General features: G+C 43.0%; 2 protein-coding genes across 6 annotated transcripts; one reads left to right on the top strand and one right to left on the bottom strand.

Annotated features, from left to right (window-relative positions):
- Positions 1-1,311: 1,311 nt before the first annotated feature.
- fbxl16.L (F-box and leucine-rich repeat protein 16 L homeolog) lies at positions 1,312-17,026 on the bottom strand. Its single transcript, XM_018241402.2, has 6 exons — positions 16,280-17,026; positions 7,469-8,161; positions 6,321-6,829; positions 5,159-5,243; positions 4,020-4,083; positions 1,312-3,096 (listed from the first exon to the last, which is right to left on the bottom strand). Exons 2-6 carry the CDS (start codon positions 8,147-8,149, stop codon positions 2,948-2,950), a joined length of 1,488 nt encoding a protein of 495 aa, XP_018096891.1. The 5' UTR covers positions 8,150-8,161; positions 16,280-17,026; the 3' UTR covers positions 1,312-2,947.
- A 19,459-nt stretch (positions 17,027-36,485) lies between these two features.
- Positions 36,486-59,981, top strand: wdr24.L (WD repeat domain 24 L homeolog). 5 transcript variants are annotated; one of them, XM_041575515.1, is made up of 11 exons: positions 36,486-36,577; positions 36,676-36,832; positions 45,823-46,514; positions 47,825-48,002; positions 52,419-53,088; positions 54,179-54,294; positions 54,374-54,489; positions 55,310-55,414; positions 56,703-57,040; positions 58,493-58,677; positions 59,033-59,676. In XM_041575515.1, exons 3-11 carry the CDS (start codon positions 46,049-46,051, stop codon positions 59,199-59,201), a joined length of 2,343 nt encoding a protein of 780 aa, XP_041431449.1. In that variant the 5' UTR covers positions 36,486-36,577; positions 36,676-36,832; positions 45,823-46,048; the 3' UTR covers positions 59,202-59,676.
- The last annotated feature ends 12,108 nt before the right edge of the window (positions 59,982-72,089 follow it).

The raw sequence follows: 72,089 nt of genomic DNA on the forward strand, positions 1-72,089 counted from the left end.
ACAGCTATCACACATACACCACCACTTCAGCCAGTACCATTCCCTGATTCAGCATGGGATAATCTTGATATTGTGGGTCCTTTTACAGATACTCCTATAGACTGTAGATTTGCTAAAACCTTGATAGACTATTACAGCAAATGGCCTGCAATTGCATTTGTTTCTCATTCAGTCTTCAGCAGAGAAGGTAATCCAAAGGAGTTAATATCTAGTATAGGTAAATATAAAAAGGAGTTAATATCAGACAAAGGACCACAGTTTGTCTCATCTGAGTTTGAATCCTTTCTGAGAGAGAGAGAATATTGTGCATAGGAAATCTTCAGTGTTTTACCCACAAGCACATGGAGAAATCAAGTGATTCAACAGAAGTCTGATAAAATCCACTACAGACAGCAAATCTTACTGGGAAATCTTGAAAAGTATTTACAACAGAGGTCCTACATAACTACAGAGCAACGCACCATGCAATAACCCAATCATCTCAGCTGAATTATTACATGGCAGACAGATGCGCACTAAGTTACATGTTGCAGACATCAAACTTCCACAAAATACTGTGCCTACAAAATCTACTGCTGACATTGTGAAACATCAACAAGCCAAATGCAAGGCTTATGCTGACAGAAAACGTGGTGCAAGAGAAGTACACTTTCAGCCTGGATCTTTAGTTAGAATTAAGAAACCAGGAATACTGAAACAAGGACAATCTAAATTTACTACATCACTTGAAGTGAGACGCCAGCAAGGACCATACACATATGAACTGTCTGATGGACGCATATGGAATGCAAGTCTTGCTCCTGTTAGATGTGACTTTGGAGAAGCTCCATTTGATGAAGGACCTTTTCCTACCCCTGATGTAAACTGCAATAGGCCTGAACAAAGTGAACCTATAAGGTGTACTGAGAGAATCGAAAAACTACCTGCATGGACCAAGGACTTTGTGATGTGAAGAATGTATAATATTGTTTTAAAATGCATACTGTTTAATTGTTGCTATTTATTACATTTGCCCAAATGCTTTCCTACTATAGGGTGAATATGTGGTGTTTATACAAATGGCCTGTAGGTGCCACTGTGCTCAAGACTTGTACTGTGCATACTTTCTATACAGCTTGTGGTGTTAGAGTTGTTTACTGTTGTGTAATGGCTGCATGAGCCTGCTAATAAAGCACTGTTATACTCTCCTCATCCTCGGCTACCAAAACATAACAATATGCACTTCCATGTTTCATTCCAAATCTGCCGTCTTAGAAGGCGAGAAATCCCACCTAAGTCAGAGAGTCATAGAAAACATTGGTCACATTCGTGTGGAGGAAAGAATTATATATTTTAATATATTTAAAGCATTGTGATAAACAGCACAAGATTGTTTTGTAAACAGTGCTCTCCAAAGCTGGACGTGAACATGGGGCAAATAGAGACTGGGCCAGCTGGTGGCATGGGGATTTGAGAGAAAATGTGTGAGAATTAGGCAAATAGAAAAGTACAAGAGATAGAGGAAAGGAAAAAAGAACTTGCAAGGATGAAGGGTGATTAGAATGAGGGAATTGGTGGAAAAGATCACAGAAAGAATAGCAGACAAGTGAAGTCATCAGGGTGGGCTAATGGATTATGTCTCGGGGGGGCAGCAGTTTTATGTTATCACTATTTGTGCACCTCAGGCAAACTTCTTAGAGAGAATGTTCAGCTCAAGAAGAAATATTCCTTCCAGGATGAGGAAGGCGAGGGTAATACTGTCCTCCAACTTCTGTTCTCAATTTTAGACAAGCAGGGAGAAAAATGTACAGGCACTAGGGCAAGCTATGAAGCAATGTGAGGGAGACCCCCAGTCCATCTTAACCAGCACACACACACACATATATATATATATATATATATATATATATATATATATATATATATATATATATATATATATATATATATATATATATATATATATATATATACACAAAGGCATATCCTCTGCTCAATGTTTGCTCCATGCCCACGATTCCCCTGTACTGTCCTTTTTATAGAATTGATGGCTCCAGACTTGATCCACTGACAAATGTAAGATCACTGAGCAGAACTAAGAAACAAACTGCCGCTGGTTTCTCCCCATAGAAGATCTAGAAAAACCCTAAGCCTGTGACCCCCTTGCCTTAATCTGTTGCAAAAGCCACACTATATTCCATTAGATTCCAGCTGCAAAGCTCTGTGTGCAACAATTGTTGGCTAAACCTAGTCCACATGAGCTTTGTGATTGTAGAAGCCGCAGCATCTGCACAAGGGTCCAAACCAAGTAGAAAGAAGGTTGACAAGGATTGGATGTCAGGCTCATAGTAGATGATGATTCCATAATAATATCACTGGGTAAACACAACATTGGCTCTTCTTATGGTCATTCCATGCATCTACTTACTCTTTCCTACAGTCATACCAACAACAATCTGCATGGAAACCTCTTCAGATTGCTGGTGGATCCAGAATATTCTACTTCAGTATTGCCTTTGCAGTGTCGCTTGCACTTAATCATCCAGGAATTATTATATGCTGGGCCCAGTAGATCTTCTGTACCCATCTTCCAAAGCACCAAACTCGAATAATGGACAACCACCATTTTGATAACAGCAGGTAAGACTCAACTGCACTTAACCTCATGCCATGTTGACCTTATAGAGGACACTGCTGGGGGTTTGAATGGGAACCAGCTGTATTTGAGTTGCAAAACAGTCCACGACAGAGAAGACAAGAAATGAGACGTGGGAAATATACAACCCTTCCTTCGGGACATGGAATGAAGCCTTCACTAACTGGAGTGTGAAATATCTCCCATGATCTTGCTCTCATTGCATGTCAGTCATCAATGGCTTGGTCTTGATGTCCAAGCCAAAGTCTCCGATCTGATGGCCAGTGCTGTCAATGATTTGGAAGAGACGATTCTAAGAGTGGAGCTGGTATCTTACTCAATCACCACACAACGAGGCAGGTGTTGGGAGAAATACTTGAAGAGCTCTGGAGTTGCCCCAGGGCAGTTGGTTAGTTCCAGTTCTTCCAAGTCTTGCAGTTGGACCAGGCCAGAGAGGCCTGTAGTGGTGAGCAAGGGACAACCTGCAATGATACACATAATGAACACGTGACATTTATTTGCTAAAACATAAAACAGAAGTCTCTTTTCATTGCATCTAACTCAATTTCAGTCAATAGACTTTTAGCAATTTGCTCTGCTATAGACACTTCTTTATTGTGTGCTAAGGAGGAGTTTCTAAATGGAAAGATGTGGCTACTCCCATTGGACAACGGACCCTTCTTGCCAGATCTCTGAGGAGCAATGTGAAAGAACTGGAGACGTTCTCAATTAAATATTACCAGTAACAGCACTAGACTCATTGATGAGCATTATTTTTTATTACACTAACAAAAATGTCAACAAATGTTTTATGTTCCGAAGTGCGACTCAAAAATCAACTATTGTCTAAATGAATCATCTAAATGTGGTTGCAGGTGGAAAAAGTGTTTGTTGATCCCTTTCTGAATTACATTTTCTTTCTCCATGCAGAAAAAAACAAAGCAAAAAACAACTGGATCTCTATCAGAACAGATGATCTGTATACTGTAAATTTGGAGAGTTTTGGGAGCAGAACCACAGATAATGCTCAGAATTCCATATGCTCTAGTATATTGTAGCTGGAGACATGGCAACAATGCTAAACTGGAGATTTGGGGGTTTTGGGGCATTGTAGACTCAGTGAATTTAGAGCATATACTTTACCCGTCTGTACAGATATTCTTGGAGTGTTCATTGTGCTTTCAATCAATAAATAGCTGATTAACTGAGTGTTTTGTTCAATGCACATAAAGCTATTCCCTGCCCCCCTGGGTACCATGTTGCCCACCCTGCATAGAGATTTAGGCCATGGACTGTTCTGTTCAGGAGACTGAGTGTCGCAGCCTGCTTACAGATATACAGGGGCTGTGCCATCATTCATAATAGTCTGTTTTGGGGGCTTCTGGAGTAGGGACTCTCCACTCACCTGCCAGAGATAAGAGTCGTAAACTTTTCATCACCAACAAATGCTTCAGGCCAAAATCTTGCACCTGAAATGAAAGAAATGTTGTTGGTATCACCATCAGGAAACACCATAATAAAGCTTGGGCAGGGCCCCCAATAGTAATTGAGCTCCCACCTTGAAACAAGTGAAGTTGCTCCTAGATCAGCAACAGCTCTAAAGCCTCAAACTGGTGGGTCCAAGGCACCCATGTTAGAGAAGAAAATGATATTTCAGTTCATGTCCTTCCTTGACCTTAATTTGCAGGCCACCTACTACAGCCCCATCCATTGGCAGCCCTTGTATTGCAAAATAGTGAAATATTCTTATGGGCAGTAAGCTTTAATATGACCTGTCTATGTAAAAGGGATAATTAGGGCCAGGAATAAAAGGGCATTTGACCAGGGCCCACCACCAGACCTTCCACCATTGATTGAAGCATCTCTGAAATGGCAGACCCCTCATTTTAATCCACTGGAAGGGCTCAACAGCGCAACATCTATAAATTCTGAATTGTCCACGTTTGATTATGTGTTCCCCATGTTATGATTATGGTTTATGTGCTGCCATGGCTGTTGTTCCAGGTGGTGCACCTGCTCCCACTTCTAATTCGGTATATGCAGATTGTTTCTTTACTGTTGGCCTCATTATATTCAACGTCCTCTGTTTGAGGGTAGTTCTATCACACACATTTATTCTAGTTCTTTGCTCTGGTCCCAGTGGCAACTTCAATTGACCCAAATTAGTCTTACAATTCGGCAGTTCCAGCTTCCCTCTGCTCATTAGTCTCTAAGTCTCTTATTATTCTCAGGGACCAAGACCTGGGTGGCCAAACTGGCCAAAGATCTGACCCTGTGGAAACCTTTGCCAAAGTGCAGACGTTAAAGTCTAGAGCCAACCAAAGGCAATGGTTCTCAAACTGTGAGGCTGCCCCCATGGTGTCTCTAAAGCAGTGTATAAGGGGGAACCTGCAGGCAGTGAGTCTAGAATTTAGAAATGATTGTGTATTTGCTGGTTTGCACTTAAGTGGATCTAACCATATTTGGACAAAACAAATGAGCATGAACCCCAAAGGGCAGATTTTACCCAACCGAAAGTTCCATTTCCCCTTGGCAAAGACACACCTGGCAGCACCAGCGTAGGTACAGGCTGCGGAGACATGGCATTGTGGACAGGTAACTGAGCCCTGTGTCTGTGATCCGCACACACCTGAGGAAGGAAAGGGACATTATTATAGCGGGTTATTGGTGCCATGGGGAGGTGAAGGGTCCTCACAAATGGGAGGACCATTAAATGCAAAGGTTTGTGCAAATTGGAGGAAGCTCATTGTACAAGTTCCCAGGGAGATGTATTTAAACCATATTTAGTGTCAGCTTTTATGACTTCCCCCAATAGGGCTACCTTACAATGTAACAACCAATTAGCACCCTAATATAGGAGGAATCCTCAAGATCTTATTGTGACAAAAGGACCAGGACAGACACTGAACAGAACACCTTATGGTGGAACAGAACCTAGTGACAGATGATGTGACCCACTGATGGGGACATAGCCCAATGAAAGGCATGTGACCTACTGACAGGGGTGTGATAGGGACCTTAGACTGTAAGCTCACTGGGGCAGGGACTGATGGGAATGTGATAGGTACCTTAGACTGTAAGCTCACTGGGGTAAGGACTGCTGGGAATGCCTAAGGATCTTAGATTGTAAAATCACCGGGGCAGGGACTGCTGGGAATGTGATAAGGACCTTAGATTGTAAGTTCACTGGGGCAGGGACTGATGGAAATGTGAAAGGGACCTTAGATTGTAAGCTCACTGGGGCAGGGACTGATGGGAATGATGTACAAGGGGTTATACAAGATAAGGAACAACATTTGCTACGGTTCTATCACCTATAGCAACGGAACAGCAGGTAGCATCTCACCTGTACAAAAGAAAACATTGGTCACTTTGGGTTATTTATTACATATGTGGAGAGTCTGTATAAAGTACTGCTGAATATAAATAGTAACAATAAGAGGCTATTGAGTAGTGACAAGGTGTGACCTATTTACATAGGGGTGTGGCCTAGTGATGGTGGGAGTGTGCAGCTCTGACATAGTGACAGGGCATAGCCTAGTGGAGGAGGTGTGGCCTATAGAGAGAGGTGTGGCCTCTGCTCAGAAGACAGAAAGAGCAAGCAATGCAGAGGAAGAAGCCAAGCGTCACACTTGCTTCATACCCAGAGGAACCACCAGCTTTGTGTATCCCTTTGGCCTTAGCCTGTTGCTCCTGGATCACCCACCTGTCCAAAACCAGCTCCTCCAGCTTGTGCAGGTCACAAGCAATATACTCCAAGGCCGTGTCTGTTAGTCGTGGGCACCATGACAGGTCCAAGCCCCGAAGCCTTCTCAGGTTCTCCGCTACTAACTCCACCCCATCGTCTGTCACCTTGGAGCAGCCAGAGAGGCTGAGCACGGTCAGGTTAGGTAGACTGTGGACCACATTGACCACCCCATGGTTGGTGATCTCCCAGCACGAGTGCAGGCGCAGTGTGTGTGTGGCTCGGCCTTGCTTGGCAGTAAAATATGCCAGAGCCGTGTCCGTTACATGATAGGCTTGGAGATTCAGCTCACCCAAATTGGGCAGGAGCTGGGAGATGGCTGCCACCGCATCATCAGCCACATTGATACAGTCGCTGACACTTAGAGACGTAATGCGTCCGTGTAAGCTTGACCATAAGCCAGCCTCAGTGAAGTCATTGCAGCCCGACAGCTCCAGACGTACTACTCCCTGCATCTGCTCCAGCATCACCTGGGGAACAAAGAGAGGAACCGGCCAATTACAAGGAGGGATAAGTTTAACCTGAGGTCCACTGGATGCTGCAGATCAACCACTAAAAGTGCATTGTGATGTGCGCCCTTTAAATCTCATGTTATTGGGGTGTAAATAAAAGTCAGGGGTGGGCTCTACTGTTCTATCTGCTCTGAGCTGTGCCCAGTAGTATTTGCACCTAAGGCAATAAATACTGCTCAGCCTGGTGCCCTCCGCTCAACATTCCCTCCTCCTCATTCTGCCCCTCTCACTCACCAATGCCACATGTAAACCACGGCTTAATGCTCACTCGCATACTCACCACCCCACGCTGGTCAATTCTTTACTCTCTCCATTGCAATTGCACCCTAACATCTTGCGTCCTTGGCAGCTGCCTCTCCTGCCGACCCCTAATTCCAACCCTACATCTGGTGGTCACCACCTCAACACCAACTGTGCCCCTGGCATGCAGCTTTTTAGCACTGACTTATATTAACCCCCCTAGTGCTTCATTCAGGGGGTGCAAAAGAGGTGTTTGAGGTGTGTGTGATGACACCATTACAGGTTTTAGGGTTGGGGTTTCATTAAGCTTTTCACAGAGACATCATTTGAATGATTAAAGGACACATTAAGCCTCACCTCCAGTCCAGCATCGGTGATTGTCGACCTCTTTAGGCTCACAGATTTGACTCCCTTTTTGGAAAGCGGGTAGTTATCAATAAACTCACAGATATCCAGATCTGACACCCCAACCAGACAGAAAGACTCAAATCCACGCACCGCAAAGCCCTGCAGGTTAACAAACTCCTTCTCTCCGCAGGCCGACACATTGTATAGTTCTTTGGCATGCAACACTGGGGTCAGGTTTAGCCAGAACCTAGGCTGGTACAGAACTCGCCTCCATGTCTTGCACACCTGAGCCAAAACGCACTTCTCACAGGCAGAAAAGTAACAGAAAAGACGGGTAAGAATCTTCTCATCCAGGGCAAGGTGCCAGTTCATGTCAGGACTCGGTCCTCTGTCTGCAGGGGGGCCACATGGCAGGGGAACGTTCTCCTCTCCAGGACTCAGACCCAGAGGGATAGTGTGTGTGGGAGGCAAGATGGGCAGGGTGGGAGGACTGATATGCTCGGCATGCTTGGGGAAGGCTTGGCTGAGGATGGTGGGTACAGAAGGGGGCTGGTACAGGCGGTTCTTCACTGCTGGAGTCCCTTTGGTAATACTGGCAGAGCCCAGGCCATTGGTGGGAGCAGGAATCTTCACCAGCCCATTACATGGTAGACATTGGGTTTTGGTGTCTCCGTTGCTTGTGTTAGACATGGTTCTAACGTTCTGGAAAGAAGAAAAAAGTCTCTTTATAACAAAGTAGAAAATGGACATGGAGTGTGGGCTCATTCTGTGAGCAATGATATCAGTACCACAATGATATACTAATGGCACATGTCCGTACAAGTCTTATAGTCACATCACAACAAGCTCTTCCCCACAATGTGCTCCCTCAAACCCTGGGGGTTACCCCTTGTATCACTAGAAAACTGTCGCTTCTCTTAGTGGTTCCACCAGTGGGTACCAGATGTTACTGAGCCCAACAGCAAAACCTCTACAAGTTGCCTATATATTAACAACACAATATTTTGAGTAAGATTTTGAAAAAAGCTTTTCCCCATTAATGACAATATTCCAATTTATGATAATTAAGACAAAATTTATTTTTCCTGCAATACACATTTAAATCTTGTGGTTGTTTTTCTCACACTTTATATATATATAATTAATAGCAATTATCATCATCATCATCATCTCCTTTCCAATCCCTTCCCTCCTGACACTGAATGACCCCCTCCCCGCGCTAGAACTCTGCACTCATGAGGGAATGCTGTACCCAACTTCCACCTATTGGCCCACACTCATCATGACAACAAACTGGATTTCCTTAGGAAACAAAATATGCTCAAGACACTCCCATTCCTCCCATGTTACCCTCCCAAAGTTCTGCATTAAGGTCCCAGAAAGATCTTGAACTCAAAAAGGGAAGAGGAGGGATAGGAACAGTTGGAAACAAGCAGTAGCCTGGGGACAGCAAAGTATGAGTGAGTATGTGAATATAGGAGGAGTAAATGAGTAAGTATCTGAGTATAGGAGGAGTAAATGAGTGAATATGTGAATATGTGAGGATAGGAGAAGTAAATGAGTGAGTATGTGAGTATAGGAGGAGTAAATGAGTGAGTATGTGAGTATAGGAGGAGTAAATGAGTGAGTATGTGAGTATAGGAGGAGTAAATGAGTGAGTATGTGAGTATAGCAGGAGTGAATGAGTAAGTATGTGAGTATAGGAGGAGTAAATGAGTGAGTATGTGAGTATAGCAGGAGTGAATGAGTAAGTATGTGAGTATAGGAGGAGTAAATGAGTTAGTATGTGAGTATAGGAGGAGTAAATGAGTGAGTATGTGAGTATAGGAGGAGTAAATGAGTGAGTATGTGAGTATAGCAGGAGTAAATGAGTAAGTATGTGAGTATAGGAGGAGTAAATGAGTGAGTATGTGAGTATAGCAGGAGTAAATGAGTAAGTATGTGAGTATAGGAGGAGTAAATGAGTAAGTATGTGAGTATAGAAGGAGTAAATGAGTAAGAATGTGAGTATAGGAGGAGTGAATGAGTAAGTATGTGAGTATAGGAGGAGTGAATGAGTAAGTATGTGAGTATAGGAGGAGTAAATGAGTGAGTATGTGAGTATAAGAGGAGTAAATGAGTGAATATGTGAGTATAGGATGAGTAAATGAGTGAGTATGTGAGTATATGAGGAGTATGAGTGAGGAGCAGGTCAGTACAGGAACTAGTATTTTAGTCAGTAACTGGATATGGGAGATGTAGGGTGGGCAGAGATGCACCTACATATGGAATTAAATTAATACATATGGACAGGCTCGTGGCACCTACAATATTTTGCCCCGTTACAGTTATTCCCAAACCCTGCAATTTGTGAGGTTCCCATAGAGACCAGAGCTCTTTTGCCTTATACACAGGGCGATCCAACAGCCCCTGCCATGAGCCCAATACTTGTTCATTCCTCTGGGCCCCCACTAATGACCATTCAGCTCAGCCTCCTTTGTACCCACAATCCCACTCCTTTTTATGTACATTGCTGTGCCCACCACACTCATTGGTAATTATGGCCCATACCATTCTGTGCAGTGTTGTGGATCTCTAGAATGGAACAGTCCATTTAAGGGAAGGAATGAAGGAGTGCTGGTACTGAAACCTAACATTTGGCAGGCAGTTCCTAATGTCGTTGCCTAGCAACACTCTCCTTCCACCTAGAAAAGACCAACGCCGCTACTAGCACTGCCGGGGATCATAGAGACGTTATTACCGACTATTTATTTCTAATGGGAATCTATTCACCTCAGCTGGTCACAAATAGAGGGTATCCAGCTGGGCATTTTAGGGTTCATATAGAGGAAAAGTTGGTGCTAAAAGAATGTGCCATCTCCCACTGGAAGTCACATCACCCCTTCCTGTAGCTGAGTTACAAAGGGTTAACACATTGCTGCAACAGGAGTGTCTGGCAGCCCCTACAGCACAATGGGACAGAGCAAAATGTAGGGGGGCATTCTAGAAGGAAGAACAGGGCGCAGGCTCCCTAATACTTCCCAACATTCCTATTGGGCAAATGGAACCCTCTGATTGGCCCAGTGTTGCCATTTGCTGAGAACTTCAGGTGGGGGGCAGAAATAAATTGTGATTGGCAATAATGTTCCAGTGACAGATACTTCCAAATCCATTTAGCCAAGTGTAAAAGCAACAAGTCCAGAGCAACCAACCTAAAGGGGGACAGGGCTGTAGCTTGTTGTTTGTACCTCAGGGTCCCGAGTATCTTATTACTAAAATATAAACGCTCCTACCTATTTTATAGGTGTATATGAAACCCACAGTCACTTTATGTAATAAAAAAAACAAAACAAGGCAGGGTATTTTGGGTGAAAAAAAATCCACAAACCTTACATTCAGAGCAAAGTGTATTCACAGAGTTAAAGGGTTACTGTCATGATGTTTATGGTGTCGTTTTTATCACTAAAATACACTGTGTACATTACACATAATTCATCTGCAACTTTATTCTTCAACCAATAAATATATTTTTTTAGTTGTAATATTGGTGTACAGGAGTCATCTCTGCATTGTGTCTGATCCTGAGCTTTCAGAAAGAGAGAGCACTTCACAATGGAACTGCTTGCAGATAAGCTATTGTTTCTCCTACTCAATGGAACTGAAGGAGTCACAATGGGACTTGGAGTTTTACTATTTGTAAAAATACATATTTCCCATGACGGAATCCCTTTAAGCATGTTCCTTTATTCACAATATAGCGCTGTTGTGCCCTCTTATATGTCTACAAAGAGAAGCTAGGGGTATGTGCCCTGTTATTTGTCTACAAAGAGTTTGTAGGGGTTTGTGCCCTGTTATATGTCTACAAGGAGAAGGGTAGGGGTATGTGCCCTGTTATATGTCTACAAAGAGAAGCTAGGGGTATGTGCCCTGTTATTTGTCTACAAAGAGTTTGTAGGGGTTTGTGCCCTGGTATATGTCTACAAGGAGAAGGGATGGGGTATGTGCCATGTTATATGTCTACAAGGAGAAGGGTAGGGGATGTGCCCTGTTATATGTCTACAAGGAGAAGGGTAGGGGGTATGTGCCCTGTTATATGTCTACATGGAGAAGGGTAGGGGGTATGTGCCCTGTTATATGTCTACAAGGAGAAGGGTAGGGGTTATGTGCCCTGTTATATGTCTACAAGGAGAAGGGTAGGGGGTATGTGCCCTGTTATATGTCTACAAGGAGAAGGGTAGGGGTATGTGCACTGTTATATGTCTACAAGAAGAAGGGTTGGGGGTATGTGCCCTGTTATATGTATACAAGGAGAAGGGTAGGGGTATGTGCCCTGTTATATGTCTACAAGAAGAATGGTTGGGGGTATGTGCCCTGTTATATGTCTACAAGGGGCCAGGTAGGGGTATGTGCCCTGTTATATGTCTACAAGGAGAAGGGTAGGGGGTATGTGCCCTGTTATATGTCTACATGGAGAAGGGTAGGGGTGTGTGTCCTGTTATATGTCTACAAAGAGAAGGGTAGTGTATGTGCCCTGTTTTATGTCTATAAGGCAAAGGTAGGGGTATGTGCCCTGCTATATGTCTACAAGAAGAAGGGTTGGGGGTATGTGCCATGTTATATGTCTACAAGGAGGCAGGTAGGGGTATGTGCCCTGTTATATGTCTACAAGGAGAAGGGTAGGGGTATGTGTCCTGTTATACAGTATGTCTACAAAGAGAAGGGTGGTGTATGTGCCCTGTTTTAGGTCTATAAGGCAAAGGTAGGGGTATGTGCCCTGCTATATGTCTACAAGGAGAAGGGTTGGGGGTATATGCCCTGTTATATGTCTACAAGGAGAAGGGTAGGGGTATGTGTCCTGTTATATGTGTACAAGGAAAAGGGTAGGAATATGTGCCCTGTTATATGTCTACAAGGAGGCAGGTAGGGGTATGTGCCCTGTTATATGTGTACAAGGAAAAGGGTAGGGTTATGTGCCCTGTTATATGTCTACAAGGAGAGGGGTAGGGGTATGTGTCCTGTTATATGTCTGCAAGGAGAGGGGTAGGGGTATGTGCCCTGTAATATGTCTACAAGGCAAAGGTACGGGCATGTGCCCTGTTATATGTTTACAAAGAGAAGGTAGGGGTATGTGCCCTGTTATATGTCTACATGGAGAAGGGTAGGGTATGTGCCCTGTTATATGTCTACAAGGAGTAGGGTAGGGGTATGTGCCCTGTTATATGTCTACAAGGAGTAGGGTAGGGGGTATGTGCCCTGTTATATGTCTACATGGAGAAGGGTAGGGTATGTGCCCTGTTATATGTCTACAAGGAGAAGGGTAGGGGTATGTGCCCTGTTATATGTCTACAAGGAGAGGGGTAGGGGTATGTGTCCTGTTATATGTCTACAAGGAGAGGGGTAGGGGTATGTGCCCTGTAATATGTCTACAAGGCAAAGGTACGGGCATGTGCCCTGTTATATGTCTACAAAGAGAAGGTAGGGGTATGTGCCCTGTTATATGTCTACAAGGAGAAGGGTAGGGCATGTGCCCTGTTATATGTCTACATGGAGAAGGGTAGGGTATGTGTCCTGTTATATGTCTACAAGGAGTAGGGTAGGGGTATATGCGCTGCTATATGTGTACAAGGAAAAGGGTAGGGTTATGTGCCCTGTTATATGTCTAAAAGGAGAAGGGTAGGGGGTATGTGCCCTGTTAAATGTGTACAAGTAAAAGGGTAGGGTTATGTGCCCTGTTATATGTCTACAAACAGAAGGGTAGGGGTTATGTGCCTTGTTATATGTCTACAAAGAGAAGGTAGGGGTATGTGCCCTGTTATATGTCTACAAGGAGAAGGGTAGGGGGTATGTGCCCTGTTATATGTGTACAAGGAAAAGGGTAGGAGTATGTGCCCTGTTATATGTCTACAAGGAGAAGGGTAGGGGGTATGTGCCCTGTTATATGTCTACAAAGAGAAGGTAGGGGTATGTGCCCTGTTACATGTCTACAAGGAGAAGGGTAGGGGGTATGTGCCCTGTTATATGTCTACAAAGAGAAGGTAGGGGTCTGTGCCCTGTTATATGTCTACAAGGAGTAGGGTAGGGGGTATGTGCCCTGTTATATGTCAACATGGAGAAGGGTAGGGTATGTGCCCTGTTATATGTCTACAAGGAGAAGGGTAGGGGGTATGTGCCCTGTTATATGTCTACAAGGAGAGGGGTAGGGGTATGTGTCCTGTTATATGTCTACAAGGAGAGGGGTAGGGGTATGTGTCCTGTTATATGTCTACAAGGAGAGGGGTAGGGGTATGTGTCCTGTTATATGTCTACAAGGAGAGGGGTATGGGTTTGTGCCCTGTAATATGTCTACAAGGCAAAGGTACGGGCATGTGCCCTGTTATATGTCTACAAAGAGAAGGTAGGGGTATGTGCCCTGTTATATGTCTACAAGGAGAAGGGTAGGGGGTATGTGCCCTGTTATATCTCTACAAAGAGAAGGGTAGGGGTATGTGCCCTGTTATATGTCTACAAGGAGAAGGGTAGGGGGTATGTGTCCTGTTATATGTCTACAAAGAGAAGGGTAGGGGTCTGTGCCCTGTTATATGTCTACAAAGAGAAGGTAGGGGTCTGTGCCCTGTTATATGTCTACAAAGAGAAGGGTAGGGGTATGTTCCCTGTTATATGTCTACAAGAAGAAGGGTAGGGGGTATGTGTCCTGTTATATGTCTACAAAGAGAAGGGTAGGGGGTATGTGTCCTGTTATATGTCTACAAAGAGAAGGGTAGGGGTCTGTGCCCTGTTATATGTCTACAAAGAGAAGGTAGGGGTCTGTGCCCTGTTATATGTCTACAAAGAGAAGGTAGGGGTATGTGTCCTGTTATATGTCTACAAGGAGAGGGGTATGGGTTTGTGCCCTGTAATATGTCTACAAGGCAAAGGTACGGGCATGTGCCCTGTTATATGTCTACAAAGAGAAGGTAGGGGTATGTGCCCTGTTATATGTCTACAAGGAGAAGGGTAGGGGGTATGTGCCCTGTTATATCTCTACAAAGAGAAGGGTAGGGGTATGTGCCCTGTTATATGTCTACAAGGAGAAGGGTAGGGGGTATGTGTCCTGTTATATGTCTACAAAGAGAAGGGTAGGGGTCTGTGCCCTGTTATATGTCTACAAAGAGAAGGTAGGGGTCTGTGCCCTGTTATATGTCTACAAAGAGAAGGGTAGGGGTATGTTCCCTGTTATATGTCTACAAGAAGAAGGGTAGGGGGTATGTGTCCTGTTATATGTCTACAAAGAGAAGAGTAGGGGGTATGTGTCCTGTTATATGTCTACAAAGAGAAGGGTAGGGGTCTGTGCCCTGTTATATGTCTACAAAGAGAAGGTAGGGGTCTGTGCCCTGTTATATGTCTACAAAGAGAAGGTAGGGGTATGTGCCCTGTTATATGTCTACAAGGAGAGGGGTAGGGGGTATGTGCCCTGTTATATGTCTACAAGGAAAAGGGTAGGGGTATATGCCCTAATGTCTCATTATCAGGAAATGGGTAAAAGTAGGTGCCCTTCTGTCTAGGGCCAGAATCAGGGTGACCAGTTCTTAGAGGCTGGTCTAGAATTAGGGACAGTGGGGTAGCTGAGGTACAACTTTGAGATCTGATTTTGAGGTCACTATAGTAGTTCAGGGCAGTTAGTTTAAATTTAAGCAGAAGTATTGGGAAAACTCATTTAAGGGTTCAGCCAGTCAGATGCCTTTTGGTTAAACAATATTATAATTTAGACAGAGTTGTGGTGGGGGTCAGTGGTCTCACTTTTGGTACACAGCTCAGATGAAGGCATACTAAGTCATGGGACCAGCAGGGTAATGTGAAGTACATAATTGTGACTTAGGCAGAAGTCAAAAATGTGATGTCATGGTTAAGGCTAAGTGGGGAGAGTTGGATACACAGTTGAGATTTAGGCAGATGATATAGGGCCAGTGGGGGAGGGTTGGGTAAAAAGTTGAGATTTAGGAAGATGTAGGGTTAGGGTCAGTGGGCGGAGCTTAGGGTACACAGTTGAGATTTAGGCAGATGTAGAGTTAGGGTCAATGGTAGAGCATTAGGTACACAATTGAGATTAAGGCAGATGTAGGGTTAGGGTCAGAGGGTGGAGCATTAGGTACACAATTAAGATTTAGGCAGTTGTAGAGTTAGGGTCAATGGTAGAGCATTAGGTACACAATTGAGATTAAGGCAAATGTAGGGTTAGGGTCAGAGGGAGAGTATTAGGTACACAGTTGAGATTTAGGCAGATGTAGGGTTAGGGTCAGTGGGTGGAGCATTAGGTACACAATTAAGATTAAGGCAGTTGTAGAGTTAGGGTCAATGGTGGAGCATTAGGTACACAGTTGATATTTAGGCAGATGTAGGGTAAGGGTCAGTGGGTGGAGCATTAGGTACACAATTAAGATTAAGGCAGATTTAGGGTTAGGGCCAATGTGTGGAGCTTTGGGTACACAGTTGTGATTTAGGCAGTTTTAAAGTTTGCACCAGTGGTTTAACTTGGGGTACTATAGACAAATACAAATGTAGGTTTGGGGTTGGTGAGGGAACTTGGAGTACAGAGCTGAGTTTAATGCAGAGATTTTATTATGGGAGTGGTTTAACTTGGGGTGTACAGTTTAGGGTTAGGCAGACATATTGTTAGATTCAGACAGGTGCAGTGTTGGGGGTCAGTGGAATAAATTTGGACACACAGTTGAGCTATAGGGTTACGTTAGTGCAGTAAATTTTGGGGCACACATTTAAGATGAAGAAGAGGGACGCAGCATGTGATGCTCAGCAACCCTGACATTCCACTTGCAATGAATGAAATTCCAGAGATTGATTCCTTACCTCGGCTCCGGCGCTCACTTCATGGGAAGCATGCTGGCAGGATCACCGGCTCCTGGGATGGGAAGATGAAAACACAACAACAGCTGGAAGATGTGAGAAGAGGCAAATGTTCCTCGGTGCCTTTATTGGGGCAGAAATAAGGAGGGCTTTTACCCTTACCCCAAATAACTCATCAGCATAAAACCAGGTCGGGCAGCATTTTGGATCCAGTGTAACACCCTGCAGACAACAGGACAGCAATCCAAGGCATAGAAAGATCCAGGGTCCCCACCCTGGGATACAGAATCACTTGCAGGTGCGAAGGATGAAAAATGGAGGAAAGCCAAGGAAAATCAGGCAAAACAGCAGCAGCAGCCTCAGAAATGAAGCAGAACGGACCCTTTCCCAGCAGGAGGCAACGTCACCGAGTCAGGCACAGTGACATCAAACGCAGAGAATTGATCTGGATTCTCCACCCTCCCTTACACACACACACACTGTCACACACACGCTGCTACAAACAGAATGCCCAGCTTGCACAAACACACACACACTAGGCACTACATACAACCCTTCTTGCACAAACACACACAGGTCTCACACACATCCAATTCTGCTTGCACACACAGAGAGCTACACATATACTGACTGGACTGTCTGCATACACAAACACACACTCAGGGTGTCACACACAGCCCCACTGAGAGAAATCACCATTGATATCAATAATTCATGACATCAGTCAAGCAGCCTGTATGTCTCGCTCTGTTCCTCCCCTCCTCTCCTTCATCCTCTCCCTCCCATTCACTCTCTGCTTCCTCCTCCTCCTCCTCCTCCTCAGCTGTACAGAGAAGGTTTGGTGCTGCTGTGGTGCTTCTAGCAGGCACCAGTCTTAACCCACTAATGCTCTTGTTGGATATGATGAATACAATAGTGAACCCCCAGGCAAATAATCTAATGGTTACAGCATTGCATTAACCCCAGAATCATCTCCTGCTGATTCTGGAAAGGATGAAAGGCATAGTTACTCCCATGAAAATAATAGTTCATACATGCCATTAAATCTTCTTTGCACTTCTCTTAACCTGCCTCTTCTAAAAGGAAAGAGCACACGAGCACATATTGTAATGTGTGGGTACCAAGCTGTAAAGGGAGAGACGTGAGTGATTGGTGTGGATAAAAGAACAATATATAAAAGCAAAATATATAAAAGCACAATATATAAAAGTACAATATATAAAAGCACAATATATAAAAGCACAATATATAAAAGTACAACATATAAAAGTACATTATTTAAAAGTACAATAAATAAAAGTACAATAAATAAAAGTACAATAAATAAAAGCACAATATATTAAAGTACAATGTATAAAAGTACGTTATATAAAAGTACAATAAATAAAAGTACAATAAATAAAAGTACAATAAATAAAAGTACAATATATAGAAGCACAATATATTAAAGTACAATGTATAAAAGTACATTATATAAATGTAAATTAAATATAAAATACAATGTATAAAAGAACAATAAATAAATGTACAATGACAATGTATAAAAGTACATTATAAAAGCACAATATATAAAAGTACAATAAATAAAAGTACAATAAATAAAAGTACAATATATAAAAGTACATTGTACAAAAGTAAAGTGTATAAATGTACAAAATATAAAAGTACATTGTATAAAGTAAAGTACAATAAATAAAAGTACAATATATAAAAGTACAATAAATAAAAGTACAATATATAAAAGTACAATAAATAAAAGTACAATATATAAAAGTACAATATATAAAAGTACAATAAATAAAAGTACAATAAATAAAAGTACAATATATAAAAGTACATTGTACAAAAGTAAAGTGTATAAATGTACAAAATATAAAAGTACATTGTATAAAGTAAAGTACAATAAATAAAAGTACAATATATAAAAGTACAATAAATAAAAGTACAATATATAAAAGTACAATATATAAAAGTACAATAAATAAAAGTACAATATATAAAAGTACAATATATAAAAGTACACAAAGGGAGGACGTCACATAATAAATACAATACATATACACAGTACACAGAACTTATATAAGGACACAGAGTTTAAGTGCTCTGTGGGAAGGAGGTCCCTGCCCCATAGAGCTTACAATCTAAGTGTTATACATTGCTTGGGCCAGCCTGACACAAAATAGTAGGGAGCACTGTGTCATATATAGCAGGTAATTACTCTGTAATATGAATAACAATGAGTTGGGGTTAGGATATTGAGGAAAACAAGGGATACTAACAATGATTACAGATTTCTGGCGAATCAACTAGACAGAAACATAAACACTGGTGAGCATTGCCGAAATGTTAAAGGGATCCTGTCATCGGAAAACATATTGTCAGTTTCCCAGCTGCCCCTGGTCATGTGACTTGTGCCTGCACTTTAGGAGAGAAATGCTTTCTGGCAGGCTGCTGTTTTTCCTTCTCAATGTAACTGAATGTGTCTCAGTGGGACATGGGTTTTTACTATTGAGTGTTGTTCTTAGATCTACCAGGCAGCTGTTATCTTGTGTTAGGGAGCTGCTATCTGGTTACCTTCCCATTGTTCTGTTGTTTGGCTGCTGGGGGGGAAGGGAGGGGGTGATATCACTCCAACTTGCAGTACAGCAGTAAAGAGTGACTGAAGTTTATCAGAGCACAAGTCACATGACCAGGGGCAGCTGGGAAACTGACAATATGTCTAGCCCCATGTCAGATTTCAAAATTGAATATAAAAAAATCTGTTTGCTCTTTTGAGTAATGGATTTCAGTGCAGAATTTTGCTGGAGCAGCACTATTAACTGATTCATTTTGAAAAAATTTTTTTTCCCATGACAGTATCCCTTTAAGGAAATAGGGTGAGACATAAGAAGACTGGACAGGCACGTGCAAATGGGACGTAGTCGAATGAAAGAAGAACTACATTCAATCTGGCCAAAGGTCATTCTGTGGCTACTAAAGCAAATAGTTCTGTCTTGCATAAAAAAGGGCATTAACTCAAGGGATGAAACATAATTGTGTCTCTTTATAGGTCCCTGGTGAGGCCTCATCTGGAGTATGGGGGCAGTTTTGGACTCCAGTCCTTAAGAGGGATATAAATGAGCTGGAGAGAGTGCAGAGACTAAGTGCAACTAAACTGGTTAGAGGGAGGGAAGAGTTAAATTATGAGGGGAGACTGACAAGGTTGGGGTTGTTTTCTCTGGGGAAAAAAGGCACTTGTGAGGGGACATGATTAGACTTTACAAGTACATTAGAGGACATTATAGACAAATAGCAGGGGACCTTTTTACCCATAAAGAGAATCACGTACCAGAGGCCTCCCCTTCAGACTAGAGGAAAAGAAGTTTCATTTAAAGGAACAGAGTAGGGGGTTCATCACAGTGAGGACAGTGAGGTTGGGGAATGCACTGCCGGGTGATGATTCAGTTAATGACTATAAGAGGGACTTGGATGATTTCTTGGACAGACATAATACAAAGGCTATTGTGATACTAAACTCTATAGTTAGTATAGATATGGGGATATATCATTTATGTGACAGTAGGGAGGGGTTTGTGTATGGGGCTGGGTTTTCATTTGGAGGGGTTGGACTTGATGGACTTTGTCTTTTTTCAACCCAATTTAACTATGTAAGGTTATATACACAGTGAGACCAATGAAGACTAACTAACAGGTAGAAATGTAATGCACAAACCCTAGAAAGAAATCACCATTGCCTGTTCTTTCCCATGGTCACATTCAAAATAGGCCCTGGCATTCCAAGTACACAGGGGCCCAAACACTGAGTGTCTATAGCATCTTACAGCAGCTCCACGACCCACAGTCTGGGCCTGACCTCTCTGTACCATTGACCTTCTGCTAGAAATGAGAAACAGTCAGGATAGTTACCCTATCAGTAAAGCTGGGAAAGTTACTCTGCCGATGAGCAAAGATGTATTAGACTCTGGAAGGTGAGTAAGGGACGTCAGTCTATCACAGTAAAATACCCCGGAAGAGATGGAAAGGCACAATATTAGGAGGAACATTTATCAAGGGTCGAATTTCGAATTCATGTGAGTTTTTAAAACTCCCTTAAATTGGAATGAATTCGAAATTTGACTTGGGGAAATTTATTAATGAAAGAAGAATTTAAATGACCCAAAAACTAGAATGGAATTGGAATTGAATTAGATCAAACTCGATTTGAGTTTTTTCTCTGAAAAAAACTTGAATGTCAGGAAGGCTGCAAACATCTTCAAATTGATCCCTGAACCTCTCCCATTGACTTAAACAGTAATTTAGCAGGTTTTAAGGGGTGAATAGTCGAATTCGAATTCTTAAAGGGCCAAAGTATAATAAATTTCAAAAATCAAATTTTTTTAAATAACTCGAAACAAGTTTGGATTATTCCGTAGTGAAATTTGTGCATTTTGAACTCCAATTTTCAATTCGATGGCAAAATGTTCATCTTGATATTATGAGAAAGCTTATGAGTATGAGTGTGAAATAAGGGGAGTCAAGTTACTCTGTATGATGAAAGAAACTGCATATAAGCAGCTGTGTAACAGGAGTAAGAACAGGACCATTTTACATAATAAGAGAGAATATGTCGGTACCACTATACAATGAGGGACACAGTTGTATCAGGAAGGTTGGGGTGCTGTGCCCAGGACAGTGGGGCAATTTCTTCACATAGGGTACAAAGGGCAAATAAACAGCTATGATGTGCCGGATGAGTCCCAGTAAGAGCAAATGAGAGAGTTGTAGTTCTTCTGGTCACACTAATGACTGCTCTAATGATAATTCTTCATTATAAAAATGGGAACAAGATTCTGATTTCCATTATTTAGCAATTGTATTTGTGAGAGCTCTAGTAAATGAGCAGCAGGTATGGTAGGGTTCCTGTGCCGGGGGGGGGGCAGTTGTATCAGACATTACTGGTGTGGGGGAAGCAGCACGAGCCACAGCTACACCAATACAACTGCATGGGAAGGGGGGGGGGAATCCGTGCCTGTTTCTTTCTATTTTAAGAAGCACTCCCCCCTCCCATCACCTTACACTAGAGAAACCTGATCAGACTTTTAAATAATGAAGCAGGGGGGAGACAGACAAACACAGAGCAAAGTGCTGTTAAATCTCCTCCCCGGGGCTTCCAGGCAGATGCTCCTGGGGTCATAATGACCTACTAAAGCTCCACTGGGACTGACTCAGGGAAGGAAGACAAAAGGCTGTAGGAGAGAAAGAAACAACAGGATCACTGGAAGGGTGGGGTAACCACCGTATTTATATGAACAACCACACCGCCAAGGGGAGAGCAGGGTGCAAGACAAACATTGGGGTAGCTCACTGGGATAGTGGGGATCTGTTCCCCTCCCTACTGACACACATACACATTGTTATATCATACACACATAGGGAAGGGGAGAGTAGGGTGCAATACAAACATTGGGGTACCTCAGGGGATCCCCTCCCTACTGATACACACATATACATCATACATACACAAGGAAGGGGAGATCAGGGTGCAATACAAACACGTTGGATATTAGAGCTGTGTAACCCCCCTGTTTAAGCCTTGTGTTTGTTTAATGGGTAACTATATAAAGGATGATGATGCTGGTGGTGGGTTCTAGTAGTACATGAATGCACATCTCTGTGGACACAGATATATATAGAGAGAGAGAGAGAGAGAGAGAAAAGGAGAGAGAGAGAGAGAGAGAGAGAGAGAGAGAGAGAGAGAGAGAGAGAGAGAGAGAGAGAGAGACAGGAGCCGAGGTGCAGGCAAATTGATCGGGGAGCCAACTGGGGACACACACACTCATCCTATACACACACACAAACGCTGCACTGCAGATGATTCAGGCCCCCTCTGTTGCCCCAGCAACCACCATCACCTAGCAATGTCCATCTCCCCCGGTAACAGCTGTCGCCTGGCAACAGGATATTTTTCACAGCTGCTGAGATGAAGACAAAGGGGGGTCTGAACCTATTTTTAGAAATGACAGAGGACCTCCCACAGGTGAAATGGCACATTGGCATTGGTTACGGCTCTTTCTTGCCTAAAATATTCTGCTGTTCTCTATAAATCAAAGGCTCGGTCCCAGGGAATCTGGTCCTCAGCTCTTTTACATAGAGATCCACTGTGCCCCATCGTACGGAAGCCTTTTCCTTTTTTTACTTCAAATCAGACTAAATCAATAAGGAATGATAATAATTATTTGGGTGGGAGCTGACATATGAATTCTCTCCCCATACCCCAACCCCCAGCCCTCCTTTTTGGGCAAGTGTTTTGTTAATGGTTAATTGTAAAAGAAAGAGATAAACACCAGACCAGTTACATTTAAAGAAGAAGGAAAGGCTAAAAGTAAGTAAGCCTTATCAGAAAGGTCTATATAAATACACCAGTAAACCCCCAAAGTAATGCTGCTCTGAGTCCCCTGTCAAAACAAACAGCACATTTCTTTCCTTCTATTGTGTACTCATGGGCTTCTGTATCAGACTTCCTGTTTTCAGCTTAAACCTCATTGCCCTGGGCAAGAGCATGCTCAGTTTGTTCCTTGTGCTACTAGCTTTACTTATTCACTGCCTGGGAGCACAGGGACAGCGTATATTCTATACATTACCATTACCTGATGATACTTATGAAACTGCTCTTACTGCTATAAAGAACTTTTTCGTGCCAAGTAAATGTGGTTGCTGAAAGATATAAATTCCTCCAACGTGGACAACGTAATGGTGAATCCACAGAACAATTTGTAGCAGCTTTAAGAGCTGGTTGTTACCTGTGACTTTGGGAATCTAACAGATGAAATGCTAAGAGACCAAATAGTGGAAAAAACAAACTCACCTCCCATTAGAGAGAGACTGCTCCTAGATTTAACCCTTGCAAAGGCTATTACAGTTGCTAGCCAAATTGAAACAGCAGTGGCAGAGGCTAAAACTCTCAGCCAGGGAACTGCTGGGAATGTACAGACTGTGAATCCAGCACTGTGGCCTAATAATGCACAGTCACAGGCAAAATACAGTGCTAAGGAAAAGGATACACCTACACTGCAAAACCCTGCAGCAAATACAGATAGAAAATACTGCTTTCGCTGTGGTTCAACACAACACTACAAATGTCACAGTATTAAGTGTGGATAAAGCTGGTAAATTTATTCCAGACAAGTTTATATGCACTGTCAGTGTCAGTACTGCTTCTGCTGACAAGGGACACTCCATTAACCTGATGTGATACAGGTTCAGCTCTTTCTATACAACCAAAGGAGGTTTTCTTGAAATACTTTGCAAAAGATCCGCTTGTTGTATCTGCCCTGAGACTGGTCAGTTACTTAAAGGATCCAATCCCTGTGCTTGGTTACTTGCCAGTGACTGTACAATTTGAATCAAATACTGCAAAATGTGACTTTTACATTGTGAATAAGGGAACTGCTATACTTGGAAGGGATCTCTTTGCTGCATTAAACATACAATTAGTTGATGGTCTCATTACTACAGCACCAGTGCCTGCCACACAGTCAGTGTCTACAATTTCACCACAAAGCAACACTTCACTGGGTTGTGCAAAGAACTTTGTACACAAAGTTAAGATGAGACCAGATGTAAAACCTGGTCTCAACTTAACTTTGAGCCAGAAGTTGAGGCGATTGCCCTACTCTATAAGGGAGACTGTCTCACAGGAACTAAAGAAACTGGTGATTGAAAAATCAGAATCCTCTGAATGGGTTTCACCAATTGAAAACTGGAGGCATTCGATTGTGTGTTGATCTCAGTGAACCTAATAAAGCAGTTGTTATGGATAATCATCCCTTGCCACACATAGAGGAAATATTTTCAGAACTCCGAGGAGCAAAATTCTTTTCAACTCTGGCTCTTCAGAGTGCTTATCGTCAAGTATTACTGCATGAGGAAAGTCGAGACCTCACTGCATTTATCACCCATGATGGTTTGTTTCGGTTCAAGCGTGTACCTTATGGACTGGCTTCAGCACCAAGTTGTTTTCAAAGACTGATGTCTTCTTGCATACCTGGTGTAAAATACTACTTGGATGATATAATTGTCTACGCTCCAACTATGGATCTTCATGACAAGTACCTAGAAAAGGTTCTGAAATGCATTGATTCTGCAGGACTGAAACTGAACCTTTCCAAATGTCACTTCAGACAAACTCAGCTGTCATTTCTGGGTCATATAATCTCACAAAAGAGATTTCTGCCTGACCCTGACCATGTCAACGCTGTTACACAAGCACCTCCTCCATCTGATTTCCAGACCTTATGAGCTTTCTTAGGTCTTACTTCATGGTATTCTAAGTTTATTCCCAATTATGCTTCAGTTGTGGAGCCACTTAGAGCACTACTACGTGGAACTTTAAGTCTGGTGTGGTCAGAGTCTGCTCAACATAGCTTTGAAATAGTGAAACAGCTAATTGTGAACAGTCCAATGCTAGCTTTATTTGATCCTATATATACTCTACTCATCCTTGGCTACCCAAAACATAACACAAACTTATAACAGTGAAAAGAAAAAGAACTCACATAAAAGTTGTTTGTATTGTATAATATAATAAAGTTTGTATTGTGTAATATAATAATATAATAAAGTTTGTATTGTATAATATAATAAAGTTTGTATTGTATACTATATTAATAGAATAACGTTTGTATTGCATGATATAATAATAGAATAAAGTTTGTATTATATAATATAATAATAGAATAAAGTTTGTATTGTATAATATAATAATAGAATAAAGTTTGTATTGTATAATATAAAGGAGAGTGACCTGCCTCATTCTATAATGACAGTAAATTAGTTGGTAATGTGTCCCCGTATCTGTACTTAATCCAAAATTGTCAGATTATGGCGGTACATTGGTAGGGGTGGGGGGCGCTAGGCATGAAACTATTTTGCTGCCTACCCCTAGTCTGGGTCCTTGTCCCCCCACTCTGCGCCCAAGTTAAATACATTAAATAAAATGTAATTAAAGTAAATTCTCCTGCTCATTTCAGGCTACTTACAAGCACTCAGTAAGGGGCAGATTTATCAAAGGTAGAGGTGAATTTTCAAATGAAAAAAAATAGAATTTCAAGCTATTAGTTCTACGCAATATGTTGGCGCTATATAATACATGTTAATAATAATAAATATTTTTTGTGTACTTCGACTAGGGAATAGTCCAAATTCAATTTGAAAAAAATTTGAATATCGATATTTATCATGTACTGTCTCTTTAAAAATTTGACTTCGACCATTCGCCATCTAAAACCTGCCGAAATGCTGTTCTATCCTATGAGGGAACCGCCTAGAACCTATTTGGAGTCAATCGCATTTTTTTTGTGAAAAATGTTGAAACAAATTCGATCGAATGCGCTACACCTTCGGTTTGAACAATTCGAATTCGGTCAAATATTGACCTATTCGATCGAAAACAGATCTATTCGACCAAAAAACAAAACTTCATTTTGACTTGGTCTCAATTTCGGTTGGTTTTTTTTTAATTAGATTTTCGAAGTTTTTTCGACTGGCTAATAACTAGCCAATAACTGACTAATAACTGGCTGATAACTGGCTGATAACTGACTAATAACTGGCTGATACCTGACTGATAACTGACTGATAACTGGCTGATAACTGACTAATAACTGGCTGATACCTGACTGATAACTGACTGATAACTGGCTGATAACTGACTGATAACTGACTGATAACTGGCTGATAACTGACTAATAACTGGCTGATAACTGACTAATAACTGGCTGATACCTGACTGATAACTGGCTGATAACTGACTGATAACTGACTAATAACTGGCTGATATAACGGACTGATAAATGACTGATAACTGGCTGATAACTGACTGAAAACTCACTGAAAACTCACTGACAACTGGCTGATATAACTGACTGATAACTGACTGATAACTGACTGATAACTGACTGATAACTGTCTGATAACTGACTGACAACTAGCTGACAACTGTCTGATAACTGACTGATAACTGTCTGATAAGTGTCTGATAAGTGTCTGATAACTGGCTGATATAACTGTCTGATAACTGACTGATAACTGTCTGATAACTGACTGATAACTGTCTGATAACTGTCTGATAACTGACTGATAATTGTCTGATAACTGTCTGATAACTGACTGATAACTGACTGATAACTGTCTGATAACTGACTGATAACTGTCTGATAAGTGTCTGATAACTGTCTGATAATTGTCTGATAACTGTCTGATAACTGACTGATAACTGTCTGATAACTGTCTGATAACTGACTGATAACTGACATAATTGGCTGATAACTGACATAACTGACATAACTGACTGATAAAACTGACTGATAACTAGGGATGTCGCGGACTGTTCGCCGGCGAACTTGTTCGCGCGAACATCGACTGTTCGCGCTCGCCGAATGTTCGCGAACGTCGCGCGACGTTCGCCATTTTGGGTTCGCCTTACCTGGCGCTTTTTGTAGAACCTCTCACCCCAGACCAGCAGATACATGGCAGCCAATCAGGAAGCTGTCCCTCCTGGACCACCCCCACACCCCCTGGACCACTCCCCTTCCATATATAAACTGAAGCCCTGCAGCGTTTTTTCATTCTGCCTGTGTGTGCTTGGAAGAGCTAGTGTAGGGAGAGAGCTGCTAGTGATTTGAGGGACAGTTGATAGTAACTTTGCTGGCTAGTAATCTACTTGATACTGCTCTGTATTGTAGGGACAGAACTCTGCAGGGATTTGAGGGACATTTTAGGTTAGGTAGCTTTGCTGGCTAGTAATCTACCTTCTACTGCAGTGCTCTGTATGTAGCTGCTGTGGGCACTGATCTCTTCTGATCTCATCTGCTGACTGCTGTAATAACCCAATAGTCCTTGTAAGGACTGCTTTTATTTTCTTTTTTGTTGTTTTACTTTGCTACTTTAACAGCCCAGTGCTATTAGTCTAGCAGTGTTGGGGAGTGGGACTGGTGTGCTACTGTGCTGCTCCTAGTAGTTCAGCAGCACCAACCCGAGAATTTTTTTTTTTTTAATATACATATAATTTTTTTTTTATTTTACTTATCTTACTGTTCTTTAACGTGTACAGTGCTGTTTGCTGTTCTTCATAGTAGTGCACCAATAGTAGTGCACTTGCAGGCATTATTTGCCCAGTGTGTTCTTCAAACAACTGCCATCTAGCTGTGTGAGCTTGTTCACATACTGTCTAAATATCAATAATAATACCGTCTCCAGAACCACCACCTGAGTGACGTTTTTCAAGCAGCAATAATATATTCCGTATCCACTGCTGTAGTAGTGTATACGTTGACCTTGTAGGCATTGTTTGCCCAGTGTGTTCTTCATTTTCAAACAACGGCCATCTAGCTGTGTGAGCTTTTTCACATTCTGTCTAAATATCAATAATAATACCGTCTCCAGAAACACCACCTGAGTGACGTTTTTCAAGCAGCAATAATATATTCCGTATCCACTGCTGTAGTAGTGTATACGTTGACCTTGTAGGCATTGTTTGCCCAGTGCGTTGTTCATTTTCAAACAACGGCCATCTAGCTGTGTGAGCTTTTTCACATTCTGTCTAAATATCAATAATAATACCGTCTCCAGAAACACCACCTGAGTTGTTTTTGTTGTTTTAAAAATAATGCCAGGCAAAGGCAGGCCGCCACGCAGAGGCACTAGGGGCCGTGCTGCTATGCTATCCTGTGGCCCTAGGAAATTGCCCAGTTTTAAAAAGGCAATGACCCTGAACTCCCAAAATGCTGAAGAGGTAGTTGACTGGCTTACACAGCACACCCCATCCTCTACCGTTTCTAACTTTACCACAACATCCTCATCCTCCACTGCTATGGCCACCCCACGTAACACTTCCTCCACCACCGGCGCCCCTTCTTCACTGGAGTCAGAGGAGTTATTTTCACATGAGTTTCTTGAACTGAGTGATGCGCAACCATTATTGGCAGAAGAAGATGAGGACGTTACACCAGATTTAATTCTGGCAGAGAACACAACAGAGATGGACATAATAAGTGATGAGGAGGTCCCCGCTGCTGCTTCCTTCTGTGAGCTGTCAGAAGAAATTGATGCATCTGAGGAGAATGATGATGAGGAGATTGATGTTTTGTGGGTGCCCAGTAGAAGAGAGCAAGAGGAGGATAGTTCAGATGGAGAGACGGAGAGTCAGAGAGGCAGGAGGAGAATAAGACTTAGAAGAAGCAGGGAGGACAGCTCGCAGGGAACAGTAGGGCAACAACATGTATCGGCACCTGTGGTCAGCCGGCCAACACGCCCGCCATTGCCGCCATTGCCGCCAACGCCGCCAACTTCTACTGTTACCGCCAGATTGCCAGCTTCAAAAAGGTCAGCAGTGTGGGATTTTTTTAATGTGTGTGCCTCTGACAAAAGTGTTGTAATTTGCAATGAGTGCAGTCAGAAACTGAGTCTTGGGAAGCCCAACAGCCACATAGGTACAACTTCTATGCGAAGGCACATGAACGGCAAGCACAAAGCACTTTGGGAGCAACACCTCAAAGGCAACAGGCAAACTAAAAGCCACCCTCCTTCTGGTCCAGCATCTTACTGCTCTACCTCTGCTGTCCTTGACCCGTCTGAACCACCCTCCACTCCGCCTTCCACCTTGACCACCAGTTCCCATTCCCAGTCATCTGCCCCCAGCCAAGTTTCTGTGAGGGCCATGTTTGAGCGTAAGAAGCCAATGTCTGAGAGTCACCCCCTTGCCCGGCGTCTGACAGCTGGCTTGTCTGCACTCTTAGCCCGCCAGCTTTTACCATACCAGCTGGTGGACTCTGAGGCCTTCCGCAAATTTGTAGCAATTGGGACACCGCAGTGGAAGGTACCCACCGCAATTTTTTTTCAAAAAAGGGAATACCACACCTGTACCACCATGTGCAGAGCCAAGTCACCGCATCTCTGTCACTTAGTGTTGGGCCAAAGGTCCATATGACTACTGACGCATGGTCCTCCAAGCATGGTCAGGGCAGGTATGTCACCTACACTGCCCACTGGGTGAACTTGGTAATGGCTGGGAAGCAGGGAATGTGTGGCTCAACAACGACAGTGGAGTTGGTGTCACCGCCACGGATTGCACGCGGTTCTGCCACCACCTCTACTCCTCCTTCGCTCTCTACCTCGTCTTCTTCCTCTTCTTCCTCCTCTGCTGCTGGGTCCTCCTCCTCCACACCTGTGCACCCCCAGCTCCCCCTAGGCTATTCGACGTGCCAGGTACGCCGTTGTCATGCTGTCTTGGGGATGACGTGCCTGGAAAGCAGAAACCATACCGGATCTGCACTCCTGTCATCTCTGCAGTCACAGGCCGATCGGTGGCTGACCCCACACCAACTGAAGATCGGAAAAGTGGTGTGTGACAATGGAAGCAATCTGTTGGCAGCACTGAGACTGGGCAATTTAACACATGTGCCCTGCATGGCACATATTCTGAATTTAATAGTCCAACGTTTTGTCTCGAAGTACCCAGGATTCCAGGACGTTCTCAGGCAGTCCAGGAAGGTGTCGGCCCATTTCAGACGTTCCTACACAGCCATGGCACGCCTTGCTGACATTCAGCAGCGGTACAACATGCCAGTCAGGCGTTTAATTTGCGACAGCCAGACTCGCTGGAATTCAACGCTCCTCATGTTGGAACGTCTGCTGCAACAACAAAGAGCCGTCAATGAATACCTGTTTGAACTGGGTGGTAGGACTGGATCTGCAGAGCTGGGCATTTTTTTCCCCCGTTACTGGGTGCTTATGCGCGATGCCTGCAGGCTCATGCGCCCTTTTGAAGAGGTTACAAATATGGTCAGTCGCACCGAAGGCACCATCAGCGACCTAATACCCTTTGCTTTCTTCCTGGAGCGTGCCGTGCGACGAGTGACAGATGAGGCTGTAGATCAGCGTGACGAGGAGCAGGAAGCGCACGATTTCTGGTCGGAATCACCAGAACGAGCCCAGGCACCTGCTGCAACGCAGGGAGAGGTGTCAGAAGTGGAGTCAGAGGAGGAAGGTGGCTTTGTGGAGGAGGAGGACCAACAGGAGCAGGCTTCCCAGGGGGCTGGTGGTGACCTTTTGGGGACCCCTGGTCTTGTACGTGGCTGGGGGGAGGAGACCGTGGATGATGCAGTCCTTGATAACGAGGAAGCGGAGATGGATACCTCTGCATCCAACCTTGTGAGAATGGGGTCTTTCATGCTGTCATGCCTGTTGAAGGACCACCGTATCAAGAGGCTTAAGGAGAAGGACCTGTACTGGGTCGCAACGCTACTAGACCCTCGGTACAAGCATAAAGTGGCAGAAATGTTACCAACGTACCACAAGTCCGAAAGGATGCTGCATTTACAAACCAGCCTGCAAAACATGTTGTACAATGCTTTTAAGGGTGATGTCACTTCAGGAACTCATCAACATTCCAGGGGCAGAGGTGCCAGTAATCCTGCCACGAGCGCACCTGCAAGGACAAAGCACTTTGGCCACTCTGTAACGTCAGACATGCAAATGTTTTTCAGTCCAAGGCAGCGCCAGAACCCTTCTGGATCCACCCTCAAAGAACGCCTCGACCGGCAGGTAGCGGACTACCTGGCATTAACTGCAGATATCGACACTCTGAGGAGCGATGAACCCCTGGACTACTGGGTGCGCAGGCTTGATCTGTGGCCAGAGCTGTCACAATTTGCCATGAACCTCTTGTCTTGCCCCGCCTCAAGTGTCCTCTCAGAAAGGACCTTCAGTGCAGCAGGAGGGATTGTAACTGAGAAGAGAACTCGCCTAGGTCACAAAAGTGTGGATTACCTGACCTTTATTAAAATGAATGAGGGGTGGATCTCGGAGGGTTACTGCATGCCGGAAGACTTGTTCTGAGTTTCTGATTCTGACTCCCCATGCAGCTGTCCTTCTCTGCACGCCTCATGACTCCACATACAGCTGTCCTTTAGCGTCCTCCTCCCTCCACCACCGTTACAAACTAGGGTGCAAACCCTACTGGTTTCATTTGAATCCAGGTAAATCCTGAGTTTTTCTGGCCTCTGTGCTTCAGTGGCTGCAACCAAAAAAATGAATATTTTCAGCATTTATATGGCATATTGTTTCTGGCCTCTGTGCTTCAGTGGCTGCGACAAAAATAAATGAATTTTTTCAGCATTTATATGGCATATTTTTTCTGGCCTCTGTGCTTCAGTGGCTGCGACCAAAAAAAAAAATATTTTTAGCATTCATATGGCATATTTTTTCTGGCCTCTGTGCTTCAGTGGCTGCGACAAAAATTTTTTTATATTTTTAGCATTCACATGGCATATTTTTTCTGGCCTCTGTGCTTCAGTGGCTGTGACAAAAAAAACATAATTTTTCAGGAAAGTACACATGCCTAATTTTTCAGGGTTCTGCAACAGTGGCAAAATCGCATCTTTTATGGTCACCGCAGGTGATCAATAAAGTAGACCAAAACTGGGCCCACACTGCAGAATCAGTGTTTTTTGGTTGACTTCACTGTACATTGAATTATCTCTGCCTGACCGTGCACGTGCGCACAAGCACGGTGACTGCTAAACACACCACTACAGAAATATTGCCACCAACAGGACGAACATCCTGGAGGTGACAAGCTCAACTAGTAATTAACAACTATTATTTGCTCACTTGACGGTATCATTCATTAAAGCTCTTTGCGTTTTTTTGCGTTGCAGTAAGCGCTGCGTTTCGTCTTTGCGTGTGAACAGGCTGTAACCTTTACACGACTTGATTGGCATGTAGACGCCGGACGTTTTAAAGCAGTTTATTACACAGGTTTAGAAATGTAGTGTGATTTCTGCCCTTTACAGCACAAAACGCAGCGCTGTGTAAACAATGTATTTTTCAGATACATTTTTGCCCTTGATCCCCCTCTGGCATGCCACTGTCCAGGTCGTTGCACCCTTTAAACAACTTTAAAATCATTTTTCTGGCCAGAAATGTCTTTTTTAGCTTTTAAAATTCGCATTCCCATTGAAGTCTATGGGGTTCGCGACGTTCGCTACGTTTTTTTCCGACGTTCGCTACATCCCTACTGATAACCGTCTGACTGACTGACTGATAACTGACTGATAAGAGCAAAAAGGAGGGGGGACTTAGAGTTCAAATGAAGGGCCCTCATAGCTGATGTAGAGGTCACACTATAACATATACTCACAGAAGCCAGACCTGTTGTACCAACAGTATAATAAACTGGGGATAGGTTCAATGTAATATGAGCTTTCAATTGAGACTCTGTTTATCAGATGGGAATATCAGATGGGAATATCTGGGCAGGTCACACAACAGTGATATTTGGTCTCTATGAAATGAGTAAACAATGTAGGGCCACTGAATAAATCATCTCTCTCCTATGGCCATTATATTCTTGCTCCTTTCCCTACTGACAATAGGCCATAAAAAACTCAATCTGTGGCCAGTGTATACAGGCATTCCTGAAGGAGGGGGGAGTGTCCAGTGTCACTGATAAATAGTCAGCTCTTCTGACTAAGAAGGAGGATTTACTTAGGAGGACCCAGGTCTGGACTGGGATTTAAAATAGGCCATGGCATTTCAAGTACACAGAGGCCCAGACATCCCTCCACCAGCCCAATAAATATTGTCTATAGCATCTTACAGTAGCCCCTCTGGCATTTGCCAGAATCCACAGATTGCCAGTCAGGGCCTGGGAGGACCCATTTTATTGGAGGTTTATCCCATTTCTTACCCCTTGCCTCCAGGACCAGGAAATTCTATATTTGACACTAAGGGGTTTTTAATTAAAACCCTAATGTTAAAATCTCTAAACATTTTAGTTTTTTTTTGAGATTTAACTTACCCCGATGCTGCAAAAAGCCTAAAGCCAAAAATCCGCCATCTCAGACCTGTCAGGGTCCAGTATAAGTCAACAGGAGAGGCACCTATCTCAATTTTACATGTTCGTGGTCTGCGCTGGGTTTAGCCTGAATTTTTCTGGGTTTTTTGGCAAAAATTCAAAAAAACTCAGTGGAGAGAAGGCCAAAAAATTAGAGCAATTCTGATAAAAGCCTGAAAAATGTGAGTTTTCACTCGAGTTTTTCCATGATCCAATTAAATCAAGTTTTTCTTTATTAATAAATAAGCTAAAATCGTGCATGGGAGCTTGAGTGTGGTTTTCTAAAATAAAAATAAATAGAGATTTTAGTAAATAACCCCCTTTGTATAGGTTTTCTGTGTTGTTCCCTTTTATTTTATAACCTGATGGTATTTTTGAATATATTTTTATATATATATAATGCTTATAGAGGGACCCGCACTCCAAAATGTCACAGAATTTTTATTGATTCATCACTGATGCATCCAACGTTTCGGCCCTCGTTGGGGCCTTTATAAAGGATAAAGTGCAAGTGATTAAAAAAAAAAGTAAATACTCATTTCCTATTACAAAAAAGGCGCCAAAATGACGACATAACCATATTCATGCTGTGATAGGTGCATACATTTTTGGATTGATTGAAAACATTTTAACAGTGTCACCACTAGGTGTCATCATAATACTTGTAAAAGTCCATATGTTGAATCCATTCATGTGAAAGTCCATAAAAACAGAAAAATATCGCTTACTTCGTTTCCTGAACCGGCAGATACACTTTATCACCATCTGAGGATAAAAAGCCTTATTTACTATAACAGGCCGAATAGAATGTGGTGGCAAAAAATAATCATGCATGTCTTTGGAAATCCAACCATTATTAGTAACGTCTATTTTCAACATCACACTCAGTTCGTTACCAAACTGCTCTTTAGGGTCACATAACAATTTTTCATACTTTGACATATCAGACAATTAGGATCGGAGTTCCTGTTTGTAATACACATAATCCAAAATCACAATACCTCCCCCCTTGTCTGCAGTCTTAATAATAATAATAATAATAATAATAATAATAATAATGTCTTTATTTTGCTTTAAAGACTTGAAAGCTTGACTTTCAGCCCCTGTTAGGTTATCCCTCCAATTATATTTACATTATAGCAGGCTGACATAGCCACATTCAACATGCGATTAAAGGTCTTAATTGATACATTGATTCTGGATGTGCTTAATAAGTCCACATAAATCTCATCAGTATCAATATTAGCAACACTCTGCTCTTGATCAGCATCCGTTATTACCTCTGTGGAACCCATCTTTTGCCCAAACTTTTCTTTTAACTGCAAATGTCTGGTAAATTTATAATTGTCAATCATATGAGAGAAAGGGTTGCCACTCACCATTGGAATGTATCCTAGTCCCTTCTCCAACAATGATACCTCTGATTTCGTTAGCTGGTATGCAGACAAACTGAATACCAGGCCCTCTTCTTGGCCTTTCCTTGTTGCCTCTGGGACCTTGTGCTTACCGGCATTCCTCCAACCGCCTCAACGGGTGGTCTTCCAGAATCTCTGCTGCTGCGACTGCGATCTCCTAAAAAAGAGGCTTGCTGGTGTGGTGACTCCAAACTTCTTGCCTCCCTTTCACTTTCAGATGCACCGCTTGCTGCTGACTGTCCCGGTGACCTTCGCAATCTCCACTGCTGCCAATGGTACACGGAGCCTTCCTTGTAATCCTGGTTGACTTGGAGACTGTCACGGTCAACCCTAAATCCAGAACCAATGCTAAGCACCCTGTTCTTGGCTCTTGCTTCCGCCTTCAACAGCCACCTTTCACCTCGGGAGGAGCCCTCGGCTAATCAGATGCCGCCAGGTCTTATTAAGAGAGTCGCCAAGCGAGTTGTTCTGAACGAGAAAAGGGGCACAATGGTAGTGCAAAGTCTTTTGGGCAGAAGGTCACGGTATAAGGAGTAGACAGAAAGCGTAGTCAGATCAGGCCAGGTCGGTGCAGGCAGAGTACAAGCGGAGTCAGACAGGCAAGGGTCAAACCAGGAGATCAATCAAGAAGAGTCAAGACAGACACGGGTCAGATTACAGAGAGTAGAATAGTCGGTTTACCAGGCAAGGGTTCAGAATTACATTAGACAGCAGAATCAAGTCAGGCAGGGGTCAAAACACGAATCAGATCACAAAACAGGATACAGATTAGCTCCCAGGAACTCACAATGAGGAAACGTATAACGGGCAAAGAACACAGCACTGAAGCTAATTTAAATATGGTTTGAATTTGGCACCATGTACGCTGACGTCATGCACCGGCGTCACTGCGCCTTTAAGAAGGGGCATGCGCGCCGCGTGTGCCCATAGGAACCAGAACTGTAGAAGAGGAATGGCGTGCGTCCCCACCAGGGCCGGACTGGGGGTAAAAAGCAGCCCGGGCAAAAAAAATCAAAGCAGCCCACTTGTAATGGTTTTTGTACACATCCACTCATATATTGGGGTAAAACTGCAAAAAAAATATGTGCGTAAAGAGCTGCCTTGTAAAATATGTTTAAGATTCTGCAGCCTTGTGCCTTTATATTCCTTGATAAATATAGTGGGCTGTCCACTGTACGGCACAAGAACCATGAGTGGGCCAAGCAGCGTTGGACTGAGGGGCCCCCCAGCCTCTAAGTCCAATCTGCCGGGAAACCACCTCTGTGAGTGTGCACACCTTTTCCTTGCGCGACTGGGGTCCGGGAGGTTAGGAGTAAGTACAGGGAGTGGGTCTGGGCTGGCAGGGGCCCCACCGGGTGTACCTACCTTTTGCCGGTGCGACCAGGGTCTGAGAGGTAAGGGGGAAGTGCACGGACTGGGTCTGGGCCAGCAGGGCCCACCCTAGTAACACGGATACATTGGACAACAAAACTTTTTTTTTACTATTTTATTCATTCTTATAAAAAAAAAAAATTGAAGTGAAAAAGTGAAAACAAACAGACAGTCCAGGTTAAATTTTTAAAAAAGACAGATTTAGTCAGTACCTGATACTTTCAGCACAGTTGACTCTTCCTACCCCATAGTGATTTTGCCTGTAGCCTGCTCTACAGAAATCCACACCAACCTGATGTTACTGTAACTGATGTGGTGTGTTCACAGGCAGGGAGCATTATGTGCAGGCTCAGCACAGGCAGGCAGGCCAGCAGCTGCAGTATCTCCTATTCATCCGGCTTCCATGCGCATGCTGAGAGTGCTGGGACATACAAACAGCCAGCAGAGGCAGCAGCGTCGGAGCAGAGAGGAGTGGGAGGGGCAGAGCCACAGTGTGAAAAAGGATGGAGGAGCGGTCCTAGAGCCCGCTGGATCAATCAGGAGCAGCAGCCCACTGACACTAAATAAAGAGCGGCCCGTCGGGAAAATGCCCGAACAGGCCAATTGCCAGTCCGGGCCTGGTCCCCACCGACCCCCACCAGGGTGAGTTATTACAGAGACGTTACACACTCTTGAAGGCCACTTGCTGGTCTGTTCCTTCAGTCGCCCCAACCAATCTGATTCCTTACCTCATTGTGCAGAGCTTCACGATGTGCAGTCTCAAAGCAAGAGAGATCGATGCAGACCAGTTTGAGCTCCCGACCCACTTCCTCGATCAGTAGCAGCATCAAGTCCAGGGAGCACTTGTCCAGGATCTGACACCACCGCTTACAGAAGGCGGGATTGGTTCTCCCCAAAGTAGGTGTATTGTTGTGATGCAGAAGCCTCTCGGTATCCTGCTTTCCCTTTAATAATCGGATAGAGACTCCGTGCAGGTGCTGTTCAATTTCTTTCTTCTTTAACCACAGTAATTCATAATATGCCTCCTTTGCACCTAATTTACTGAAGGTTTCCTCATAAGTTTCAGAGAATAAGATCCTCTGTACCTCTTCTCTGGTGAAATTTTCCCCTTGTGTGGTAGCAATTTTCTGGCTGCCGTCATCCATATCCTCCACGTCAAGGATTATAACGTTGTATTAGGGGTTCTCAGTACAAAAGGAGTAAAAGCCCTTATAGAGGGACCCGCACTCCAAAATCTTGTGTCACAGAATTTTTATTGATTCATCACTCGTGTATCCAACGTTACACCCTGGATTGTGTAGCTCTGAAAGGACTTAATGGACAGCAGGTTCTTAGAGAATTAAGGTTGAAATGATGTATCTATTGCAAATTCTATTTTCATAAAAAATATAAAAATATGTTGCAATATAGTTATTAAGACTTTTTCTCCTCAGATGGTGATAAAGTGTATCTGCCAGTTCAGGAAACTAAGAAAGTAATTAAGTAATCGATTCAACATATGGACTTTTACAAGTATTATGATGACACCTAGTGGTGACACTGTTAAAATGTTTTCACTTAATCTATTCATTGAAAAATGGATGCACCTATCACATGATTATGTTATGATGTCATTTTGGCGCCTTTTTTGTAATAGGAAATGAGGATTTCAATTTTTTTTTTTTTGAATCACTTGCACTTTATCCTTGATAAAGGCCCCAACGAGGGCCGAAACGTTGGATGCACGAGTGACGAATCAATAAAAATTCTGTGCCACAAGATTTTGGAGTGTGTGTCCCTCTATAAGTATTATACAACACTTTGGATTCGTCTGAATGTGGAATTTCCAAAAAGATATGGTTTTGGGGGTCAGTGTATTTTTTGTGTTTTTACACCGCAAAAACTGTAGTAAATGTGTTGCTTTTTTCAAATTACCTCAAGACAATTTGTATTCACTAACTTTATTTTGGGGTCTCTAAACACCAGATAATGGCGGTGGTGATCCTATGCACAATGGGCATCAAACTGTTCAGTGGGCCCTTGGCATTCATATTAAGAATGTTTTTTCTTGGTACCTTATGCTATGAGGGAGATAAGATGGTAAAAGTGAAAGCTTTGAGGCTATTTCATCAAAACTGACAATTTTGGGAAAGCACTGCGACTCAGTAGTTTGGAGCAGAAAGGCATGGGTACCCATTTTAGATTCGGTAGAATGTGTACTTTCCAAAAATATATGGTTTTGGGGGGTCAACATATATTTCGATGTTTTTACCCCACAATAAATGCAGTCAATATGCTGATTTTTCATTAGTTGAAGTTACCCACAGGACTATTTGTTTGCGCTAACTTCATTTTGGGGCCTCTAAATGCCACATGCTGTGGTAAACCTATGCACAGTGGGCACCAAACTGTTTGGAGGACCCCTGGCAATCATATTTAGGGTGCTTTTTCTTGGTACCTAATACAGTGTGGGATATGTGGACTAGCAAAATAAAATCTTTGAAGTGATTTTTCTGAATTTTGATAGATTTTTATAAAAAAACACTACGTTCAGACAAGCTTTGATGTTTGTTATTTAGGAGTAGAGAGACATAGTTACCCATTTTGGAATCAGCAGAATGTGTACTTTTCAAAAACATATGGTTTTCTGGGGTAAACCTACTGTTTCAGGATTTTTTGGCCTTGGAATCTAAAGTATGCTATTTTCTGCCTTAGTGCTTTCAAACTTCGTTAATTTACTGCCTGGACAGAAGTCCTAAATCTCCCTAAAACTCTACATATCTGATATTGGCACGTTAGCGAGACATGAGACTTTCCAAATCAGTTGGATTTTCATGCGTAAAATGAAATATGTTTTTGGTATAAATTCATATATTATGGAGAATAGGAATTTTTATTTTGTTTTGGTATTTAGAGATATAAATCTTTTTGCAGAGGTGGAAATACATGAAAATTCAGGCAGATTTAGAAAGCTCAGTTTCTCCAAAAAAAAACAAAAAACAATGTATTGTTTCCCTAGGTAAACTAAAGATTTCCCCACAGAAAATGCCCCTAAAGTGAGAGAGCAAAAAATGTTTCAAAAACGTCTGGAATTTCGTGCAACTGAAATTTGAAATTCTGCTGGCACTTAAATGCTGCACTGAAATCCATTTCTCAAAAGAGCAAACAGATTTTTTTATATTCAACTTTAAAAATCTGACATGGGGCTAGACATATTGTCAATTTCCCAGCTGCCCCTGGTCATGTGACTTGTGCCTGCACTTTAGGAGAGAAATGCTTTCTGGCAGGCTGCTGTTTTTCCTTCTCAATGTAACAGAATGTGTCTCAGTGGGACCTGGATTTTACTATTGAATGTTGTTCTTAGATCTACCAGGCAGCTGTTATCTTGTGTTAGGGAGCTGCTATCTGGTTACCTTCCCATTGTTCTGTTGTTTGGCTGCTGGGGGGGGAAAGGGAGGGGGTGATATCAGTCCAACTTGCAGTACAGCAGTAAAGAGTGACTGAAGGTTATCAGAGCACAAGTCACATGACTGGGGGCAGCTGCGAAACAGACAAAATGTCTAGCCCTATGTCAGATTTCAAAGTTGAATATAAAAAAATCTGTTTGCTCTTTTGAGAAATGGATTTCAGTGCAGAATTCTGCTGGAGCAGCGCTATTAACTGATTCATTTTGAAAAAAAAACATTTTTTCCCATGACAGTATCCCTTTAAGCACATTCCTTCTAAACGTACAATAATACTAATAACAATAACAATAATAATAAGAGAGCTGCAGTGAGCAGATGGAATATGTGGGTGCCCTTGTGAGTAGGACCCAGAAGCTCAGGATGAATGTATTAAAGAGTAAAGAGAAACCCTAAAAACCCCTCATTTGCTCCATTTCTACCATTTTCCTAAAATGTCCAATAATTGTCCCTAAACTATAAAACCTCTGGACGTGATCTCCACATAAAATAACTAAGAGAGTGTTTATGGGTAGCGATGGGCGAATTTATTCCGCGGTGAATACATTTGTGAATTTGAAGCGAAATTGAAGCCAATTTTGACGCTGGTGCCGATTACATTTGACCATTGACTTTAATGGGCGCTGGCACCAACTTTGACGCTAGTGAATTGTCGCCAGCGTCAAAATCACCATTTTGCTAATTTTTCTCCAGTTTTGCAAATTTCCCGGGAAATTTGCGAAATTTGTGGCGAAGCGAAATGGGAGGAATTTGCCCGTCACTACTTAGGGGCGACAGTTGGGGGTGAAACCTCTGAGTGAAACATTTAACCCCTCCAACACCAACGCGTTTGTGCTGCCGAAGCCTCAGGGAACCCACAGACTTGCCCCATTCGCCCACAATTTGCTCCTAATTAGGGAAAAAACCGCCTGTAGTTGTGACAGAAACCACTGGGACCTCTAGTGACCCAACAAGTCTGCTCCTTCTCCAGTCACTTGGTCTCCTCCTAAATCAGCTCCTCTCTGTCCCTCAATCCCTCTCTGCCCATAATTCTCTCACGTCTCACTGGGACACAGGCTCTCAGGCCTAACCAGGAAGTGCATTCGCTGGCTCCTCCCACACACAACATGAAACGCTCAGGAGGAGGCGACGCGACAAAGTTACTGATGTTGTGGGAGCGGCTGTTGAGCGGGGAGGCGCTTGTGGGAGCGCCAATCACAGCCTCTCTAGTCTAGTTCGCCCCGCCTCCAAGGCGGGACCGTGCGGCCCAGTCTGGGAGTTTCACGTCGAGTCCCGTGTGCTGTGACCTCACAATCTCGCGAGATGAGGCGAGTGACGTATGTATCAGCTGTCCGGAAGGAGTGAGTGAATTAAATGGTAACGGTGCAGCGGGACTATTAAGCGGGGATTGAGGACTGTGTCCTGGGAATGTCCCACTAGCGGGCGGTGTGGGTTATAGTAGAGCTCGCTTATGTAACAATTCCCCCAAATTCCTTGTGTAGGAAGAACAAGAGCCCGCGGGGGATTCAGCCGCGTGTATTTACCTGTCAGGGCGATGGTACAGTCCGTTTGTATGAGGATTCCTGAGGGTCGGAGCAGCCCATGACTGGACTGGGGGGGAGAGAGGCGTGGTTAGTGTTTGTGTAGCACTTGTGGGACTCGGCTCTGTTCTAAATTACAATATTATATTCCAATAAATGGACGGCAATTAAAGGAGACATAAAGGGTAAGTGAAAATGTCCTGATCATGGGGACAATAATGAATAATATATGGAGCTGCTTTTTACTTTGGCCTAAACATTAATATTCTCTTTACAATTGTCTCCTTATTGAGCTCCCCACAGATCTGCTCTTATTTCAGACGAGTTGGGCATGTCCCAGGGGCACAGCCAATCACAGCCCTGCGCTCACACTAGCACAGGCTTCAGTTCCCTATCAGGTCCTGCTAGCTGCTGATTGGTTCCTACAGCGCTGAGTCACTCCAGCTCCCGCACAGCCTGGGGAAGGAGGCGGCAGCAGCAGCAGCGAATGGAACAGAGGGGCGGGACTAGATGGGTTTTGACTGAAGCGTTTAATAAATCCGTCAGAAACACCACTTTTTTCAGCACGTCCATATTTAAAAGAGTACAATGCCCTGGCACACACTTGTTTTTCATATATGTCTCCTTTAAGCGCTTTGTAGTAGGTGATACAGGCAGCAAGTCCCTGCCCCGTAGAGCTTACAATCTAAGTAATGAAATATATTTTATTGTTGCTTCATAGTAGTTATAAAAAAATCAATGTTTTCCACCACTATGCTGTACAAGAAAAGTGTATGAAACATTTGGCTACTGACAGATGCCTGGGGGAAGGTGGGTGGGGTACAGGGGGCTATTCTTAAAGCTTACAGTCTATTTAAACCACCCGTAAAAGTCTATGGTAGGTCTCAGTGTGATGGGGGGGGGGGAATGCTTAAAACTCAGCTAGTGTCTTAGCAGAGACATTCATCAGTATTGTCTATTTTGTATTCACAACAAGTCGCTGGCTACAAGAAGCTCCATGTGTCGTTGCCCTTAGCCTTTCAACATCAGGTCCTGAGCAATGTCGTTATGATCAAATCAGACAACTTGTAACATTCCAGCATCTAAACAAACAAGGGGCACAAGATCAAATACCTTTGGCCATTTTTATCATCATCTGGGCAAAAAAAAAGAAGCTCATGGAATTGGGTTACCACCTGGGGGAATGGCAACTAAATCAATTGGCTTTCCTTATAATTCAGAAGCAACGGGGAACTGTTCTCTATAGACATAATGAAAAAATAAAAAGAGTTATGGTACTTGGATCCCAAATGACAAGGCCAAGGAGACAGATTCTTTCTCCAGCAAATGGAATTTCAACAAGGTTTCCCTTCAATTGCCCAGATCCCTCAAGCCACAGTAAAATTTAAAGAAGATCAGGCAGAGATAGTCCTAGTGGCTCATTGGTGGCCAAGAAGACTTTGACAGCTAGTTACATAGTTAAATTGGGTTGAAAAAAGACAAAGTCCATCAAGTTCAACCCCTCCAAATGAAAACCCAGCATCCCTACACACACCCCTCCCTACTTTTAATTAAAATTCTATATACCCATACCTATATTAACTATAGAGTTTAGTATCACAATAGCCTTTAATATTATGTCTGTCCAAAAAATCATCCAAGCCATTCTTAAAGGCATTAACTGAATCAGCCATCACAACATCACCCGGCAGTGCATTCCACAACCTCACTGTCCTGACTGTGAAGAACCCTCTACGTTGCTTCAAATGAAAGTTCTTTTCTTCTAGTCTAAAGGGGTGGCCTCTGGTACGGTGATCCACTTTATGGGTAAAAAGGTCCCCTGCCATTTGTCTATAATGTCCTCTAATGTACTTGTAAAGTGTAATCATGTCCCCTCGCAAGCGCCTTTTTTCCAGAGAAAACAACCCCAACCTTGACAGTCTACCCTCATAATTTAAGTCTTCCGTCCCTCTAACCAATTTAGTTGCACGTCTCTGCACTCTCTCCAGCTCATTTATATCCCTCTTAAGGACTGGAGTCCAAAACTGAACTGCATACTCCAGATGAGGCCTTACCAGGGACCTATAAAGAGGCATAATTATGTTTTCATCCCTTGAGTTAATGCCCTTTTTTATGCAAGACAGAACTTTATTTGCTTTAGTAGCCACAGAATGACACTGCCCAGAATTAGACAACGTGTTATCTACAAAGACCCCTAGATCCTTTTCATTTAAGGAAACTCCCAACACATTGCCATTTAGTGTATAACTTGCATTTATATTATTTTTGCCAAAGTGCATAACCTTGCATTTATCAACATTGAACCTCATTTTCCAGTTTGCTGCCCAGTTTTCCAGTTTAGACAGATCACTTTGCAAAGTGGCAGCATCCTGCATGGAACCTATAGTTCTGCACAATTTAGTATCATCTGCAAAAATAGAAACAGTACTTTCAATGCCCACCTCCAGGTCATTAATAAACAAGTTGAAAAGCAAGGGACCTAGTACAGAGCCCTGCGGTACTCCACTAACAACACTGGTCCAATTAGAAAATGTTCCATTTACCACCACTCTTTGTAGTCTATCTTTTAGCCAGTTCGCTATCCAGGTACAAATACTATGTTCCAGGCCAACATTCCTTAATTTAACCAGTAACCTTTTGTGTGGCACTGTATCAAATGCTTTAGCAAAGTCTAAGTAAATCACATCCACTGCCATCCCAGAATCGAGGTCTCTACTTACATTCTCGTAAAAAGAAATTAAGTTAGTCTGGCAAGATCTATTACGCATAAAACCATGCTGGCACAAACTCATAGTATTATGATTTGCTATGAAGTCCAGTATCTTATCCTTTATTAACCCTTCGAAAAGCTTTCCTAATACTGACGTCAGACTAACTGGCCTATAGTTTTGAGGCTGAGAACGGGATCCTTTTTTGAATAGAGGCACCACATTAGCAATTCGCCAGTCTCTTGGCACAATACCAGATCTCAATGAATCCTGAAAAATTAAGTAAAGAGGTTTGGCAATCACAGAGCTAAGCTCACTAATTACCCTGGGATGAATACCATCTGGCCCTGGACCTTTGTTAATCTTAACCTGTTCAAGTCTCTTTTGAATTTCTTCTTGTGTGAACCATGCATCATTAGTTGTATTACTAGAATTGGGAGTGTTAAGAAGGAAACCTTCACTTACTGGTTCTTCATTTGTGTAAACAGATGAAAAATACGAGTTCAGAATCTGCGCTTTTATTTTGTTTTCATCAACCAGCTGATCCCCCTCTGATAGTAAGGGTCCCACCCCTTCCTGCTTCATTTTTTTACTATTGACATATTTAAAAAATAATTTGGGATTTTTTTTACTGCTTGCTGCAATATCCTTTTCTATAGCAATTTTAGCTTGCCTTATAGCTTCTTTGCATGATTTATTGGCCTCCTTGTACCTTATAAATGTTTCGGCTGTACCAGCTAACTTGAAAGCCTTAAAAGCACGTCTTTTCTTACCCACCTCAACACCAACGCTTCTATTGAACCAAAAAGGTTTTGACTGTTCATCTTTGCAAAGAAATCAACCTCTCAGGCTTCCCAAATGGCCAAGATCTTCTAACTCAGGGCAATCTGATTCATCCCTGTCCAGACAGACAGGGCTTGGCTCTTAAAAGGTTAACTTTGGATTTCTCCGAAAGAGCAGTAGTGACACTCTTGGCTGCAAAGCCTCTATAATATAGAAGTACTTTTCAGCCTGGGAGAAATTCTCTTCCTGGTGTTCTGAGGTTGGAGTTAATCCAAAACCTCCCAGGTGGTGGATTTCTGCAGATGGTATTGAATCTAAACCTCAGCAATTCTGCCCTTAAAGGACACGTTACTGCAATTTCCCATTTCTCAGAAATCTGTTGCTAAGAGGCCTTGGATTCAAAGATTTTTCCAGGCCCTAAGAAGTCTGAGACAAGTAGCCAGACCTCAAGTTCCACCGTGGGATCTTAATCTTCTGCTCAACCACCTCTCTTCAACCTCCTTTGAGCCTCTGGAGAATGCTTCTCTCAAACTTAATCTGAAGATATGTTTCATGTTAGATATTTCTTTGGCTAGAAGATTGAGTGAGCTTCAGCCTTGTCTGTTGAAGCATAAAGTAGTTCTTAAAACTGCAGACATGTTCTTGCCTAAGGTCTTGTCTGTCTTCCACATGTCCCAAGATATTAGCCTTTTTTTCACATTTCAGATCAGGAGGTTAGGTGATACGCCTTAGATGTCGTCAGATACTGAAGATTTATCAGATTAGGAAGGTTAACGTCCCTTTGCTCATTCCTGGAGGTTTAAGAGCTTTCCAAGAGTACAACAGCTTGTTGCATTAAGCAATTTAATTACTTTGCTTATCTCCACAAATGAATTACCCTCTGAAATTAAGGCTGATTCTACCAGGGCTGCTTCGTGGGCTTTCTTTTCCAGGCATCATCAGGATATCAGCAGAGCAGCAGTTTGCTCGTCGTTGCACATATTTGTGAAATTTGATGGTTTCTCTAAAATTCTTCTTCCTTTGAAGCTTCAGTTTTGCAAGCTGCTTTAAGTATTAAGAAAAAGAATTATAGTCCTAACTTGGTGTCTGTACATCCCATTGTTCCCCACTGCCGCATGGAAGAAACAGGCAAGCGGAAAATCCTATCTTACCGTTTTTTTCCTGGTCTGGAACATGGCATAGGGCTGCTACGGGAGACTGTAGTAGGTTGAAAATGGCGGCCGGGGGTTGAATTAATTTTCTTATTGAATATTTCCTGTCCCGTTCACAGGATGGGGATTAACTGCCCCTTGATGTTCCAGTTCAGGAAAGGAAAAGTATAGTATCTTTCATTATCTGTAATCAGTGCATGGTAGGTCTCATTATGATGGGGGAGAGGTTTCTGTAACCAGGGCATGGTATTAGCCTGTAATTATGTATTTCCTTAATTGCAGGTCCATCAGAGATTTCAAGTGCCTGGCCCCGTAAATGAACAATTGACCAGAGAATCCCCCAAGAAGGAGATCCAATGCTAAATCAGTTTGCGCCAAATCTTTTGTGCATGAGGGGAATTAGCTGTGTTCTCCAGCACCATGAAGCACCATGGTTGTGATCTGTAGACGTCCATCTCTGGAGACTATTTGTGGCATCTAAAAGGGAGAGGATAAGGTGGCAACCTTAATGGAGAGAATGGCCCGTGTTACCACAGCCCTAACAGGCCGCACTATGTTTTGTCACCTGGATGCCCCTGCCAATGCTATAAGCGTGTGCAGAGATGCTGCCCAAGTGGTGGTTGCTGGCCGCAACATATTTAAGATCTATTCTATGGAAGAAGATCACTTTGTGGAAAAACTCAATCTCAGGGTGGGCCGTAAGCCTTCTCTTAACTTTAGTTGTGCCGATGTTGTCTGGCACCAAATGGATGACAATTTGTTGGCCACTGCTGCCACCAATGGTGTGGTGGTGACATGGAATCTGGGGAAGCCATCGCGTAATAAGCAGGACCAACTATTTACTGAGCACAAACGGACAGTCAACAAGGTCTGTTTCCATCCCACCGAGGTGTACATGCTGCTGAGCGGCTCACAGGACGGATACATGAAGTGCTTTGACCTGCGCAAAAAGGATTCTGTCAGCACCTTCTCAGGTGAATATGAACACTGTTTGGTGGCTTAGCCTCCCCCAACAACAGATCCGCTGCTATATATTCATATAGAATTCAAGGTTTTCCTATAAAATGCCTTTTGTCTGTAGCCTCCCCAAACATTAATTCACTGGTGCTGATCGCACATAGAGATTGTTCTGTAACTCCATAACCAGAAACTCTATTTGAATATTAGAAATCCGTCAGCTTTCCACTAATCCATTGGATAACTGAGAGCAAAGGCCCTGCTGGGGGTGTATCGTATCTGGTTAAAGGGGTAGTACGTCAAAGTCCTGTTCTTAGCAGCTTTTCATTACATTTTTTTTCATAGTTTTTAAATGATTTGTCATCTTCTTCTACCTTTTTCCCTTATTTACCTATCCGTTCAGGCAATGTGCTATAAATTAGACCCTAGCAACCAGCTGAAATTCCAAACTGGAGAGCAGCTGAATAAAAAAAGAATTCAAGAAAACAAAAAAGAAAATGTAGCCCAACTGAAACTTGTATTGCAATATCCCTGTTTCCATCTTACTAAAACTTACTGTAATGGTGAATTACTGCTGCAAGGAGCTCGGATCTTGTGCTCTAAATCAATGATGTTGCACATGGATTTTATAGACTTTCAATTGTAGCTTTACTTTTCAAGGGGTGCTTCACCCTTTTAATTATTTGCTTTTTTCCTTCTGACGCTTTCCAGCTTTCAAATGGGGTTCACTGACCCCATCTAAAAACAAATGATCTGTAAAGTGTTTTATTGCTCATCTTCCTATTCATATTCCAGTCTCCTATTCAAATCAGTGCATGGTTGCTAGGTCAGTTTGGACCCTAGCAACCAGACTGCTGAAACTGCAAAATGGGGAGCTGCTGAATAAAAAGCTAAATAACTCAAAAAACACAAATAATAAAAAAAATAAACCAACTGCAAATTGTCTCAGAATATCACTCTCTACATCATATTAATAGTTAAAGCAAAGGTTAACAACCCCTTTAAACAGCCTTGTTCTGCTTTATTTCAATGTGAAGGGGGACGTATTGGGGGCCAGACTGGTGCCTATATGATGAATACAACATTCATTTCATTCTCATTTAACCCAATTTGGCTTCTAACATGAAGTTTTATAATATATATTATAATACCATTATTCTTATTGAAATCATGTATTAAACAGCAGCAAGTCCAGTGTATTTATATAATGACATTCTCATGTCTCTCCTTTGCTATTGGTTTGTATTGCAGCTCAGATTTGTGGGCAGTGTATTCCTATTGGCATCTGTATAGAGATAATATTCTCATTTCTTCTTCTCATTTGCAGGTCAATCAGAAAGTGTTAGGGATGTGCAGTTCAGCATTCGGGACTACTTTACCTTTGCAGCCACCTTTGAGAATGGAAATGTTCAGCTGTGGGACATTCGCAGGCCGGATCGCTGTGAGCGCATGTTCACTGCCCACAATGGGCCAGTTTTCTGCTGCGACTGGCATCCTGAGGATAGGCAAGTACCCGTAGCTGTGCAGCAGTATATTAGGGTTAGGTGCCCCCTAATCATTTAATACATGTCATAATCATTAATGCACTAGTGGGAGGGCCGTTCCATGTATACACTAGTCTGTGCTGGAAGTTACATTCTGTATATTCTGTAATCACAGATCAGAGTGATTGTAGTATGCAGAGATCACTGCAGGTGGGTTTGATATTAATGAGTGTAGTTGTTACTGGTGGGACTGCTGGGTGTATGGTAATTGCTGATGGGTGATCACTGGTCGGAGGGCTATTCTAAGCACAGGGTAATCACTGGTTGGAGGGCCACTCTAAGCACAGGGTGATCACTGGTTGGAGGGCCACTCTAAGCACAGGGTGATCACTGGTTGGAGGGCCACTCTAAGCACAGGGTGATCACTGGTCGGAGGTCCATTCTAAGCACAGGGTGATCACTGGTTGGAGGGCCACTCTAAGCACAGGGTGATCACTGGTCGGAGGGCTATTCTAAGCACAGGGTGATCACTGGTTGGAGGGCCACTCTAAGCACAGGGTGATCACTGGTTGGAGGACTATTCTAAGCACAGGGTGATCACTGGTCGGAGGTCCATTCTAAGCACAGGGTGATCACTGGTTGGAGGGCCACTCTAAGCACAGGGTGATCACTGGTTGGAGGGCCACTCTAAGCACAGGGTGATCACTGGTTGGAGGACTATTCTAAGCACAGGGTGATCACTGGTCGGAGGTCCATTCTAAGCACAGGGTGATCACTGGTTGGAGGGCCACTCTAAGCACAGGGTGATCACTGGTTGGAGGGCTATTCTAAGCACAGGGTGATCACTGGTTGGAGGGCTATTCTAAGCGCAGGGTGATCACTGGTCGGAGGTCCATTCTAAGCACAGGGTGATCACTGGTTGGAGGGCTATTCTAAGCACAGGGTGATCACTGGTTGGAGGGCCACTCTAAGCACAGGGTGATCACTGGTTGGAGGGCCACTCTAAGCACAGGGTGATCACTGGTTGGAGGGCCACTCTAAGCACAGGGTGATCACTGGTCGGAGGTCCATTCTAAGCACAGGGTGATCACTGGTTGGAGGGCCACTCTAAGCACAGGGTGATCACTGGTTGGAGGACTATTCTAAGCACAGGGTGATCACTGGTCGGAGGTCCATTCTAAGCACAGGGTGATCACTGGTTGGAGGGCCACTCTAAGCACAGGGTGATCACTGGTTGGAGGGCCACTCTAAGCACAGGGTGATCACTGGTTGGAGGGCTATTCTAAGCACAGGGTGATCACTGGTTGGAGGGCTATTCTAAGCGCAGGGTGATCACTGGTCGGAGGTCCATTCTAAGCACAGGGTGATCACTGGTTGGAGGGCTATTCTAAGCACAGGGTGATCACTGGTCGGAGGGCTATTCTAAGCACAGGGTGATCACTGGTCGGAGGTCCATTCTAAGCACAGGGTGATCACTGGTTGGAGGGCCACTCTAAGCACAGGGTGATCACTGGTCGGAGGTCCATTCTAAGCACAGGGTGATCACTGGTCGGAGGGCCACTCTAAGCACAGGGTGATCACTGGTCGGAGGTCCATTCTAAGCACAGGGTGATCACTGGTTGGAGGGCCACTCTAAGCACAGGGTGATCACTGGTCGGAGGGCCACTCTAAGCACAGGGTGATCACTGGTTGGAGGGCTATTCTAAGCACAGGGTGATCACTGGTCGGAGGGCCACTCTAAGCACAGGGTGATCACTGATTGGAGGGCTATTCTAAGCACAGGGTGATCACTGGTCGGAGGTCCATTCTAAGCACAGGGTGATCACTGGTTGGAGGGCCACTCTAAGCACAGGGTGATCACTGGTTGGAGGGCTATTCTAAGCACAGGGTGATCACTGGTTGGAGGGCCACTCTAAGCACAGGGTGATCACTGGTTGGAGGGCCACTCTAAGCACAGGGTGATCACTGGTTGGAGGGCCACTCTAAGCACAGGGTGATCACTGGTCGGAGGTCCATTCTAAGCACAGGGTGATCACTGGTTGGAGGGCCACTCTAAGCACAGGGTGATCACTGGTTGGAGGACTATTCTAAGCACAGGGTGATCACTGGTCGGAGGTCCATTCTAAGCACAGGGTGATCACTGGTTGGAGGGCCACTCTAAGCACAGGGTGATCACTGGTTGGAGGGCCACTCTAAGCACAGGGTGATCACTGGTTGGAGGACTATTCTAAGCACAGGGTGATCACTGGTCGGAGGTCCATTCTAAGCACAGGGTGATCACTGGTTGGAGGGCCACTCTAAGCACAGGGTGATCACTGGTTGGAGGGCTATTCTAAGCACAGGGTGATCACTGGTTGGAGGGCTATTCTAAGCGCAGGGTGATCACTGGTCGGAGGTCCATTCTAAGCACAGGGTGATCACTGGTTGGAGGGCTATTCTAAGCACAGGGTGATCACTGGTCGGAGGGCTATTCTAAGCACAGGGTGATCACTGGTCGGAGGTCCATTCTAAGCACAGGGTGATCACTGGTTGGAGGGCCACTCTAAGCACAGGGTGATCACTGGTCGGAGGTCCATTCTAAGCACAGGGTGATCACTGGTCGGAGGGCCACTCTAAGCACAGGGTGATCACTGGTCGGAGGTCCATTCTAAGCACAGGGTGATCACTGGTTGGAGGGCCACTCTAAGCACAGGGTGATCACTGGTCGGAGGGCCACTCTAAGCACAGGGTGATCACTGGTTGGAGGGCTATTCTAAGCACAGGGTGATCACTGGTCGGAGGGCCACTCTAAGCACAGGGTGATCACTGATTGGAGGGCTATTCTAAGCACAGGGTGATCACTGGTCGGAGGTCCATTCTAAGCACAGGGTGATCACTGGTTGGAGGGCCACTCTAAGCACAGGGTGATCACTGGTTGGAGGGCTATTCTAAGCACAGGGTGATCACTGGTTGGAGGGCCACTCTAAGCACAGGGTGATCACTGGTTGGAGGGCCACTCTAAGCACAGGGTGATCACTGGTTGGAGGGCTATTCTAAGCGCAGGGTGATCACTGGTCGGAGGTCCATTCTAAGCACAGGGTGATCACTGGTTGGAGGGCCACTCTAAGCACAGGGTGATCACTGGTTGGAGGGCTATTCTAAGCACAGGGTGATCACTGGTCGGAGGTCCATTCTAAGCACAGGGTGATCACTGGTTGGAGGGCCACTCTAAGCACAGGGTGATCACTGGTTGGAGGGCCACTCTAAGCACAGGGTGATCACTGGTTGGAGGGCTATTCTAAGCACAGGGTGATCACTGGTTGGAGGGCTATTCTAAGCGCAGGGTGATCACTGGTCGGAGGTCCATTCTAAGCACAGGGTGATCACTGGTTGGAGGGCTATTCTAAGCACAGGGTGATCACTGGTCGGAGGGCTATTCTAAGCACAGGGTGATCACTGTTCGGAGGTCCATTCTAAGCACAGGGTGATCACTGGTTGGAGGGCCACTCTAAGCACAGGGTGATCACTGGTTGGAGGGCTATTCTAAGCACAGGGTGATCACTGGTTGGAGGGCTATTCTAAGCACAGGGTGATCACTGGTCGGAGGGCCACTCTAAGCACAGGGTGATCACTGGTTGGAGGGCCACTCTAAGCACAGGGTGATCACTGGTTGGAGGGCCACTCTAAGCACAGGGTGATCACTGGTTGGAGGGCTATTCTAAGCACAGGGTGATCACTGGTTGGAGGGCTATTCTAAGCGCAGGGTGATCACTGGTCGGAGGTCCATTCTAAGCACAGGGTGATCACTGGTTGGAGGTCCATTCTAAGCACAGGGTGATCACTGGTTGGAGGGCTATTCTAAGCACAGGGTGATCACTGGTCGGAGGTCCATTCTAAGCGCAGGGTGATCACTGGTCGGAGGTCCATTCTAAGCACAGGGTGATCACTGGTTGGAGGGCTATTCTAAGCACAGGGTGATCACTGGTTGGAGGGCTATTCTAAGCGCAGGGTGATCACTGGTCGGAGGGCTATTCTAAGCACAGCGTGATCACTGGTTGGAGGGCTATTCTAAGCGCAGGGTGATCACTGGTCGGAGGGCTATTCTAAGCGCAGGATTAGCACTGGTCGGAGGTCCATTCTAAGCACTGGGTGATCACTGGTTGGAGGGCCATTCTAAGCACTTAATTCACAAAGAATATTTTGGGAATATTTTTTGGATCATAAAAATAACTGTGACTGCTGTTTAAAGTTGGGTTTCGTACGTTGTGAGCCCACAGCAGACGTAGATTAATCATGGTGGCACCACAGGTAGTACTTACTGAGGATTCTCTATTTTTTTTTGCGGCTATCCAGGTAATTTTTGGGTTATCATGGATGGTGGGATGCACTACTAAACCAGAATTAATTAGTTAACTAGTAGTACTTTTTAACGTACTTTTGCTTTTTCCCTATCTCCAGAGGTTGGCTGGCTACCGGGGGCCGGGACAAGATGGTAAAAGTTTGGGATATGAACACAAATCGTGCAAAAGAAATTTACTGTGTGCAGACAATTGCTTCAGTTGCACGAGTTAAGTGGAGACCTGAGAGAAAGTATCACATTGGTACCTGCTCTATGATGGTGGACCATAACATATATGTGTGGGATGTGCGTCGGCCATTCATACCCTTTGCGACTTTTGAGGAACACAAGGATGTGACTACAGGAATCATATGGCGTCACATGCATGACCCATCCTTTTTGCTCTCCGGCTCAAAAGACAGTACCTTATACCAGCACATATTTAGAGACGCACGAAGACCTATAGACCGTGCGAATCCAGAGGGTCTTTGCTATGGTCTCTTTGGAGATCTGGCCTTTGCCGCTAAGGAAAGTCTGATATCCTCATCATCATCACATGACTCCAACAGAAAGCCTTATGACCGACGTCATCCAATCTTTTTCTTGAGGAGGCCAGACCCTACAGAACAATTTGAAAACATCTCTAGCGGTCTGAGCGTCTTTGAAGCTGGGGGTGGTGATATGGGATGGTTTGTAGCCACTGCAGAAAGGTACGCTTTGGCTGGACGCCCTCTTGCAGAGCTGTGTGACCACAATGCCAATGTGGCCAGGGATCTTAACAGGTGGCAGGTACGTTTTGGGATTTGTTACATTTGAATAGGCTTGAATTATATCATGGCATGAGTAATAAATGTGAAGTTAGAAGATGGGTTAAGTGGGGAGAGATACTTTAGGAAGCATTTTCAAAGGTTATGGCATTAGAAGGGGTTGAGCTGTAGGGTGACGCGTGTGAAATGGGGGATAAGACTGTAAAGAAAGAAGTGAAATGAGTTAGGGATGTAACATGATGGAGACCGAGAAGAGCTGGTTGAAGTTGTGGATGAGGATTTATGGGGAGAAAGGTGAAATAAAGATGTGGTTGTAGGGGGTATGATATTTTAAACGGGAGTGGGACTGTAAGAGACGATATTTTGAAACTGGGGATGAAGCTGTAGGGGAGGAAAGTTTGTGTAAATGATGAGTTGGGTAAAAGTTGAATTAATGAATTAGTCTAAAGGAACATGTACATGAAATTGGTGCTATCATCAAAGGGAAGTATAAAATGGAGTTTGAGGAAGAGATTTGTGAAATGGGATGATAGAATAGCAGAATAGAGAAGTGTAAATGGGACTGAGGCTGTTAGGGAAGATTTATGTGAATTGGAAATACGACTGTAGTAGAAGAGTTGGGAAGGTTGATGATGTTTGAGCTGTTGGGTGAAGTGGTGGGTATAATGGGCAGTGAGGCTTTGATGCAATTGAAAATTATGCTCTGTGGGAAGAGACAAGTGAAATTGGGGATCAGGTTGCAGGGAAGAGAAGGACACAGTGAGAATTGAGGCAATAGTGGAAGAGTAGGACAAGTACTTGGGGCCTGAGACTGTGCCTGTATGACCCGGCTTCCCCTGACTCCACCTCTGACTCCACCTCTGACTTACAAGAAGAGATGGAGAAGAAATGGAGTTTAAGGGTTCAAGGGAAAAGATGAAGCAATTGTGTTGTGGCAGAGATCTAAGGAAGGGATCTAGAACTGATAACCATGGAAGAGTTGGGAGCAAAAAGTGGAAGGCAAGATCTGTAGGAGAACGAGAAGAATGGAATGAGCTTTTATTTACTTGCCCTTTTAGTGGAACCACTTTATTCCTGTGAGGCAATTGACTGTTAATGTGTTTATTTTCAAGGTTGCTCAGACATGGACAATGTTGAGAATTATTTACTGCAGTCCAGGCACTGTTCCTCCTGCCAATCCAAACCATAGCTTGGGCAAAAGTGGCACTTCTTTACCTTTGCTGAACAGGTAGGCAACTGTATACTGCCCCAATGTACCACTACATGTACCATTTCCCTCTCTTCATGACCAACAGTTTTTGTTACAGTTTCAACCTGAAGGAGCTGCCGTCTGGGATAGTCGGTGAGTCTCGGCTGGAGCACAGTAAGGGAGACAGCCGAGCCGATAGCATTCTGATGGATCCCGCAGCCATTAATAATGATGGTAAGATTTAGGCTCTTTCTTTTCAATCTGGTGATTATCAGCCCAGCCTTATTGAACTACAACAGTGTGCATCTGTGCTAGTGAACATGGTGGGTAAGGCTGGGAGCTGGGCAGCTCTGGTAGCACTTCTGTCTTACCTGCCCACATTTTCTGCTATAGGTTAGGGTTGGTGTAGCTGAAACAAGGTCATTTTTTGCAATTTTTCATTTAAACATACTATTTAAACCTACTTGAAATTACTGATGAAACATGACAATTTTACACGGCTTACCAAAAGTGTCATTTTTCATATTATAATATATATTGAGAAAGGTCCCAAGAGGGACAGAAACGTTGGAGCACTGTGATGTGTGAAATGAAATAAAAAGACACTTGTTTTACTAAGGGAAGTGCTGGCCCAGGAATGCTTTATTCCAAATTTTGATTATATATATATATATATATATATTTCAATTTTGCTTGGATTGCTGTACGTTGATGTCAGCCAGTGGCTTAACCTTGACTCCACCATGCGGCAGTGACACAGACCACTCGTGTGCCGGCTGCACCAGAACTGCAATAGCAATAGCCGGACTTGGCTGGACTAACATAATGCTCCCACTGGATGGCTGCTTAGTAACAGGATCCGGTGCTACAGCTGCTCATTCCCTGTGTCTGATTGGCTAGTTGCTAACATAATGATGTGACTACTGTTAGTTACTAAAGGACTAGCTGTTCTCAGGGGGGTCAGTGCATGGGGTGTCACACCTGATGAATAGATCAGATCCAGTGATGCAGATTCTAATCCAGTGGTCGATAACTGTTCTTTCCACTTGGGCAGAAAATGAAGAGACTGAAGGCAGTGATGTTCCTGCTGATTACCTGCTTGGGGATGTGGAAGGAGATGAAGATGAACTGTATATGATGGACCAGGAACAGCCCCACAGTACGTTACATTTTCTCACTTGTATTAGGGAATAATTACTCAGCTGCGTGGGCCAAGCTATCTGTGTCTGAGTCGCCAGACTTTCTGCAACGTTGATCGGTACTGCGGCTGTGTGGGGAGTGGTCTCCTCTCATATATAGGGGTACATTGGGTTTCCTTTTACAAATAGGAGGGACTGGTTCTCTAGGACAGGGGTATTCTGGCTCTTTGGGGTGGGGTGTCCCCCAACAGATAATTCACACTGACTCTCTGGGCAGTCATGGGATTTGCAACTGAAGGCTCTTCTAGCTCTATGAAAAGGGTCACAGTTCTGCTGAATAATTCTGGAACATTCGGGAAACCCATTTGTTGCCTGCAGCTGCCTTATTTATGCTAAATATTCCCCAATGTCTGAGCCTTCATGCTATTTTCATGGAAAACTGGATGATAGTTGGAAGAGCTGGGATCAAACTCTAAATAAATTCACAACTGAGTCTGCTTTACAGTAGAACCTCCATTTTATGTTTTTCTTGGGACCAGAAAAAATGGTGTAAAATACAGGAAAACGGTAAACCAGGGAAATGTATATTATGCATAATATAAAAAAAAAACGTGTAAAATGAGGGGAAACTTAAAATCAGGGGATGTGAAATTGAGGTTTCACTGGAGATGGAGCCAAGTATCTCTCAGTGTTCACTAAGGTGGAGCCAGTTACCCTCAGTGAGATGGAGCCAAATAATGTTCTTTATTTATTTTGGAGGGGGCAGTTATTACTCAGTATACAGAATAGGAGTGTGGATTGGGGTGGGACCAGTTATTGTTAAGGTTTCCATGAGGTAGTACAAGACGAAACAGCACCACCTTCTTTTTAGAAATTAAAACGCCTTTATTGGAACCCTTTAGGGCATTACAGCAACGTTTCGGGTCACACCTGACCCTTTGTCAAGCTGGTGTCAGGTGTGACCCGAAACGTTGCTGTAATGCCCTAAAGGGTTCCAATAAAGGCGTTTTAATTTCTAAAAAGAAGGTGGTGCTGTTTCGTCTTGTACTACTAAGTGTATACCCGTGGAAAAGTGGCCACTGGATAACTTACACCACAAGAAAGAAAAAGCCAGGAGGCTGTGCTGACTACCTTGTATATACCAAAGGTTTCCATGAGGTGCAACTAAACCTAATATACTGTATATAATGTGTTGATTATAATGACTTGATGTGCAGTGAGCTGGTTTTGTTGTCTCTGTTGTCCCCAAGAGTAATGTTCATAGAATGTGAAGCCAATGATGCTGTTGCATTTCTTTTCTTCATTTAGCTGAGGAGCAGGAGTATGTCCTTCCTCAGGAGGGCTTCCCTCTACGTCATGAGATTATGGACAACCCCTCTGCTCTGGATCATCTGCAGGAGAAAGCAGACTCCCCACACGTGAGCGGCAACGAGGCAGAAACCGTGTCCCTTACTCCTGTGGAATCATTTTCTCTTATCTCTATCTCTCATGCCCTGTATGAGAACCGGCTCCCATCTGACTTCTTCAGTCCCACAGTTCGGGACATGTTGTGCTTCTATGCTGAGCAAGGAGATGTACAAATGGCTGCCTCAGTCCTTATTGTGCTGGGAGACAGAATCCGCAAAGAAATAGACGAGCAGACCCAGGTATCAAACAAAGGGCGTAACTACATATTACTGGGCCCCACAGCAGATTATTTTTCAGGCCCCAGGTTGACCAGTTTTACCAATATTTATTGAAATTGTATATTAATCAGGACCTCATGGGGCCCCTATACGTCAGGGTCTGCTTCCTCTATAATTACGCCCCTGTTTTCTGCTATATTATTATTTAGCATCTTGTCGGTATAATGAGGTGAGCTCCTGTATGTTGTTCCAATACACATGCAGAAAATTGTCTTCACATATTGGATAGAGCCCTAAATGTCTGCACCAAGCAGCAGCAGGTCCTGGAGAAGAACTATTTCACGCTCTGGTTGAGAAGAGACACAAGCACCTGAATAGGGTCACATTAAAACACATCTGCAAACTGGCTGCTTGGTTTTCAGCACAGGCCTTTGCAAAGTTCTCCAGGATTGATACTCGGCTTTAGCTGAGGCTGCATTTGGGAGGCAGGCGCTGTAAGAAGTAATTCCTACTTAAACTCATTGTATCCCTCCCTTTGACTTCTGTCCTGAGAGGATGGGAGGCCCTGATTAACAAGGATTTTCCTACTGTCGGTACATGAAGTTCCTTTTTTAAGGGCCACTCCTGCCATAAGACGAGGTGAGAACCTTACCTCCAGCAGCTGTGAGCGGCTAATTACAAAGGACGGCAAAAAGCCACCTCCTGGAACTTTAAGAGCTGAATCTTCGTTTTTTTAAACCGTAAATTTGGCTCCTCTAGTGCAAAGAGTGCTATGGTGCTCATTGTGCTGGCGATGCAGCCCCCCTTTGACCCGCTCCAGCACTAAACTTTCAAGCACAGAGGGGGGGGTGCATCGTGGCTGCCCCAGGATCGCTCCTGCTTCTTTTTCACAGTGGAGTCGTTCTCAAGGGTTTCCATTTTGAATGCATTTACCAGTGTATTTATACACTTCTTGTGTTAACTGTTTCTTGGCTCATATGTAGTTGTGTTGGTTTTGCCATATGCTTTGCTGTGCTCCAACAAGAGCTAGAGGCTTTAAATATATTCTCTTGCCTCCAGTGGTGTCTGAGCGTAACCCCAGATGCCAGAACTGATAGTGTGAGCCTGGGACTGAAGGATTTACTGGTAGGACCATTATGATGGAGCTGTGCTATAGGGTGATGCCAATTGTGGGTGTCTGCAGACCATTGTTTTTTAATATCACATGAACCTATTGATGACAATGCAGTAGATAACCTAATTAAGGCTTGACTTGGGGTGGGAAGTATTAAAAACATGTTGTGTTGTTGGGAATTCAATTTATAGATAATTTCATGATACCAATGTTTCCCACAATAATAATAAGCCAGTGTCTGTGATGTCATTGGTTAATTCCTTGTTGTTATAATGGGGCACAACTCCTGGGGTGTTTAGTACCCACACTAACACAAAGGTATTTGTGCTCATTCCTGAGTGATATTTTATTCTCCCCAGGAGCACTGGTTCACTTCTTACATTGACCTCCTTCAGCGATTTAAACTGTGGAATGTCTCCAACCAAGTGATTAAGCTGAGCACGTGCAGCTCCATCAACTGTCTCAACCAGGCCTCCACCACCCTGCATGTCAACTGCAGCAACTGCAAGCGGCCAATGAGCAACAAGGGATGGATTTGTGATAGGTGAGTTTGGGGTGCAGGAATAATCGGGGCGCTTGCTCTCTAGCAATGTCCTGAGTGTTCAGGAGGGAGAGGCTGGGGATGTGCAATGGATTTCTCCCAGTGCAGTCGCTACTTTTGCTTCCTTCACTGTTTTGAGGGCAGTGCTGTTTTTTGTACAGATGGGAGAGGGGTTCTTCCCCGGCTGTTTGGGGGCGTGGGTTGAATCTTTTCAGAGCAGGGATTCTCTCGTGTCTTGTGTCGTTTCTTTGCACATTGAGAATAGGCCCGGGGAGGAAGAATTCATTATTAGAATTAGGAAAGCTGGGTATATATATCATTTATATTTTTGTTTTGCTGTTCCCTCTCTCTCCTGTAGGTGCCGTCAGTGTGCCAGTATGTGTGCCGTGTGCCACCATGTGGTGAAGGGACTGTTTGTTTGGTGTCAGGGCTGCTGTCATGGGGGGCACCTGCAGCACATCATGAACTGGATGCAGAACAATTGCTACTGCCCCGCTGGATGTGGACATGTGTGTGAATACAGTTAATCCCTGTGGATGTGACTGGACACACACTGCCCCTATGAGCCAATGGAGATCTTCACTCGGCTGCCCATGTTTGTGCACTTTCTACATAGTATTCATCGTGAGCTCCAGGAACCTTCGCTTTTTGTGCAGAGGGGTCTTCTCACTCATCTCCAGCAGGTGAAAGCTCTGGCTTCCTCTAGACTTGCTTCTACTACTGTTACAGCTGCTGTGTATTGGAATCCAAGGCTCCAAGAGAAGTGTTTCCAGTTGGGCAGGTCCCAGGCTGAGACATAATTACACAGTAAGGGAATAATACAGGTAATCTTACAGGCCACAATGCCTGCGCTTATACTGGGGAACATTCTATCCTGTTAAACTGATAAATAAATGTTACTTACAGGGAGCTCCGATGAAGTCTTGTGACCAGTGCAGGATTAAAGGGGACCTGTCACCCAAACATAAAAATCTGTATAATAAAAGTCCTTTTCAAATTAAACATGAAATCCAATTTCTGTCTTATTTACCATAGCGACCAGGCAGTGGTTTGAACAAGAGGGGAATAGGAGAGGGCCGGCATAGAAAGGTATGTAATAAAAACTAACATTTTAGCCTCTCAGAACAATAGGTTTTCACTAGTGGGGCCAGTGAGACTCATTTTAAAGCTGGAAAGTGTTAGAAGACAAAGGCAAATAACTCTAAATCTCTAAAAATAGCAGGCGATTCTGTAATGTACATGTGTAGCACCCCTTTAAGCTCCATTTCACTGGTTAAAAACCTGTATAATAAAATTAAACATGAAAACCAAATTCTTTATCTTTTTTTTTTTTCCTAAGTGAAAAAAAAATCTGCTGTCAATCATATATTCCCTGCCCCACCTCTATGTTAAGACACACCAATCATTGCTGTACTTCCCTGATGTCACCACCCCCTCACATGCCCCTCCCTCCTCACTGTCTGTAATTGGGCAGCCTCTGCGAGGGCGTGTGCATCAGGTGCACTTTAAACTTTAATTTGACCAACTTGCACAATAAAATAGTATTTGGAATCCTCTCAGGTTTTTTTTAATAATTGATTTCCTTTGAAATTAAAGGAGAACTAAAGAAGTAGTTAGAAATGTTGTACATGATGTTTTGTGCTTCTGTACCAGCCCAAGGCAACCACAATCCTTTAGCAGTAAAGATCTGTGTCTCCAAAGATGCCCCAGTAGCTCCCCATCTTCTTTTCTGCTGATTCACTGATTCACATGCTCTGTGCTGCTGTCACTTACTGAGCTTAGGGAGCCACTCACAATATACAGTACACATAGAATAGAAATGTCACAATATAAGGCTGATTAGTAATTAATACACATCATTACTACATGGCAGCACAGAAACCAGTGCAATTAGCATCAGAATTGAATAATCAGCAAACCTGTAGCATCATCTTATATTACGGCCAGGGAAGCTCATTTTCTGCTGGATAATTAGTGACGAGCCCTAAGCTTAGCTTCTCAACAGCCAATCAGAGCCCACTGAGCATGTGAGTGTCACAGACACTTTCCAAGATGGTGACCCCCTGTGACAAGTTTGAAATCCTGGATCATTGCTGCTATTGACAAGCTCAAACTTTAGCCTTGTGCAATAAGTTCACTGTATAAAATGTAATTTCTCCAGAACAACCCTTCCTGGTGGTAATAGTCGTAGAGATCACCTTCACGCTTGCTTTGGAATTGGCCCCCAACCCAATAGCTGCATCTGAGTGAAGCCCCCTACAAAGGGAATAATCCCAGAAGGCTGAGCTAGGGGGGTCTCGTAAGCTGCCCTGGTCAAAAAACAAGTTCAGCACTTGATGTCAGTCAAAAGGCAGTTTTTTCCCTTCAGTACCTGCTACTTACTAGCGCAGTGTCTCCACCTAGTGGGATCCAGAAATGCACCTGCGGGTGGCCCCACTAGGAACACAGGAATAAAACTGAATAACTGTTTATCTGAATTAACTGGGCAACTAGAACATTCAGCACTCCTAACCAGGTGGAAATACGGCTCTCACTATTTAACTCACTTGCGATTTCTGCCAACCATTAAAATATATTTCCACAACACAGTCTCTGTACTCTTCAAGTGCTCCTTTAGGATACTGTAAGTGCTCCTTTAGGATACTGTTACTTTAAACAGGATACTCACTCCAAAAGTCTCCTTGGATGATTCATACAGATCACAGGCAAGTCCAGCCCTACATTCTCCCCCTGCTTGAATGGCCATGTCCTTGCTTGGTCCTTCCTGACCCTTCTCATTCTCTCTAACCTCTGGGGGAGAATCACCGGGGAAAAACTCTCACTAACTACCCTGATATTTCCCCTGCCTGAAGGCTTGCACTTCACATGGGAAAGATGTCATATATCCATCATAAGAATATTCATTCAAACCACTGTCACAGGAGTGGGAAGTGTAACCATACCAACCACCTGGCTAAGTCTCTTCCAGTATCTCTTTTGGGGTAACTTCACATCACATTCAGCTGAAGTAACTTCTGCAGCCGTCATTTTTTACCCAGGGTTCCATGAGCCAGTTTGACCCTGTGGTGATGAGGCTTCACAACTGAGCAAAATCAGGTCAGCTACCACCTCCAGACCTGGCTCACCTAGTTCTGGTAGAAGAATAAGGAATTCTTCAAGCCAAGTCAATCCACCAAGGTCAGAATACGACATCCATCAGACCACACAAATGTCAACCTGATGGATGAAGACGACAGGCAATGAGCCCACAGGTTTAGCTCTGAAGAACATTTTGCACTAATCACAACGATCATTGAAAGATATAATGATCTGGTTGGAACTGACAAGGTCCGTACATCCTATTCCCAAAAATCATCCAGCTGGAATGAAGTCAAAGCATCAGTCAACAGCATATGCAGTGTTCCCAGAAGCACCAATGTCATCAAAAAAAGATTTGACAATTTAACGAAAAGAATTGTCAAACAGAAAATGTCAGAAGAAGCCCTTCAGGCCAAAAAAACTGGGGGAGACCCATATCCGCCTGTTCAGTTCTCTGTGTGGCAATTGTTGCTACAGGAGAAAATGTCTCCCATCGGCCATGTCTGGGGTACCTGGTGGCATAAATACAGAAGATTCACTTAACAAACACCTGCCAATTCTTTTTTTGCCTTACCTTAAAGCCCAAATTTCCTAATTGTTTTTTTAAATACTTGCCCTTATCATTTATTCTGATTTAAAGATTGTTTGTCATTGACACTTTGCAACTGGTGTATCTAGATTTGGCTCATAACCTTTAGCATCGCATCTCATCATTTTACTGTTAGCATGTATGTGGTTGCTAGGATTAAACGGAGCCTAGCAACCAGCCAGTGTTTGGAAACAGAAATATGGCTAGAGAATGTGCTGCATAGAAAGGCAAGTGTGAAAAAGTAATTCAATCATTAAAGTGACCCTCACACACAAATATTGTCAGAAATGCAGCCTATCTCCTAGATTATTGTCTACAGGAATCCTCTTTTTTCTTTATTACTTTGTGAATTGAAAATCAATAAAAGTTACAAAAAAAATAAAAATATTTCCACATCAAAATGAGTCACATTTAAACATTCTTAACCCCCCAAAAATGTGACATTACAAAATGTAAGATAACGGTCAATCACCAGTTGAAGTTGATTGTCTGTCTGTCTAGGTGTTTGTCTCTTTATAATGTGGGTCATATATAATCTATCAGTCTAATTAAACAATGTCATATATCTATATATATATATATCTATCTATCTATCTATTATCTATCTATTATCTATCTATCTATTATCTATCTATCTATATCTATCTGTCTATCATCTATCTGTCTATCTATCTATCATCTATCTATCTATCATCTATCTATCTATCTCTATATCTATCTATCTCTATCTATCTATCTATCTCTCTCTCTCTCTCTCTCTCTCTCTCTCTCTCGCTATCTCTCTCTATAGCTATCTATCTATCTATTATCTATCTATTATCTATCTATCTATAATTTATAGAAAAGCCGTCACTCTTGAAACTCAAGATTAGTTTGCCTGGGTGCAACATCATATATCTGTATCACAGTCCAACAGAAGAGATCTGCACTCTCACGTCTTATAAAATCTTACATTTGTTTATTAATAAAAAGGACCAACGTTTCAGCCTATTCCAAGGCCTTTCTCAAGGTGACAAGTGTACAAATGAAATGACTTATATAAATACATTGGCAGGAAAAAAACAGATTGAATAATAATAACAACTCATCATCGTCATCATCGTGCGTCCGCTCCCATAAGGGCGTCACACTTCAATATACGGCCCACATCACAAATAAACATCGTATTTAAATAACAACCCAAATATACATTACTGTTACAAACAAGATATAAAGTAGTATTGTTTCACTATACCCCTATTTACAATGTTACTAATTGTTACCATATCAATAGACTTGAGCTGTATGTTAAAACTGGCCTGGTAATCAAACCTTCATGGTCATTGTCTTAACCCAGTCATTAGATAATACAGGCCCTATTGGCTTTCTGTAATATCAATAGTAAACCCTGTCAGTATGATAATCCAGCTGGTCCATGTAATACCTCTGTCACTGATTGTTATTGATAGAATAACTCAAGGGTAACATGGCAGAATATTTTTATGGGGAGAGCACAACAGAGATGCCATGGGAATTAAAGTCCAGTGAAGGGAATATGGAGCAGTGAAAATATTTTGAGGAGTTAAGTTTTTTGGTGATTATGATCCACTATACAGAGAGGATACAATATATAAAGGAATTAGTTGGTCTCAAAGCATCGGTGCAATCAGTGACAGAGGTATTACATGGACCAGCTGGATTATCATACTGACAGGGTTTACTATTGATATTACTGAAAGCCAATAGGGCCTGTATTATCTAATGACTGGGTTAAGACAATGACCGTGAAGGTGTGACTACCAGGCCCGTTTTAACATACAGCTCAAGTCTATTGATATGGTAACAATTAGTAACATTGTAAATAGGGGTATAGTGAAACAATACTACTTTATATCTTGTTTGTAACAGTAATGTATATTTGGGTTGTTATTTAAATACGATGTTTATTTGTGATGTGGGCCGTATATGTTTTAACATCTTTGAAGTGTGATGCCCTTATGGGAGCGGACGCACGATGATGACGATGATGAGTTGCCATTATTATTCAATTTGTTTTTTGCCTGACAATGTATTTATATAAGTCATTTCATTTGTACACTTGTCACCTTGAGAAAGGCCTTGGAATAGGCTGAAACAATATATATATATATATATATATATATATATAGTGTTTCATTTATATGTTAAGGGAGGGAGGGGGAGAGAGAGAAAGAGAAGGGAGAGAGTGAGATGTTTTTTGGAAGGTAAAGTTCCACTACATCAAACACTCTGCATAAGGAATATAATCAGGATTATGAAAACCTTCTGCCATTTGCTGATGGATGATTAACACATTGTTGTCTGTTTTTACAGACCAACACCAAAAAAACAAGCTCCACACATGGGGCAATCTTGTGCTGTAGCACAAAAAAACTAATTGTCCAAAGAAAAAGCACATCTTCTAAGAGTTTACCAATCGATGCTGTTTCTAGAGATGATCCTAATCCACCCGAAAAATAAATTGCCCATCATCCTGAAAATATAAGAGAGGATCAAGGTGTCATGCACTAACCTTTTTTTCTTAGCTGGCCAAAAACACACCAACACACACAATGTAGACAATACAAGTCATCCGGTAAGTGAAGTAGAATGTCAGGAAGAAGCACAATCCCATGATGATGATGCTGTATTTTCAGAGAAGCCAGAGGAGAATCAGGAACCATCTGAAGATGACCATTCTGAAGGTGCGCTGGATCCATTCCAAGTGTCGGATAAGGCATTCCAATTTTTTTTTTTAATTCAACTCTGCTTTTATTGAAATAAGTACAGGGTACAAAATACAAGGACAATTTCACAAACTACATGTTATAAATCACAGAATATGGTTTTTGCTGTTCCTCAAACCTTTCCAAGGCCCTCTACTATCTTCGAACAATTGAGGTAGGATTTAAGCTAACATCACCCGTGCTATCTATTTTACTATGTGACACTGGCTATGTAGGTGGACACGGAGATGTGTAGACCATTCCCTTGGGAGTTGTAACATTTTCTAATACGTATACTTTGTTACTTTCTATGAGGATCTTATTTATTATATAATCCCAATTTGGCTACTGTCTCCCTCACTGCACATACTATTATCATTATGATTATTATCATTATAAGTTTTGGTGGGTCTATTTTAACTGTATTGATTTAAATTGATTTAATTTAATTTAATTTACAATTATTTAATAATATAATAATAATAATTCCAGGTGAAAACGAAGCCTGAAACCCCCCAAAATGTACTAGATAACACCCTTTAGCTATAATTACCCATATCAGCCAATAAGATCACTGCATTATGATGACATTAGCTGCACTTAGTAACATCACTGTAAATTATGGATGATTAACACATTAACCCAAAATATGCCAGAGAGATTAGTGCAGAAAATGGGCAGGTTGAAAGCTTTACTATAACGGCAAAATCATTGTACCAAATGGTTAATGAGCGTTGCACAAACATGACCCTCCGCAAATTTATAAAAATCACATTTGTAGAGGTAATGGCAGACTGGGAAAGAGTTAAGGTTAGAGTTCTCAGCAATCTTCTCCTTCTTGGGGGGGGGGGAAATCTGGAAAGTAGACGGCCATACATTTCTGCAGAGCCCAGGCCGAAAACTTTTCCTGCACCTCATAAACAGGACCTGGTGTGCGGGTGGGAATTTCACTAAGAATCACTGATATGAGATTCTTCAGCTGTTCCTCTTGTTGCCTAATGAGCAACTAATCCCTCCACCTCCCCCAGAAATACACCTACACACATATACCTACACACATATACCTACACACATATACCTACACACATATACCTACACACAGAGTGATTGCACCCGGTAGTAATGAAGAACTACAGAACACCATAATTAAATGGGGATAGACTTAACATGGAATGCTTAATGTACATTAATACACTGAGTAATCTCACTCTAGTAGCAATTGTGAATCAAAAATAATGATCACTGGATACATAAATAAATACCAAGTAGCTGCATAGATAATATAGAGTCGTTACAGACTATAGATTGCATAGTATAAACTTGCTGAGAAGATATAACATGGTATTTACTCAATAGTTTCTTGTAGGAAGTATAATGAACTACAACATACACAGTATCAATATGCGGAGGAGGTTTCAACACTGGAATATGATGAGTACAAATGTACAGCATTAGATATTGAGGATTTGTAACATGGTAGTAGTGAAATCTAAATGTCCAGTATAAAACTATTAGTTGCTCCATGTTGCTATAGTGGGCTCTCCTGTCTACTTAACCACAGCTCTATGAGATAAATGAGCCTGGCATCTCATCTTCTACCAAATGAACAGTTATCACATGTATACAGAGATACCGACAGTATAATCTACTCGTGACAACCTGGTAGCACAATAACTTCAGAGAGACAATAATATAACATACTGATTGCAACAGTGACCACAAGCATGAGATGTTATTGTATTGAGTTGAGTTAACCTGTCCATACTGATCAACTGTTGATATAAACAATATGAACATATTGAATTTACATGTGGTAATATAAATATGGAGATACAAACAGGCCTCCAACTCACATTAGTAGGAATACAAGCTGCAAGTCCTAGTCCACCAAAGACAAAAGTGATCATATCAGACTAGATAATGGCTTGCCTAGCCCTGGAATAAAGGGATTCATACCTGTAGTCTGTATAAAACATACGTTGTGTTTATACACACCTTGCACACTGCAAATTACCAGACTCTGAGATTCACATAATGCAGGTTCCTCCCAAGATGCTGAATTTCTCAAGATACATCAACGACACTCTGATATTCTCCTGTAACTCACCCACTTAACTAGAATTCCTCCCAGTACCCATAACTGGGGGAAAGGAAAAATCACTGTTTAAATCACTATGTGGCATAGAAATTTGCCTATTGTACTTACATAGCAGGCTTCAAGCTATTAAACAGAATGTACCTGAGGAGAGACCTTGTCCTTGTTACATTCTCAAATCATTTGGAATCCAACCATCGACTTACTGTGTGACTTCAACCACCATGCGGCTTACTGCGATGTACCGGCAACAGAAGGCCATGGTCTGGATAGGACCCTCGCAGGATACATTAAATAAACCCTGGAGCTTCAGCAGTCACAGGCCCGAGACCCTGCTGGTATTGGGATGAGCTCAAACACAGGGAAATAAGGATGGATTGCTGGGGCTGGAATTTAAACTTATTGCTATTTCCTCAGTGTCACATGACCAGGGATTAACCCGTTAGTACCCACTGCAATATGAAGTACAGGACAATGGTGAGATAGTAAAATAGGAAATTGAACAGAATCTGGACAAAAGATCCAGTGATTTACTTTTGGAGAGAGAGGGAGATTCTAAGCACAAGGTTGTTCAGATTGTTTACAGGTATATTAAAGATATATTAATATGATGGATGGATGGGGTGTCAGATAAAAGGTAATAAGGAAACAAAGCAGTGAAATTCAGAGGTTGGCCCAGCAGTCGATATATGACAGCAGTGCAAAATGATACAGGAGAAAAGACCCTCAAACGAGGAAAAAGACACAGAAGAAACAGGTGGAAGAAATGTAAAAGTGAAGCAGGAAGAGAGAAGTAATTCTACCCAACCCCCTATGAGTGAAGTGTAGGCCCCAATAGTATAGGGCACCTGGTGATGCAGCATCAGTGGGACAAAGCCACGTTTGATTAATGACAAGCAGATTAAAGGAATTAATATAGAAATGGTTATATTCAGCAAATGGAGCGGCTGTTCCATAGAGCACAGGTAAGATTAACCATGTTTTTGTGTATAAGGATAGTAGTTCTGTGATACTGGCATTTATTTAAATCAAAAAGTAAAGAGGCCTTGGCTGTGAAATAACTTGGATGGTGTAAGGGCCGGGGTTGAGGAAAATGTCACCAGCTGAAATCAATCGAAAGAAGAGAAAAGCTAAATGAGAGTGGGATTTGTAAGTTCTAAATTTGAATGAAGAAAAGGAGTTTTGTGGAACAACAAAAGAATACTTTGTATAAGTCAAATGTTAAACGTGAAAGGAGGAGAGGAGAGGAGAGAAGCTAAAATTTCTATATTTTCCTGAATTGTTGGAGTAGGTGCAAGAAAATCTTTTTGGAAGGATAAAAGTACGAATACAAAACAAATACAGGCTAAAACAATGTTATAGTATGGAGTAAAAAATTACCAGCTACAAACCTGCAATTATCCCAGATGGTTCAATGAAGATTGCAGAGAATTTTGTGCCTTCAGCCTTGTCAGTGCCTTGTCCAACTGCCGTGTTTAACTGCCCTATAGTAACACTTGTGAAATATTAGCACTTAGGAAATGTTAGCACTAGTGCCATGCCCCTGACACTAGTGCCATCCCCTAGATTGAGTCTAAAATTATAAGCAGATAATTTAGAAAACCAGAGCCTAATTAACTAATTAATCAATAAAACAGAGATCAAACAGCAGAGTTTTAAAGACCCAAGAACCAAGTTTGGCCATATTAAAGAAAAACCTCTACATTACCAATTACAAATGTGTGCATGAGATATCTATCACAAGTAGGCCTAACAAACAAAAAGTCCTCCTTCATTTCCATATCGGTCAAAATTGACCAATCACAAGAGGACTTTCCAATCCATGTTAAAGACTGCCTGCCAACAACATAGCCCTTTGCCTAGACTCTATGACAATTTGACATTGCCGCTATCCCGTAATACCATAGGGAGAGAAAAAACGGCAAAGTCTTCTTCATTTCCATATCGGTCAAAGTTGACCAATCACAAGAGGACTTTCCAATCCATGTTAAAGACTGCCTGCCAACAACATAGCCCTTTGCCTAGACTCTATGACAATTTGACATTGCCGCTATCCCGTAATACCATAGGGAGAGAAAAAACGGCAAAGTCTTCTGCATTTCCATATCGGTCAAAGTTGACCAATCACAAGAGGACTTTCCAATCCATGTTAAAGACTGCCTGCCAACAACATAGCCCTTTGCCTAGACTCTATGACAATTTGACATTGCCGCTATCCCGTAATACCATAGGGAGAGAAAAAACGGCAAAGTCTTCTTCATTTCCATATCGGTCAAAGTTGACCAATCACAAGAGGACTTTCCAATCCATGTTAAAGACTGCCTGTCAAACAACATAGCCTTTTGCCTACTATAGATTCCTCCTTGCCATACAAAGAATAGGAAGACCCACAGCCTTCTATGACAAGAGCTGTCAGCCCCATAGGCCATTGCCTAGGCTCTATAGCAAATTAACCATTGCCTAAGAACTCCCATGATAAAATCTAACATTCCAACACATGACCATGTGTTGACCTGTGCCTAGTAAGCCTCAACTTCCCTATCCGGTAATACCATAGGGAGAGAAAAAAACGGCAAAGTCTTCTTCATTTCCATATCGGTCAAAGTTGACCAATCACAAGAGGACTTTCCAATCCATGTTAAAGACTGCCTGCCAACAACATAGCCCTTTGCCTAGACTCTATGACAATTTGACATTGCCGCTATCCCGTAATACCATAGGGAGAGAAAAAACGGCAAAGTCTTCTTCATTTCCATATCGGTCAAAGTTGACCAATCACAAGAGGACTTTCCAATCCATGTTAAAGACTGCCTGTCAAACAACATAGCCTTTGCCTACTATAGATTCCTCCTTGCCATACAAAGAATAGGAAGACCCACAGCCTTCTATGACAAGAGCTGTCAGCCCCATAGGCCATTGCCTAGGCTCTATGGCAAATTAGCCATTGCCTAAGAACTCTCATGATAAAATCTAACATTCCAACACATAACCATGTGTTGACCTGTGCCTAGTAAGCCTCAACTTCCCTATCCGGTAATACCATAGGGAGAGAAAAAACGGCAAAGTCTTCTTCATTTCCATATCGGTCAAAGTTGACCAATCACAAGAGGACTTTCCAATCCATGTTAAAGACTGCCTGCCAACAACATAGCCCTTTGCCTAGACTCTATGACAATTTGACATTGCCGCTATCCCGTAATACCATAGGGAGAGAAAAAACGGCAAAGTCTTCTGCATTTCCATATCGGTCAAAGTTGACCAATCACAAGAGGACTTTCCAATCCATGTTAAAGACTGCCTGCCAACAACATAGCCCTTTGCCTAGACTCTATGACAATTTGACATTGCCGCTATCCCGTAATACCATAGGGAGAGAAAAAACGGCAAAGTCTTCTTCATTTCCATATCGGTCAAAGTTGACCAATCACAAGAGGACTTTCCAATCCATGTTAAAGACTGCCTGTCAAACAACATAGCCTTTTGCCTACTATAGATTCCTCCTTGCCATACAAAGAATAGGAAGACCCACAGCCTTCTATGACAAGAGCTGTCAGCCCCATAGGCCATTGCCTAGGCTCTATGGCAAATTAACCATTGCCTAAGAACTCCCATGATAAAATCTAACATTCCAACACATAACCATGTGTTGACCTGTGCCTAGTACGCCTCAACTTCCCTATCCGGTAATACCATAGGGAGAGAAAAAACGGCAAAGTCTTCTTCATTTCCATATCGGTCAAAGTTGACCAATCACAAGAGGACTTTCCAATCCATATTAAAGACTGCCTGCCAACAACATAGCCCTTTGCCTAGACTCTATGACAATTTGACATTGCCGCTATCCCGTAATACCATAGGGAGAGAAAAAACGGCAAAGTCTTCTTCATTTCCATATCGGTCAAAGTTGACCAATCACAAGAGGACTTTCCAATCCATGTTAAAGACTGCCTGCCAACAACATAGCCCTTTGCCTAGACTCTATGACAATTTGACATTGCCGCTATCCCGTAATACCATAGGGAGAGAAAAAACGGCAAAGTCTTCTTCATTTCCATATCGGTCAAAGTTGACCAATCACAAGAGGACTTTCCAATCCATGTTAAAGACTGCCTGTCAAACAACATAGCCTTTTGCCTACTATAGATTCCTCCTTGCCATACAAAGAATAGGAAGACCCACAGCCTTCTATGACAAGAGCTGTCAGCCCCATAGGCCATTGCCTAGGCTCTATGGCAAATTAACCATTGCCTAAGAACTCCCATGATAAAATCTAACATTCCAACACATTACCATGTGTTGACCTGTGCCTAGTAAGCCTCAACTTCCCTATCCGGTAATACCATAGGGAGAGAAAAAAACGGCAAAGTCTTCTTCATTTCCATATCGGTCAAAGTTGACCAATCACAAGAGGACTTTCCAATCCATGTTAAAGACTGCCTGCCAACAACATAGCCCTTTGCCTAGACTCTATGACAATTTGACATTGCCGCTATCCCGTAATACCATAGGGAGAGAAAAAACGGCAAAGTCTTCTTCATTTCCATATCGGTCAAAGTTGACCAATCACAAGAGGACTTTCCAATCCATGTTAAAGACTGCCTGTCAAACAACATAGCCTTTTGCCTACTATAGATTCCTCCTTGCCATACAAAGAATAGGAAGACCCACAGCCTTCTATGACAAGAGCTGTCAGCCCCATAGGCCATTGCCTAGGCTCTATGACAAATTAGCCATTGCCTAAGAACTCCCATGATAAAATCTAACATTCCAACACATAACCATGTGTTGACCTGTGCCTAGTACGCCTCAACTTCCCTATCCGGTAATACCATAGGGAGAGAAAAAACGGCAAAGTCTTCTTCATTTCCATATCGGTCAAAGTTGACCAATCACAAGAGGACTTTCCAATCCATATTAAAGACTGCCTGCC

This window comes from Xenopus laevis, chromosome 9_10L, assembly GCF_017654675.1.
Source record: "Xenopus laevis strain J_2021 chromosome 9_10L, Xenopus_laevis_v10.1, whole genome shotgun sequence".
Lineage (NCBI taxonomy): Eukaryota > Metazoa > Chordata > Amphibia > Anura > Pipidae > Xenopus > Xenopus laevis.

Coding starts and splice junctions, on each gene's coding strand:
- fbxl16.L (XM_018241402.2), bottom strand. CDS start 8,149: ATGTCTAACACAAGCAACGGAGACACCAAAACCCAATGTCTACCATGT. Junction 6,830..7,468: donor TCACCGATGCTGGACTGGAG/GTGAGGCTTAAT, acceptor TTTGTTCCCCAG/GTGATGCTGGAGCAGATGCA. Junction 3,097..4,019: donor ACGACTCTTATCTCTGGCAG/GTGAGTGGAGAG, acceptor GTATCATTGCAG/GTTGTCCCTTGCTCACCACT.
- wdr24.L (XM_041575515.1), top strand. CDS start 46,049: ATGGAGAGAATGGCCCGTGTTACCACAGCCCTAACAGGCCGCACTATG. Junction 48,003..52,418: donor GACTGGCATCCTGAGGATAG/GCAAGTACCCGT, acceptor CCCTATCTCCAG/AGGTTGGCTGGCTACCGGGG. Junction 58,678..59,032: donor AAGGGATGGATTTGTGATAG/GTGAGTTTGGGG, acceptor TCTCTCCTGTAG/GTGCCGTCAGTGTGCCAGTA.